This window comes from Lepisosteus oculatus, chromosome 14 (assembly GCF_040954835.1).
Source record: "Lepisosteus oculatus isolate fLepOcu1 chromosome 14, fLepOcu1.hap2, whole genome shotgun sequence".
In the NCBI taxonomy this organism is placed as follows: Eukaryota; Metazoa; Chordata; class Actinopteri; order Semionotiformes; family Lepisosteidae; genus Lepisosteus; species Lepisosteus oculatus.
The window spans coordinates 47169529-47241617 of record NC_090709.1 but is presented as its reverse complement, the minus strand read 5'-3'; the positions used below and the strand labels follow the sequence as shown (position 1 = coordinate 47241617).

General features: G+C 42.2%; 1 protein-coding gene and 6 non-coding genes across 7 annotated transcripts; 4 read left to right on the top strand and 3 right to left on the bottom strand.

The window, feature by feature from the left end:
* Window positions 1–5268: 5268 nt before the first annotated feature.
* Window positions 5269–5379, top strand: trnal-caa (transfer RNA leucine (anticodon CAA)). The gene is made up of 2 exons: window positions 5269–5306; window positions 5334–5379. It is a non-coding gene; the product is annotated as a tRNA-Leu (tRNA).
* Window positions 5380–8946: 3567 nt separating this feature from the next.
* Window positions 8947–9057, top strand: trnal-caa (transfer RNA leucine (anticodon CAA)). Its single transcript has 2 exons — window positions 8947–8984; window positions 9012–9057. It is a non-coding gene; the product is annotated as a tRNA-Leu (tRNA).
* A 6534-nt stretch (window positions 9058–15591) lies between these two features.
* trnak-uuu (transfer RNA lysine (anticodon UUU)) lies at window positions 15592–15664 on the bottom strand. Its single transcript has one exon. It is a non-coding gene; the product is annotated as a tRNA-Lys (tRNA).
* A 1318-nt stretch (window positions 15665–16982) lies between these two features.
* On the bottom strand, window positions 16983–17054 carry trnaa-ugc (transfer RNA alanine (anticodon UGC)). The gene has a single exon. It is a non-coding gene; the product is annotated as a tRNA-Ala (tRNA).
* A 27988-nt stretch (window positions 17055–45042) lies between these two features.
* Window positions 45043–45135, top strand: trnar-ucu (transfer RNA arginine (anticodon UCU)). Its single transcript has 2 exons — window positions 45043–45079; window positions 45100–45135. It is a non-coding gene; the product is annotated as a tRNA-Arg (tRNA).
* Window positions 45136–52015: 6880 nt separating this feature from the next.
* trnan-auu (transfer RNA asparagine (anticodon AUU)) lies at window positions 52016–52090 on the top strand. Its single transcript has one exon. It is a non-coding gene; the product is annotated as a tRNA-Asn (tRNA).
* A 10312-nt stretch (window positions 52091–62402) lies between these two features.
* Window positions 62403–69746, bottom strand: LOC138242989 (zinc finger and SCAN domain-containing protein 2-like). Its single transcript, XM_069198492.1, has 2 exons — window positions 69138–69746; window positions 62403–65676 (listed from the first exon to the last, which is right to left on the bottom strand). Exons 1-2 carry the CDS (start codon window positions 69523–69525, stop codon window positions 63599–63601), a joined length of 2466 nt encoding a protein of 821 aa, XP_069054593.1. The 5' UTR covers window positions 69526–69746; the 3' UTR covers window positions 62403–63598.
* Between the last annotated feature and the right edge of the window lie 2343 nt (window positions 69747–72089).

Sequence of the window (72089 nt, the reverse complement as noted above, 5' to 3'; positions counted from 1 at the left end):
CTGAAATAATATCGTAAACACCTCGTGATCTTAACAATCTGTCGCTGTTAAAAAGTGTTATAATAATAAGCTAAAATTGTACTGCAGCCACAACACTTTGGACTTGCAGCTCCTGTCCTGATCATACAGAAAGATGTCATCACTATAATACCTGTTAACAAACATAGCGCCTGCAGTCTGTGAAAGAGAGCTCTGAGGTGAATATTCCTTGCAGGGAAGTTAACTGTAAACAAGGCAAATACATCACTCAGATGAGGAGTAACGACTGTCGCTAAAGAAAGTGAGCGAGGGTACACCTATAGTAGTTCATCCACAGAAATTCAAACATAAATTTGTGACGCACCAGAGTACCACAAAGCTAGAAGCGTGCCTTCAACTGGAGTATTGTAACACGACTATTTATAAGTAATATTAACTTATTCCAGGCGTTCATCTGGTTTAAGAATACGAATCGATGTCTTCAAATAGACCTTTAACAGTCCTTTGATGTAGAATTAAGAAAATGGGGAATTATCTGATCCCGTTCTCAATCCAGTAGTTTATGGACAGGCGCTCTCAGCGGACTGTGTGCAGGAGTGATGGGTGATGTGGAATTCTATGGGCTCAGTGGGACTCTGGGAGTCAACTCAGGGCTCTGCTGTAGATTCCTGTAGAACCGGTGTGAAATGATAATGTGTCGTTGGCTGGTATTGTTAATGTAAAGTTTACTGGTACGTTTCGGCCAAAACATATTTTCTTTCTTCTTTTTTTCAGCATGGAATAAACCTATTACTTGTTCCTTTGCAGCCTACGCATGCTGACGCAGCTACCCACCTGAATTACAAATTGTATGTTGGCCGTTCCGTTACACTATATTGATGAATCGTACAAGATCATAGGATCTATAAGCCTGAAGACTTGTCTTGTACAGTGCCCTGATAAAAATCAAATTAATTACACTAATTTTTATGGAATCCCATTTCCGGTAGTGAGGCTTCCATAGTACACGGATGGAATAGTGGATGGTGGGCTTTTAAATTCTTTTTTTATTTAAACACCAGAAATACAAAAACGAAGACAGAATATGAAATAAGATACAGAAATAGACACTTCACATCCAGAAGAATTCACAATTATAAAAGCTGAAACTTATACTTTTTAAATATTTCCATTGTATGTCATTTTTTACTTAAAAAAGAAACTCTTCTTTAGCTCAGCTGGCAAGGCCTGGGTTCGAGCCAATGCAGTGAGGCACGAACTAGGGTGGGAGCGGCGAGGGCACAAGCCCTGGAACCCGAATCCGTTACAATAACAAAAGGACAGACAATGAAATATGGGTTATTTCGAAGTCCCAAATGTGAGGTAGTCGTAATTACGAGATATAAAGTCGGAATTCTCAGTTACTAAGTCGGAATTCTGAGATACCATAGCGCGTTTTTATTTTTACTCCCTGGCGGAAACGGGCTTCCATAGAAATGGTCAGATTCAGAGCCATTGCAGTTAATTAGAACAACGCCAGAACTGAACCCTCAGCACCGTACTGACTACTGAGCACAAGATCAGCTGCTCGCCAGCTTTGTTTCGCACAGTTTTGCATTGCTATTGAGCTCAGAGCAGGAGCTGATCTTCAGACAGTCAGATGCGTTATACATTACGTCACTGGCCCTAATCTTACGGTGCTCAACTGCACCATAGTGACCTCAGCGCCACTACTAGTAATGCATCGCCCCCGGCCAAAATTGCTTAGTAAAAAAAAAAATTACTATACTGTCTGTTTAAAAATATTATATCTTTAAAAATGACAAAGGGTTTGTGTGTCGCGCTAAAGTTTCGAATCATTTCAATGCAAAGAAAAAACATTTTCTTCCAAGAAATCATAAATTTGTCTCATCCTTCATACTATAATTCTCTCTTGTAGTAGTAAAGCATTTTGAGTCAAACCGAACAATATATTAAAGGAACAAGTAATAGGTTTATTCCATGCTGAAAAGAGAAGAGAGAAAACACAACGTTTCAGCTGTGAAACCTTCTTCAGGTTTGTTTTCTCTCTTCTCTTTTCAGCATGGAATAAACCTACAATATTACTTGTTCCTTTGCAGATACGCATGCTGACGTAGCTACCCACCTGAATATATTAAATGTTTCATCTATATGATTAACATAATGTTCTCCTGAATAACTACAGTAAATGACAAAGCCTTAGAGCCACAGAGAAAAACAAATTGCATTTAAAGTAATTTTAAAGGCTCGAGATAACATTGCACTATAAACGCAAATGTCTGTCTTCTTTGTGGCGCTTAGTTTTTGTTGCTTTAGCAAATTTCATGCAGTTTATTTCTGACACAAGACATAACAAGCTTGTGTATTTATGACAAAAAAGCAGGGCAACAATTTATATCGGCCTTGAAATTGAAATTGTTAAAAAGTGAGTTAAATGCAGATATAGTAAATATATTTTCTCATATAATGGTGTGTTTTTTTGTCTAAAAATCCTTCATGAATGGTTTAACAGACACTTTGCATAATAAAAAAAAATATATATTTACGAATTTTAACTTTTTATACAGTAAAGTTTTGTTGTGAACATGAGCCCTGTTTATCGATATTACCAACACAGTTCTGGATTTTATTCTGCCTTCCTATGGACATTGGAATTTTCTTTCACACAACAGCTCCCATGTCTGGTAGCTTATTAGCGCCAGGGAGAAAAAGAATATTGTTGGCTTTTAAATGAGAAACCATTTGCGTTTATACAAAATCACAATGCGTTGTCCCAGACATTGGGACATCCTCTGTTTAAACACCTGTCGTTTTCTCTAATATTGGCTCCTGTGCTTCGGTCCATTTGAGAGAGAAGACACTGAAAAAGTCTTGTGAAAGTGGATTTTGCACCTACGCCAGTGCTGTAGTGGTATCATACAGACACCCATACAAATCCATCACACGTTGGAAGCTCTGGAAGGCAACGTAAAATATTGCTCTGTCCGTTGGTGGATTAGGTATGCATGCTACATTTCAACGTAAAATGCAATGTAAAAAGATCAAATTTGTTTCAAAGTCGATTAATGTAAAAACCGATAAAGCTCATGTTTTTTATCTAGTTTTATCTATATCTATATCTATATCTAGTTTTTCAAAGGTCTTAAAAAAATGTTTATCGCAATTGTGAAAGTTAGAGAAGGTGTACCAGCGCGTGCCTTTATATCGCCAGCTTCAGTCTCGCCTGTAGCTGCGAGAAGGTTAAAAGCGTACAAGTGATCTGTCTTTCGTCAAAATAATTGCTGGAGCAGCAGGACGTAGAGTACCATCCAGCAGCTGTAGATGGTGCTCGGGTAAGCGCTAATTCTGTTTTCAGCACAGGGAGCAAGAATGAGCTCAGTCCGGCTCCCAGCAGAATCCATTCTGGTTTGGTTGCTGTCAGACTGTGCATCTGAGGCTTTTTGGATCGCAACGTGAAAAAAAAAGAACAAAAAACAATTGCTCACATCGTGTTACTTCCACCAGAGGAAGGGAAGATATCACTTTAAAAAAATCAGAACTGAATATTTGGATCGGGGGCCTCATACTTATCAAATTATTAAAATAATAATTATTTAACTATCAGATTGTGTTTCTGCAACATTTCATGCACAGTATGCCGTATTCAACAATAAAACAACAGTCACAACGAGGCCTTTACACCCAGTCTGGGGTATTTTCCCCTTTTATATTTTTGCCACTTTATATCGAACCTGTTATACTCCCAGAAGTGCGCAGTAGCTTATACTTAATACAAATATACAATTCAACGCTGGTATAAACAGATGTGTGCCATGTCTGCCTTTGTAAGCATTTGTTTAAAAAATAAGTTCACAATATGTTAAAAACACAAAAAGCACAAACTTAATAATACAACGATACAAAATCAAATCCAAATCATAAAGCCAATTAAGTACCTATCCTTTGAAAACAGAGAACACCTTTATATCTACAATAAAAAAGTGACATTTGTATCTACTTTTGAATTACTGTACAAAGCAGACAGAGTAGTCCCTGAATTCAAAGATCAGATCTTGGCCAAAACAAGACAATCAGACATGAGCTGAATTCGGAACAAGAGCCTCTGCTTCGTCGTTTATTGAGCTTTTGATCAAAGTCTGAGTGAAAAAAGATCAGCTATTTTAACAAAATACGCAAAGGGCACCTTCCTTCAAGCCGGAGTCAAACTGGTGACCTAAGGATTCCCTCTTGTTTCAACTACAGTCCTCCACTCTACCAACTGAGTTATCAACAGATGTCAGGAGCTGCTCTCTGGCACATACTGCCCAATGTAGTGAAATGTTCCGGATGATTTAAATCCCAGATTGACATCGTTTCCAACTCGTTTCCTTAGTCTTGTTTACCTTGAATTTAAGCCACAAACCAGGATTCTACTGTATAAACTTCCGGAGATATTACAAAATGTTTGATGGAGCATCAATCATTCCAGGCGGAAATTGACTCCTTTTTCTTTCTCGAGGGATCATATTAAACATTTAATTTGGATCGAGAAGAGGATCACCATGAGACACAAAACAAACAGTTTCATTCTGTCTTTATTAGAATCTGTATCACAGCTAATGCATGTAAAGCCTTTAGTATGCGAGAGTGAGTGTTCAGTTATGCCAGGGAGTGTGAGAAAAGAGAACTGAAATTTAGTAAATTAATATTTAAATAGAGTGTAAATCTTCAAAGTGTCACTGCAAAATTATTACAGGGGTCTACCAGCTGCCGGACGTACTTGTTTTGGGACTATTTCCAATAAGTACCGCATTAGTAGTTGTGTGTCCTTACTGGTATCTTTTAAACATTCAGTTATATACAAACGGGACAGAGACACAGTAATAATCCGATTTTAACGTGTCCTGCATTTTAACTTACTGAACAGATAAATTGAAATGTTCTGATTCAGAGCCCCTGCAGTTCGTGCTAATTAGAACCACAACAATACTCCTGAGTCCTGACCACCACACTGAGCAAAGGTTCAGCTGAACTCTGACTTTGTTCAGCACAACTTGTTGTTGCAGTTGAGCTCAGAGCTGGAGATGATCTCCATATTCTACCACACTAACTAGTCCTAAACGTAGTACACACTTTTTAAAAACAATTTAAAATATTACACAAAGGCTGTAAAGCACACTCTAAATCGATCCGAATATTTGATTTCCGTGATCCGTTTAGGCAACATTAGGCAACGTGGTGTTTCTCCAGCAAAGCATTTCTCAGTTTTGTGAACTACTGGTGCTTTTAACACCCCAACTTACATACCTCGTCAGGATGGCCGAGTGGTCTAAGGCGCCAGACTCAAGGACTCCTGTCTTTCCATTGCTTGGGTGTTCTGGTCTCTGAATAGAGGCGTGGGTTCAAATCCCACTCCTGACAGCTTTTCCCTCTCTTGCATTTTTCCTGTCTTCTTGTGCTCGCTGACAACGACAGAAAGAAGAAAACGGAGAAACAGGCTTGCGGGCACATGATGGGCAGGGAAATGCTTCGTGAACACTTCAATGTGATTAGCAGAAAGTCAAATAGGCTTCAATTTCTCCCTTAGGAACTGTTTGGGGTGCCTGTAATCGAGTAAAGATTCACGGTCAAGGTATGCATTCAAAGGTGAAAGACCGAAATATAAATCCAGAAGAAGATGTATTAAAACATATTGTTTTCCTTGCGGTTTCCCCTGTATTTCATTAAATGTGGCATTGTGAAATCAGCCTGTAGCCCTACGGAATGCAGCCACTCTCCCGGTGACAGCGGCAGGAGCCGAGAGGATTAAATCAGAGCTCGAACAGAGAGTTAAAAAAATATGGGCAACTAGAACATAGATCATAGAACATTTTTATTAAAGTTTCCTATCTGCTCGGCCTTACTGAAGTATTTTAGCTGCATTTTAGCTTCTATTTATATACTTTACAGTAGATAGTGTTTAGTAAGAGAAGAGAGATACAAGCGCTAAACCCCCACAATAACCAAACCTTAACTAAAGCAGGAAGATCTGTTGCTTTAGCAAATTTCATGCAGTTTATTTCTGACACAAGACATAACAAGCTTGTGTATTTATGACAAAAAAGCAGGGCAGCAATTTATATCGGCCTTGAAATTGATATTGTTAAAAAGTGAGTTAAATGCAGATATAGTAAATATATGTTCTCATATAATGGTGTGTTTTTTTGTCTAAAAATCCTTCATGAATGGTTTAACAGACACCTTGCATAATTAAAAAAAATATATATTTACGAATATTAACCTTTTATACAGTAAAGTTTTGTTGTGAACATGAGCCCTGTTTATCGATGTCACCAACACAGTTCTGGATTTTATTCTGCCTTCCTACGCACATATGAATTTTCTTTCACACAACAGCTCGCATGTATGGTAGCGTATTAGCGCCAGGGATAAAAAGAATGATGTTGGCTTTTAAATGATAAACCATTTGCGTTTATACAAAATCACAATGCGTTGTCGCAGACATTGGGACATACTCTGTTTAAACATCTGTCGTTTTCTCTTATATTGGCTCCTGTGCTTCGGTCCATTTGAGAGAGAAGACACTGAAAAAGTCTTGTGAAAGTGGATTTTGCACCTACGCCAGTGCTGTAGTGGTATCATACAGACACCCATACAAATCCATCAAACGTTGGAAGCTCTGGAAGGCAACGTAAAATATTGCTCTGTCCGTTGGTGGATTAGGTATGCATGCTACATTTCAACGTAAAATGCAATGTAAAAAGATCAAATTTGATTCAAAATCGATTAATGTAAAAACCGATAAAGCTCATGTTTTTTTATCTAGTTTTATCTATATCTATATCTAGTTTTTCAAAGGTCTTAAAAAAATGTTTATCGCGATTGTGAAAGTTCGAGAAGGTGTACCAGCGCGTGCCTTTATATCGCCAGCTTCAGTCTCGCCTGTAGCTGCGAGAAGGTTAAAAGCGCACAAGTGATCTGTCTTTCGTCCAAATAATTGCTGGAGCAGCAGGACGTAGAGCACCATCCAGCAGCTGTAGACGATGTTCGAGGAAGAGCTAATTCTGTTTTCAGCACAGGGAGCAAGAATGAGCTCAGTCCGGCTCCCAGCAGAATCCATTCTGGTTTGGTTGCTGTCAGACTGTGCATCTGAGGCTTTTTGGATCGCAACGTGAAAAAAAAGAACAAAAAACAATTGCTCACATCGTGTTACTTCTACCAGAGGATAGGAAGATATCACTTTAAAAAAATCAGCAATTAATATTTGGATCCGCGGCCTCATACTAATTATTTAACTATCAGATTGTGTTTCTGCAACATTTCGTGCACAGTATGCCGTATTCAACAATAAAACAACAGTCACAACGAGGCCTTTACACCCAGTCTGGGGTATTTTCCCCTTTTATATTTTTGCCACTTTATATCGAACCTGTTATACTCCCAGAAGTGCGCAGTAGCTTCTACTTAATAAAATATACAATTCACCGCTGGTATAAACAGATGTGTGCCATGTCTGCTTTTGTAAGCATTTGTTTCAAAAATAAGTTCACAATATGTTAAAAACACAAAAAGCACAAACTTAATAATACAACGATACAAAATCAAAACCAAATCATAAAGCCAATTAAGTACCTATCCTTTGAAAACAGAGAACACCTTTATATCTACAATAAAAAAGTGACATTTGTATCTACTTTTGAATTACTGTACAAAGCAGACAGAGTATTCCCTGAATTTAAAGATCAGATCTTGGCCAAAACAAGACAATCAGACGTGAGCTGAATTCAGAACAAGAGCCTCTGCTTCGTCGTTTATTGAGCTTGTGATCAAAGTCTGAGTGGAAAAAGATCGGCTATTTTAACTGTTTGAATGAAATACACAAAGGGCACCTTCCTTCGACCCAGTGTCAAACCAGCAACCTAAGGATTCCCTCTTGTTTCCACTACAGTCCTCCGCTCTACCAACTGATGTCAGGAGATGCTCTCTGGCATATACTGTCCGATGTAGTGAAATGTTCCGGATGATTTAAATCCCAGATCGACATCGTTTCCAACTCGTTTCCTTAGTCTTGTTTACCTTGAATTTAAGCCACATACCAGGATTCTACTGTATAAACTTCCGGAGATATTACAAAATGTTTGATGGAGCATCAATCATTCCAGGCGGAAATTGACTCCTTTTCTTTCTCGAGGGATCATATTAAACATTTCATTTGGATCGAGAAGAGGATCACCATGAGACACAAAACAAACAGTTTCATTCTGTCTTTATTAAGAATCTGTATTACAGCTAATGAATGTAAAGCCTTTAGTATGCGAGAGTGAGAGTTCAGTTATGCCAGGGAGTGTGAGAAAAGAGAACTGAAATTTAGTAAATTAATATTTAAATAGAGCGTAAATCTTCAAAGTGTCACTGCAAAATTATTACAGGGGTCTACCAGCTGCCGGACGTACTTGTTTTGGGACTATTTCCAATAAGTACCGCATTAGTAGTTGTGTGTCCTTACTGGTATCTTTTAAACATTCGGTTATATACAAACGGGACAGACACAGTGATAATCTGATTTTAACATGTCCTGCATTTTAACTTACTGAACAGATAAATTGAAATGTTCTGATTCAGAGCCCCTGCAGTTCATGCTAATTAGAACCACAACAATACTCCTGAGTCCTGAGCACCACACTGAGCAAAGGTTCAGCTGAACTCTGACTTTGTTCAGCACGACTTGTTGTTGCAGTTGAGCTCAGAGCTGGAGATGATCTCCATATTCTACCACACTAACTAGTCCTAAACGTAGTACACAGTACACACTTTTTAAAAACAATTAAAAATATTACACAAAGGCTGTAAAGCACACTCTAAATCGATCCGAATATTTGATTTCCGCGATCCGTTTAGGCAACATTAGGCAACGTGGCGCTTCTCCAGCAAAGCATTTCTCAGTTTTGTGAACTACTGGTGCTTTTAACACACCAACTTACGCAACTCGTCAGGATGGCCGAGTGGTCTAAGGCGCCAGACTCAAGGACTCCTGTCTTTCCATTGCTTGGGTGTTCTGGTCTCTGAATAGAGGCGTGGGTTCAAATCCCACTCCTGACAGCTTTTCCCTCTCTTGCATTTTTCCTGTCTTCTTGTGCTCGCTGACAACGACAGAAAGAAGAAAACGGAGAAACAGGCTTGCGGGCACATGATGGGCAGGGAAATGCTTCGTGAACACTTCAATGTGATTAGCAGAAAGTCAAATAGGCTTCGATTTCTCCCTTAAGAACTGTTTGGGGTGCCTGTAATCGAGTAAAGATTTACGGTCAAGGTATGCATTCAAAGGTGAAAGACCGAAATATAAATCCAGAAGAAGATGTATTAAAACATATTGTTTTCCTTGCGGTTTCCCCTGTATTTCATTAAATGTGGCATTGTGAAATCAGCCTGTAGCCCTACGGAATGCAGCCACTCTCCCGGTGACAGCGGCAGGAGCCGAGAGGATTAAATCAGAGCTCGAACCGAGAGTTAAAAAAATATGGGCAACTAGAACATAGATCATAGAACATTTTTATTAAACTTTCCTATCTGCTCGGCCTTACTGAAGTATTTTAGCTGCATTTTAGCTTCTATTTATATACTTTACAGTAGATAGTGTTTAGTAAGAGAAGAGAGATACAAGCGCTAAACCCCCACAATAACCAAACCTTAACTAAAGCAGGAAGATCAGTTTCTGCTCGAGACAGATGTTTTCTGAACTGTAAATCTCTGGCTGGAGACGCTGTGTGTCCGGACTCAGAGGTTGTATAAGAAAAGACTCGGAGAGCTGCAGGCGCCGCTCATTGCTCTGCGCTCCCCGTGCGGAATGCGCGTGTCCTCCATCCTTCATTACCTTCATACACTCCTCTCAAACCATATCAAACTCCTGGAATATTTCGGTGAACAGATACTGGATCTTTCTTTCCGAGATCATGGGCAGAAACAATAAACACGGTGAAAACAGGAAGGTATTCTGATCGTATAGAGAAATGCGCAAAAATACATTTCCTAAAATCCAATAAAATCTAGTTACATTCTGATGCTATTTTGATGTATCTGAATAGTTTTGGCACAGTTGTTACAGCAAAGAGACAAATAAACTTTTTTAAATTTCATTCGAGCTGTAGTTTTGAAAATGTTTTTTCAATTCTCTAAATAATACAAACACAAACACCCGTTGTAAGCGTCTGACCATTGATATTCTTGAATTATAAGACCGTACACACGCTGGCAGGCAGTTCAGCGAATATGATGCCCCTGCAGGGGCCGAATATTAGACAGACGTATACATACAGTCATCGTGTGGAGTTTATTCCTCCTCTACCGCAGTCTTTGCCTCTTGTCACATTTGCGCTTAATTGTCGATTTTTTGTATAGAACACCGAATATCTTGAGGAAGCATGTCAAGCGAAGACTGATGGATTATTGAGGTGCAAACACTGGTTCAAAATCAACACCCTCTGCTATTGCCGTTGTTTCTTTGATAATTTCTTCAAATTCCTCATCTGACCTTCAATATCGAGGGATATTGAGCATAATACCATACAAATTGTAACTTTCTTTTGATTGCCAGTTTTATTAAAATGCCATCCCCTTTTACAGTTATTTTAGATGTTTGGCAAGGCGTTATATCCCCCCTCTCACCCTCAGCTAAAATATTTTAAAAGTACAACAACATTACATTATATTGAACAGCGTTTATGTTAACATTTATATTCAAATTAAGGTAAATATACGAAAATATTAAAATAGAACTCCGGCGATCTGTTGTTTTTGCTTGACAAGTTCTCGAACAGTTTTGCATTGTTTTTTAAATTACTTTAGCTGAAGATGCAACGGGAGCATAAGTGAATTCTCCCTCACTCACTGGAACATATAATTCTATGGGTGAATACTAACTGCTTGCAAGTTGCCAATGTCGGTAATTATTGGAAATTCCCGGTAATGTTGACTCTGGTACTCAATTGTTTGAGTAAATATCAAAATAGTTCAGGTTTTGCGGAACAATTAAATTTTTGCGGTGATGATGTTTACTATAGGAAGAAGTGCGTCCCTGGGTGGGATCAAAAAACCCACCTGGGGATTAATAACCGAAAACGCTAACCGATTGCACCACAGAAATGCTTACACCTTGCTTTTTTTCATTTACATACTTTTGGTGAACACAAAAATTCGCTCGCATTTCATCTTTCGCAAGCTGTATGATTTAAAAAAAAACAAGTTCTTCTGCAAAGGAAATGAATAAACGCATTAAACCAAATCAAGACCTCTTTGAGTGTCCCAAATTACATGTTCTGTAAAACAAGACAGGAAAAAAAAGGTACCGCTGGAATTCGGACCCAGGATTTCCTCTTTATGAAACAGGTCTTTTAACCAGCTTTACCACAGCACTGGCAGAATACTATTCTTATACAGGTGGGTACCCACCCTCAAACCTTTGTTCTCTCGCTATTTTACCTTTGCCTACTGCCCTGTCTCTCTCACACCTGAAGAAGGCTCCACGGGCGAAACGTTGTGTTCTCGTTCTTCTTTTTTTCAGCATGGAATAAACCTATTACCTATTCTTTACAGCCTCTTGGACACACCGCTCTGAGACATCTGAGGTCGATGTGCGCTGAGCCTGGTCGCCGAGCAAAATCATGCCCAAGGGGGGTGGCTCTCGTGACGAGGTGGCCGAGTGGTTAAGGCGATGGACTGCTACTCCATTGTGTTTTGCACGCGTGGGTTCCAATCCCATTCTCGTCGGTTTATGTTTTCGACTTGTGATCCGTTTCTAAGTCGGACTTGCTTTCTTTAGCTACTGTAGTAGAGCAGTAATATTTCTAGCGTTGGCTGAACATGGCTTACAGCAGTAGCTGACAGATATAGTCTCTTAATATTTAGGTTAAATTTATGCTTTGTACTGCTTTCACCTGATATTAATAGTAGTCCTGATGAACGATTTAGGGACATGGCGCATCTTGAAAATGTTCTTGTTAATTTCAGTTTGGAAAAGATGCACTCACCAGAAGCAGAAACTGGTCGTATCTGCAAAATGCGCAATGCAATAGCAATGTCTTGCTATGAGTCCTTACCTGTTACAGGAGGCGTTGTAGGACTTTTTTAGTTCAGAAAAAGCTATCAATTCATCTTACATTTCTACTCCATCAATATTAGCAATGCTATCTTTACTAAGCTCTAAATATAGCTCTAAATAAATGCAAATTTTAAAATACATTTTAAAATAAATGCTATTCCATATGTTGTAACTTTGTGGTATTTAGAAATGTACACTGTGGACTTTATTTCACTTCTTGTTCCTAAGTCAGATTTTTAGTGCTTCCGAACGTTACTTCCAACCTGGACTGACAGCTCACCCGATCTGTTTGTGATCCGACCATGGAGTCGGGGGCTGTACCAAGCGCACGTTCCTTCCCAATGCTGAGGCGATCATTCAGAAGATGGTTGTGAAGAGAGACAAGCTTTGTCGACTAAAAAACAAGGCAGGATATGCAAGAATACTAATCACTGGCGACAGTTATGCTCTCTTACTATTGAGACTCCTACATTGCGAGTTTTTTTGAAGACTTTGAAACTAAAGGAAAGTGGAGACAAATAAAACGGGCACGGGCACGGGTGGGGTGAACCCACGATCTTCGGTTTACAAAACCGACGCCTTACCACTTGGCCACCGCACCTTCGAGGAAATACGGGAATAATGTTGTCCAAATTATTTTTTTCTGAATCTGGTTTACATCGCCTGGAGGCAGCAACAACAATAAAAGGGATACTTAACAAGGAGATACGCTGTAGCAGTGCGACTCCAACAGATTCTCCTGAAGAGGCTGGAGGTTTAAGCCAGCTCCTTAGAGCACTCGGCCACGTTACTCTCAACAGAGTTGTTGTTTGACCTAGTGTTTTTATAACGCGTGGAATTGACCGCAGCTTCGTTTTCTGAGATGCTTTCTCTCACGTGGTGAAATCTCGACCTCTTTGGCATCTCTGGCTATAGTTCTTCTGTAGAGCAGGCTTTCACACCTCTGCTTTTAGTGCCCTTGAAGTCATTTTATTTTTACAGGAAGACGCATTCCCTAACGAACTCTCCTGTTTTAGAAATGCTTCATAAGGTGTGTTTGATTCAACGGACAAACAGTATACTAATTGTACAATGCAGATTTATGCGGCATTCGTACTGGATTTGAGTGGGATTCTGAAATACTTCTTGCAAAGGTATTCAGACTTTCTTGAACCTATAATAAAAAAACAGACCTGAAACTCCCTAACTTCCAATCTCTGATGTTGCTGTCCTTAAACTCGGACGTGAAGTTCTGCAGACGTGTGCATAATGTCCTGTTTTCTTACAGTGTAGACATTTTGCTGTTCACGCTCCGCATTCATCTGCTTTGTGCATTGTTAGTCCGCACCTGTAACATGTAATGTCAGCCGTCCCCTGTTCTTCTATATCTCTAGCATGACTGCGTCCGGCTGCTCGGCTTTTGTTTGTAAAGTTTGAGCGAGCGCCCCGTTCAGTGTCACTTTGTCACTGTGGTCAGAAAGCATTCTTGATTCTGCTTGAGCTGCTTCATGAATTCTAGCGACTGTAAGAGCTCTTTCTAAAGTCAGCCCTTCCTCCTGCAGCAATTTATAGTCTCTTATGTGCACATTTTTCCACAAGTTGATATCTTAACATGTCAGTTTCCAATACTCCAAAGTCACAAGATTTAGCCAGTTCTCTTAGTGCAGTCACAAAAGCAACAACAGATTCGTCCTGAGACTAAGTTCTCTGCCTAAATTTATGCCGTTCCAAAACCACTTTTCTCCGCGGTGTAAAGTAAGCGTCTAAGGCAGCTACAGTCTGTTCATATGTACCTTTTTCTCCAGGGAGGTTGGCGAAAATCCGCTGCATGGGAGCCCCGATACAGTGCAGTAATGTAGCCCGTCTCACGGCATCCTGAGCTTCTGTAGATCCACTGGCTATTTAAAAAAATCTGTACGACTCCATCCATATCTTGTATTCCGTATACAAATACGGAGGTCCGAGGTTCAGTAGAAATGGTGGAAAAAGCTGAGCATAAGCAAAGCTTCTCGGCGCGGCTACCATATCTTCCATGGCGAAAGCTAAACGAAAAGTCCGAAAATTCAGAAGTTCGTTTCTACCAGCAAGAGAACTAAAATCAGCAGTGTTCCGCTCGCTTTGAGTCCGTTAACCACTCATCTCTCGTCGCCATAAATGTTGTGTATCTTAATAAGGAGACGTTTTCATATTATTTTAACTATTTTATTAACTACACAGATCACGCCCTTACACCATACTGTATATTCCCGCCTTCTACTCTCTCGTTCTGTTGTCTCGCGATGTCTACTCACTAAACTACATTTAGCATGACTTCTTGTTGCAGTTGAGCTCAAAGCTAGAGATGATCTCCATATTCTACCGCCGTAACTAATCCGAAACGTAGTACACAGTACACACTTTTTAAGTGAACTCAGGTTGTTAAAAAATTAAACCAGCGCCCTGTCACAGAAACGCACCCCAGTCTCCGGCGCAACAAGCGGAGGTACTCAGCACTATACTAAAGAGGAGCGCTTGTCTGCAGCTGAGCGTCAGCTCTGTTTACTGTCAGCAGTCATTTCCTCATTTCCAAATACTTTTTCACCTGCTTTCAGCTTTTAAACTAAACGCTCAAGAAGTAATTAATGTCAGTTGGAAGTCTGTTTCTGTTGTCTCAGCTCTTGATAAAGAAAAGCCGTGCATGGGAGACTCCCTCTCTGAAGAAGTTTGCAGTCACCCTGCGAGGGAGAAGAGCCATCAATCACCGAGGCAACCACTGAGACAGTTAACATTAAACACGTGAAATGCGAGATGTTGTGATTTTTTTCCCGCTTAAGGCTTCTATCGTTTCTACTCTAACGAGAAAGACCTCTTTATTAGAAGTGAGATTTTAACAAACGTCTCCAGGGTTAACTGCGACCTGAACGTAACGCCTTAGACCACCAGCCATCTGGCCTGTGGCACTTAGAGCAGTGCTCAATAAAAATGATCAAAAACCGAAAGCGCTTCTTATGCGGATCAGTATATTCCGATACCACTGGTTCTGCAGAAGAAATAAGAAAAGCCGAACTCAAAGCAGTGTGTTGCCATTACGGGTACTCTGCAGCTGCTTTAAGATCTACTCACACCGTGTTGCCATTAAGGCTACCTAGTTAAAAAAAAAACTTATCGTCATCTTTTTGAACGTGATTATTAGACACCCGTTAAATCTCCACCGAGGTTTCTTGAGAGATCGTTCAGCGAGCGAGTATTAAAAAACTACGTCGCTTCCAACCTCTGCTCTCACTGTAAACTCGGACGTGATGTTCTGCAGAGTTGCAGTGTGCCTTTCCTCTTGTCGTATTCAAGAGTACTCACTGTGTGAGCTCCTCACTGCGTGTTCTGTACTCTACTGTGATTTAATTTAGATGATTACGTGGAGTAGAGTGACAAGAACTACTTGAACATTTTCGGTTTGTGAAATGAAACACTAAATACACTACTGTAAATACAAGTAATGGACATTAACCACAGTACAGCTAGAAGAGTGAAAGATAAGAGACTATTTAGAATGACATTCACAATAGAATTAAAAACGGCACAGCCGCCCGAACAGGGACTTGAACCCTGGGCCCTCAGATTAAAAGTCTGATGCTCTACCGACTGAGCTATCCGGGCTCTGAAAGAAAGCCGACACTGTCGGGATCCTCGCAAGTCACGTGTCTCTTGTGCCGAAGAGCAGTCATACCTGACCCGTCTGGAATGACCACCGACAGACTTTATCCAGAAGCGACGGCACCACTCCCAGTAGAATGAGTGAGAAATACAGCATGACATGGGTAGTTAAGGGGCTCCCACAATCCATCTTTCCTCACGTTACTGATTTTTTTCAATAGCATTTTGACCTTTTTTCACATTCAGATTTTTTTCTCATTTAATAAAATCTTTTAATCAACAACATTAAAAAGAAAACAAATGGAATGTTTTTTGGAACAATGATTAAAAAAAAATGTTTCAATGCCTTGGTTGTATATGTGTGCACACCCTTTATAAAGGGAGTTGCAACAGTGCTGAAATTTAAAGAGCATTTCTGTAGAGAAAACAGCCTTGATGTTTAGCTTAGGGAGCCTGTCTTTTCGAAATTCTCTTTCTTAACACCTTGCACAGCCTCCCGACAGACTAACAAATATTTTTTGGAGAAATTGGCTCACACACCGGAAGACACTAATGTTTATTTACGTTAGAGTATGTGAATAACACTTTAACCGATAAAGTTTGTAATTGTGATTTTGTTAAAATTCAATAAATCGTCTATCAACAGTTAGAATTTATTAAGAAATTGTTTTATTTAATAAACTATAAGACAATTAAGAGAGTTTATAGGTCATATCCGTCGCTTATGTTCTTTTAACTCTAGAGTTCAGGATCCAAACCCAGCTGCGGACGATTGTGTTTCTTTAATCTCTTGTAATCATCAAAAGTCGATGTGTAGTCCTTCAGTACTTTCTCGAGTTGTGCCATGGATATTTTATACGATTAATACTTGTCATGCTCTTTTGCATTTTCATTAACAAACGGAAAAAGTTTAAAGTGTGTTTATGGCTGTGCTTCACATCTACACGAGAGCAGTACAGGACACGCAGTGAGGAGTTCGTGAAGCTTTCAGTTTAGTGCGGAGTTCAGAAGGAGGATTCGCTCGCTGAATAATCTCTCAGGAAATCCCTGGTGAGATTCAACAGGTGTTTTCTGCAACAGCCACGGCAAGTGTGAAGCAATCTCTGGATTTCCTGAATTTGAACTAAATTATTAGTTCAAATAATTTAGGATTTAAGAGAACTAAATGAGGTACATTTAGAACAGCAGCGCAACCCTGCAGCACGTCGAGTTTAATTGTGTAAACTGCATTTAATTGTGTAAACCTGGCTCTCTCTGAACACGAGCAAAGAGTTCTCACTCAACAGAAGATTGCGATGTGAGTACTGTAACATAAAGCACCTGGAGATGCCAGGGATTGAACCCAGGACCTCATACATGCAAAGCATGCGCTCTACCACTGAGCTACATCCCCGATGTAAAAGGCTATGGAACAGACTTAGAGATGTGCAAATGCTCACTGATCACACCACTCACGAAAAATGCCTGCAGTTTCCCACTTTCGCGTTTCTTCTACTACAGAGTAAATTCATAGGAATGAAGAAATAAGGAAGGAAAAATAATCGCATCGAAGCTTAAAGAGACTGGGCACAAATTAATCTGTTATTTTTGTATCCAGTTACATGGGCGACGGTGGTTGATTCCCAGACGGGGGAGTGCTTTTTTTTTCTACCTCCTTACTCGACTGTCCTTCAATTCTATTTTATTTGAAAGCTTTTTGCATCTTTTAAGTGCTCTTGATTAAACTATGCATAGAAAAACAGCAGTACTGATGATTTAACGTAAAAGGGTGAAACAACGCCCCAACAACAGGAATGGTAACAGGAAGGATCGTGTTCTTATTTAATATGTCCTTTTGAGATGTCTTGTCAATGCACACAGGCGGTAGAGCTGAATAATTTACTTTTAGTACTTTCTATACCAGGAAGAAAGGAGCAGACTTTAACTTTAAGAGGCAAAAATGACACCTTGTCAAAGCTAATATTAATTAAAATGACATCACAACAAAAGAGTGGAGCCTTGAGTGAATAAAGCCTTGAGTGGAGCCTTGAGCTTTCATTGGACGTCTGTGTCTCCATAACTTTGTAGGTGAGAGAGAGGATTGTGATAATTTGCAGGTGCTTCTCGGAAGTGCGTTGGTGGTACAGGCGCCTTCCAAATAATTGAGTCAGTTTTTTTAATCCCAGCCAGTGCAAACCCAAATCTTTTCAAGATAATCTGTGGTCCGCTAACACATCTTTTGAAACACTACAACAGGTAACACCCCGTGTGAAACATCATGAGCATCTATTAAACCTCTCTACCTGCCCGTTCCTCACAGAGACATGACGAGGGTCTAAAGGGACATTTTGAGCCGTAGAAACATTTTAGCATTCCGTACTTTCCTGTGCAGTCAGGCCAGTTCCACTTTAACTGCGCCCGACAACGGAGGTCGTTTTGAAAACTACGAGAGTAAAGGAAGAGTAAAGGATTGGAAGCTAGGGAGTTTCAGGTCTGTGTTTTTATTATAGGTTCTCAAATCTGAATACCTTTTCAAGAAGTATTTCAGAATCCCAGTCAAATCCAGTACGAATGCTGCATAGATCTGCATTGTACAATTAGTATACTGTTTGTCCGTTGAATCAAACACGCCTTATGAAGCATTTCTAAAACAGGAGAGATTGTTAGGGAATGCGTCTTCCTGTAAAAATAAAATGACTTCAAGGGCACTATAAGCAGAGGTGCTCTACAGAAGAACTATAGCCAGAGATGCCAAAGAGGTCGAGATTTCACCACGTGAGAGAAAGCATCTCAGAAAACGAAGTTGCGGTCATTTCCACGCCTCATAAAACCACTAGGTCAAACAACAAGAGCCGAAGAGCCGCTGTTGAGAGTAACACGGCCGAGCGCTCTAAGGAGCTGGCTTAAACCTCCAGCCTCTTCAGGAGCAATCTGTTGGAGTCACACTGCTACAGTGTATCTCCTTGTTAAGTATCCCTTTTATTGTTGTTGCTACCTCCAGGCGATGTAAACCAGATTCAGAAAAAAAATAATTTGAACAACATTATTCCCACTTTTTTTCGAAGGTGCGGTGGCCAAGTGGTAAGGCGTCAGTCTCGTAAATCGACGATCGTTTTATCAAACCCCACCCGTGCCTATTTCGAAGTCTTCAAAAAAACTTGCAATGTAGGATTCTCAATAGTAAGAGAACATTACTATCGCCAGTGATTAGTATCCGTGCATATCCTGCCTTGTTTTTTAGTCGACAAAGCTTGTCTCTCTTCACACCCATCTTCTGAATGATCGCCTCAGCATTGGGAAGGAACGTGCGCTTGTTATAGCCCCTGACTCCATGGTCTGATCACAAACAGATCTGGTGAGCTGTCAGTCCAGGTTGGAAGTAACGTTCGAAAGCACTAAAAATCTGACTTAGGAACGAGAAGACCGTGTTTTTTTAAACGAGTAAACGATAAAATAATATACTGCCTGCAAGACTATGTCAAGTTCAAGTTCAAGTTTATTGTCATTATACTCATACACAGGTATAAGGTATAACGAAATGCTATTTAGCTAGCTCTCGGACATAAGTAGTACAAAGAAAAAAACACAACAACAATACAATTGTATATCACAAGAAAGACAGAGACAACAGCCGATGTGCAAAAAACAACAACAGGCAGTGTGCAAAACAACAAAAAGGTAACAGGTTATGTGCAAAAACACGCATCAAAAGAATGAAATAAAGGGATAGAAATGATGGGGAGTGAGCTTTTGACATGTATGGTAGAGGTCGATTTTCAATGTGTGTTTGGGTTTTTGGTAAGAAAGAAGCAATCAGCACACATTTTTTTTCAGGATAGTCGAGCAGTTTAAAACAGCAAATTCACAGCTTCGTGTCTTTTACGCTTTGTGTTTCACTCTCCAAATAGACGCACGGGTTCAAATCCCACTCCCGACAATCAGGCGTTTTACCCTGTCTTTTTTACTTGCCTTTACACTGTTTCAGTCTTGTTGTGCTCGCTGACAATCACAGTACGAGGAAAACGGAGAAACTGCTTAGCAAAAACATAACGGACAGAAAAAAGCTTCGTAAACACGTGAATGTGAGTAGCAGCAGTAAGGTATGCATTCAAATGTTTAAGGCAGATTTATAAAAGCAGCAGAAGAAAGGTGCAGCCTTTGTGAGAATTCGCGGGTTTTTATGCTGCTTGGACTTCTTACAAGCCTATGAAGTGACCCCCGTTTTATTTTCATTTTCAAACTTCAGAACCGAATAACAAAAATGTTTCATGTGTGACAGCATTCCGTTGCAAATACCGTTTCCACGATGTATTCAGCGACGGGAATGAAATGTTTTAGTGCTGGCTCAAATGCGAGGAATTTCAGAAAAACCTGGAAAAGCAACGCCTGCAGTAAATGACAAATCTAAAGCGTGTAGTCAGCATGAACAGAACAACGCAATGCTCTGTAAAAACGATCTGAAGCCGCAATTACTCTTTTATCTCGGGCAGTTCATTCCGATACGATGTTTCCGCAGAATAAATGAAATGCCGAACTCCAAACATGTTGTTGTCATTATTGTTACTCCTGCTGCTGTAGTTTTAAGCTTTAATCAGTGGGTATGTAATGTTGTAAAGGGGCTGGACTACTGTGTTCAGTCCAAATTCCACTATGTGAATTTATGCTTTTTTAATATAAGCATTAACAATACAATGCGTGCTCAAAAACCGTTACTTATTAGTTTAAGAAGCGGCAGTGTTTTGACAAACTGTGGTATTCGAACAGTAAATGCTGAAGTGTTTAATACTCGCTTGTGAGCAGATCTCCCTCGATTTAGACAAACTCTTGTTCGGCCGATGATTTCAGATCAAAATTTAAATCAAGTGGAAAGAAAGCTGAATTACGCTGGGTACTGGGTATCACTGTTACGCCATCAGGTCATGCTAGGAGGATTGGGGGGATGAAATTGACACAGAGGGACCCAATGTGGGGGCTGAACCCACAGTTCTGAGATTAAGAGATTCTTGCTCTATGGACTGCGCCTATATAACTCTTGTGCTCCAGCAGTAATGTTTCTGGGTGTGGATGAACATGACATAATAGACTGACAGCAGGAACACGTGGCCCACAGGCAGTGACAGTATCGCTATATTTGGTTGCAGTATATTGTGTTGAGAGCAGCAATAACTTTCCTGCAGAGAGTTTGGAGTGCCTTTAATAAAGCTCTTTCAATCAGACAGAATAACAGGAACTGACCTAAAGTTTCGGCTGTGGATCCATCTCCACATGGGGGAAAGAGACAGTAAAATAGCGATGAAGAAACAGAAAGATTTGTGCTCGCTGCAAAGTAGGAAAGAGGTGGTCAGACACATAAAACAGCTTGGTGATAATTTGCAGCGACAGTTTTATGTTATTTAGTACATGGATTTCTCTTCATGTTCCTTAAGATGTGTAATTTGTATGTTGGTTGTATGAGAACAGTTTCTTCTCAAGTCTTGTCAATTGACAGTGGAGAGCTAGCTGGTGCACATCTTCAAGAAGACTCTCTTTAAGGCAATTACAATTTTCTCGAACAAATCTGTGTCATATATTTTTTAAATAGTTTAGCTAATGAGCAATTCATGCAATTCGTGCCATACTTTTTCGAAATGTATTCTGACATGCCAGGATCAGAGGGTCATATTTAAAGAAACTGGTGCATTAAAATTTATTGTACTTCAGGATTTTGATAGTCTGTTACATTGTCTTTCACACGGCGGTGTCAGAACTGTGAGACATTTTCATAATCGGGGGGAAGGCCGTAGCAATAAGCAGAAAGTGCAGTCACCTTTTCCCAGTGTAAGTCCGTGTTGTGGTGAGTTTTTAAAATTGGTTTGCGATTTTCTGAAATATATTCCATACAAAAATATAATTTGGACAGTCGCTATTTGGATATTCCCTTTCAGTGAAGATGTCTACAGTATTCCAGCCGGATTAGTACTGATTGAAGAGAGCCATCTACAGGCGATAGGTGACATAACATCACAGCAGCACCATTTAAGGTGGAACGAAAAACACGCATAAGAAGCTGGTGAATAAGAAGCTACTGTAACTTCAGCCTCGTAGCAGACCCTGGGAGGCACGCTCAAAATAATCATCTTTCCCAGTACTTCAGAGTCATATTTAGATCGCTTTACTGCAATTTTATTTGATTGATGGGAGATGTGAAGCCATCGAGCCTGTACTGCGCTTTCACATTGAAATTGAAGCCATTTCTCCTGCTTTCTCTCAGTGTCCGGGCTGCAATTGCGTGTAAAGGAGGCGACTTGAAAATGAAACGTGTAATCACCTTACAGAGGGTCTTCACGACGGGGTGCGTCAGCTAGTTCTCCATTATTGTCAGTTTACTGGACTTCTGAAGAAACCTATCTACAACGAAGATACAAACTGCACAGTTTAAGGCACATGAAGAGAAATCTGTTTGCTGATTGACTCAAAAAATGTCGATACAAATAATCTGCCAGGCTGATTTACTTGTTCGACCACCTCCCTCAGTTCCCCTTTGCTGTTAGCACAATTCTTTCAGTTTCTTTTCTTGTATTTTCCTTGCTATTTTAGTGTTCCCCATGTATAGATGGATCCAGAACCGAAACCGTTTTCACCCTGTGTTTTTGCAGCGTCAGTCTGTATGAGGAGCACGACTTGCACAGCTTCAGTGGCGCAATCGGTCAGCGCGCGGTACTTATACAGCAGTGCACAGCGGAGTCATGCCGCGGTTGTGAGTTCAAGCCTCACCTAGTGTCTTTAGCTACTGAAAGCAACTGTTAAGTTTAGATACTATCAGGAATCTGATGGAGATAAATTAACATCAAACGAAGAAGTAAAGGTTTACTTCGAGTCACAATCAAAGAAGGCTCCACAGCTGAAACGTTGTGTTTACTTCTATTTTCAGCATGGAATAAACCTATACTTTTCCATTTGCAGCCCACGCATGCTGTGATGCAGCTCCCTACTTAAATTACTATCAGCTGTGTACCTCCAGTTGACCTGTACACAAATATATGAGAGAGGTCTACTGAGACAAGAGGAGCACTTAAGATTTGATAAAGCTCTCGCATTAGATTCTGTGTTTATGTTGTTCCCCAGATTTGTTTTTAATGTTCTTTCTCTTTTGAAGTTGTTGCGTTTGTTTTTTTTTCTGATTGGTAGCTACAACGGGTCAGTTGCAACAAACTGGCTGCTGAAATTTGTCAGCAGCTCTGTAGCAAACCTGTTCTCAATTGCAACAAACCTAAAATAACAGCTGCTCCCCATTAGATGTTACTAAAGTAGGAGACTAAGCAGACGAAGTGGAAGAATAGATTACATTGGAACTGTCCTGAATGTAGTGGAAATAATATCGTCATTAAGTAATGAACAATTGCTTTCCAGACACTACAATTATTCACAAGGAATTTTATCAATACATATTTTATAAATAAAAGTGTAATATCTTAATAATGAAGTTTAATGTTATCTATATCAGTAGCTGTATTACAGGTAATGCATGCACAGACTTTATTATACTATAATGAATTTTCAGGTATCCCGGGGAGAGAACTGAAATGAAGGAAATACATATTTAAAAGGGGTGTAAGTCTTAAATGTGTTCTGTCACATAGGGGTGTTAATTGAATAGATTTGTTGTAATATTATTTGACTCTACACTTGTGTTTCTCAGGAGACAGCATTAATATTGGGGATTTGCGGATACAGATAATAAGTTGTACTATACAGGCAAATGTATGGTTACCTTAATGAAAAAAAACTCTTATCATTACCCTTTTCAACATTATTATTTAAGACAGTCTTTCAGAACAGTATTCTCGTATTAGTGGCTATAGTCTAATGATAATGGTGGTGAAACAGGCGAAATGTGCGGAAAGAATTGGAGATGGAACAGGAGACTCATCCAGTTGATAGAAAGCTTGGGTAGGACTGCACAAACACTGTGCCAGTGCTTAGTAGCATCATTTAAAAATAATACGTGGTTTAACAATATCAACTGCTCTTCTGTGAGCTCAGCTCCACTACTAGTAATACATTGCCCACATTTTCAAATTAGATACATGTGTTTTCTACGTGTATGTAATTGGTACTTTTTTGTTTTAACTGATTTAAAATATAATCTTTATAAAACAGACAAAGGGTTTATGTGTCGGGCTGAAATTCACACACAAGTAAGGAAAGATATCGCGCCCAGGAAGAAATCCAGAGTGGAGACGCCGGCGATTGAAAACAACCACATACAGCTTGTATGTGCTCTACAACTGAACGAAACTTCCGACAACTACTGTATCTTTATCTGCAGCACTTTCTTTTAGGAAGAGTGAGGAGTTTACAAGCCTAGAAAATAAGACAACTAAGTGAACGACAAATTTTCACTTTTTGATTAAAGAACATAAAAAACAGCTTTCTTCCAGCCAAATTCAAACCAGAGAACAAAGAGTTCCCAGCTGTTTCCACTATATTCCTCCGCTCTTATAACTGAGTTATCGAAAACACAGGAAGCCCACCTTTTGTCTTACATAAAGCACAATGTAGTGCAGCGGTCCTATTTATTTAAAACCCAGTTCGAAATCAAATCTCATTCCCATAGTCCTGTTTAGTTTGAATTTAAGCAGTTGTAGCAGCAATGCTTGGTAATAAGACAGAATTAAGCGTTGCTGTGCTTTCCTTAATGAGGCCCCATCTCACTCTCCATCTCTGTGGTGCAGCCACAGAGAAAGTATTCATGCAGGCTGATTTAAGATGTTTTCTTTTGATAAGGGACAGCTCCCAAATGGGGATGCACTTAGATAAGCCTGGCTATCATGATCAATGGTCATCCATTGGCGCCTATCTGTCTAGGGAGTGCCAAATGGACATCTGGACTGCATTCCTAAGTGTCAGGAGTAAGTGACTCGTATCTCACCTTGATCAACCAATCAGAGACTGGCAGGGTGTGGTAACACCATGTGGGTCTCCAATGCCCGCCAAACTCTCAACCAATCAGAACACATCTGTGTCTTGCTCAAAAAGGGAGCGCAAGCTCAGATCAGGGCTCTCCTTGGCCATTTTCGCGCATCCTCAGAGACAATCACGTGACAAAGGCTGTTGTCTGCAAAGGGACTTGGACTTTGTTCTAAGCGCGGGGCCGAGGATCCCGTACGTACTCAGAATTCTACCAATGTGAATGCTCCGCTTGATCAACGGCAACCCACAGTTGGACCCTCGTCGACAACCTGAATAGCTTATTCAGAAGCAGCGCTGGACCGGGAACAAATCAGCTTCTTCCTGGGCAAAAGAGTGACTTGTGAGGACTAGCCGTCACACTGCATAGAGTGCATAGTGCATAGAGACTTTCTACTAGCCAGCCGGACTGCTGGTAGATCCCCTCGGAGCAACGACTGCCCTGCGCGCCGCAGTCAGATTCCTCCGCCCGTCCTACTCCAAGCTGCACCTCGACTGGTTGGCCGGTAGCCAGAGGACGCCGGGACAACGCCCATTGGACAACCGCTGGGACCGAGGCTGCAACAGAGCCTGTCAGCTGGTTTGGTGTTCGTGCCGGGAAATTCCAAATCAATACACAGTGGATAAGTAAACCCCATGTTCTACATTGCGTCTCGAGAATTCAATTGTACCTCAACACAAGTTGTTATCAATTTAATTCATGAGTAATGTATTTACTTCCGAGTTTAGAGTAACAGTGGGTAATAACACTGATTAGCGATTTGGTAACCGAACGATATATATTGACATATATTCTCTGTTGTGTATCTCATTGTGTTGGCATCTCTTCGAGATTATATACTTTGTATATTGATAACCCTCACAGTAAGGTCTGCTGCTCATATCCAGGCAGACTAGTATATGTTTGGTGCACAATTTATATGAATAAATGTATCTCGTGTATTGAACCCGTGTGTGTGCGTTGTTAGTTGTTCTGACGATTGATTTTCTAAAAACCACAACGAACAACCTCGTGATTACTGCTACAATTAATAATTGTCTCAGTAAACCCATCAAACCTCTACACTTGTATAGTATAATTTATTATCTGTACCCGCAAATCCCCAATATTACTGCTGTCTCCTGAGAAACACAAGTGTAGAGTCAAATCATATGAAATAATACAACAAATCTATTCAATTAACACCCAGATGTGACAGAACACTTTTAAGACTTTAAGACCCCTTTAAATAAGTATTTCCTTAATTTCAGTTCTCTTCCCTCCATGGGATACCTGAAAATTCACTATAGCATAATAAAAGCTGTGCATGCATTACCTGTAATACAGCTACTAATAAAGATAACATTAAAGTTGATTATTAAGAAATCACGCTTTTATTAATAAAATATGTTTTGATAAAAGAAGTCTTAATAGAACCTAGGTAAATCCCTGTAGTAGTCTAACACCTACAAAAAAGAAAAAAAAAACAGAACAACTTCAAAACAAAGAGAAAAAGAACATTAAAAACAAATCTGGGTAACAACAAAAACACAGAAAAGTGAGTGCTTTTTCAAGTCTTCGGTACTCCATCGTGCTCCTCTCGTTTCAGTAGACCTCTCTCTTATATTTGTGTATTGGTCAGCTGGAGGTCCATTGCTGATGGTAATTTAAGTAGGGAGCTGTGTCAGCATGTGTGGACTGCATAGGAACAAGTAAAATTTTATTCCATGCTGAAAAGAGAAGCAAACAACGTTTGAGCTTTGGAGCCTTCTTCAGGTCTGACAAGGAACAAACCTTTACTTGTTCCTTTCATGTTAATTTAGACCTGATCTCCAGCAGATACTTAACAGGACCTAAACTGGTCAGTTAGTTTAAATATTTGAAGATATAGGCCACACTGCTCCAGGTGAGGCTTGAACTCAATCTCAGCATGAGTTCGATCGCACCACTGGAGCTGCAGAAGTCTTTTTTTACACAGACTAATGCAATTGCAAGTAGTCACGAAACAAATGAGAACTGTAGCTGTACACTTGAGACAGGATGCTACTGTATTAATTTTGTTTAACACTCCAGTCGAACAAGCCGACATGTCACTATTGCTAAATCGTTACAAAAGACGCCAACTAATGACCAGTTTTATTTTTAACAGAACTTTACTGAAAGTTAAACTTATAAAACTACCTGAGCAAATAAATACAACAATTATTGTTCCTCTGACCTTCTCAGTATTTCTTTTTTTAAATTAATACATTTATTTATCCACAGTGTGCCTTGTGCTTACTTTTCTGAACTCTCTCTCCTGTGTCAGTAGGAGCTTACATTTCAAGTTAAGTTCTTTAATCAGTTCCAATATCTTCCTTTCAAAGTAGGGAAGAGCAAGCTGGCATGTTGTTTTGCCTGTGGTTATTCTTTATGACTATATCTTCTGACACCTGTGCACAATCCTACAACATTACAAGAGAAGCACTATAACAGGAGTCATAAAAAGACAAGAAGCCACTTTGAACAATCTCTCGGAATTGTAAAAAAACTAACGCTTTGCTTGGCTGTCATTTGGTTTGTATACCAGTCCATCAAGAGCCAGCACCATCATCATCAGGTCATGTGCAGTCCTACACAACCTTGCGATTGACTGGGATGAGCTACCTTTTCCATCTCCATGGCATGCAGCACACTCTGGCTGTTTCAACACAGTCATTATTGGACCACAGTGCACTGTCTCTTCTGTCCTGTGGCTATCATAATCACTTTTAAGAAGCCAAGTTTTTTTCTTTAACATGTGCTTGGGTGCCACCCATTTCCTTATTATCCCTGCTTTCCACTGATAACCACAAATACAGAGACCCATCACAATAAAATACTTAGCAAATCTATTCAGTTGACTCCCAAATTTTATAGAACATATTAAAAGCTCCCACTCCATTTATATAACCATTTGCTCTGTTCTGTTCTCTTCACTTCCTAGCATATCTTAAAGCTCACAGCTACTAGTAATGATTGACATTAAACATAAATAGCAAATGACACTTCTGTAAATACACACATTAATAAACTTCATTATTAATAAATATGGTATGAGTGTAAAGCAATTTTAATTAATATTCCAATACATTTCCAAGCAACGGATTATTTCCACTATATTTGTGAGCCTTCTAATGCAATCCTGCATTACACTGAGTACGGTGCTAAGCCATATGAAGACAGTTTAAATTAGTCCGCTACATTAGTTACTCTGGAGTGCTGCAGTTGTTACTTTGTGTTCATTGCAATTGAGAACAGGTTAAGTTCGGCACTGCGGACTAAGCACAGCAGCAAAGTTTGTTGCAATTGGACTTAAGGTGGAGCACAAGTTTAGACGGCATCTGCGTTCTAAGCACGGGTTGAACTCCTGTTAGTATGCTACTTTCAGTTCGATGCAATTGACCCATAGAGTTTGCCCTAATAAGGTCTGAATGAAGCTTAAGCAGAGCCAACCCATTGCCTTTATAACTTCCATTAATCTCCACCCATCTTCCCTCGCTCACTTTTGATCTTTCTAAGACAAGCATTTAACTGGAGTTCAGCCCAATGATACTGCTGAGAACCAGAGAAAAAATATAAATATATATTGTAACGCCCTCGCCTGGTGGTGAGGAGGAAGCGCCCCTAGGCGTGCATAGTACCGCTGGGCATGCTGGGAGTTGTAGCCGGGGAGAGTCTGAGGGTCAGCACGGTGACCAGCGGCTGACCCTACCTGTGTAAATAATGTTCTAGTAGTTCTAGTGCCCTGTGTAGTCTTATAAGTGTATAGCGTGTTGTTAAGTAATTACCACCCTAAAGATGTGTACGTGTTCTGTCAGTCTCCTCATGTGCATGTATATGCTGTGTTTGGTTTTGTGGTTGTTAAAGAATAAAGCTATTGCTTGGTTTGTTAAATGCATCTCCACTGGTCCTTTGTTCTGAGAAAAACCTGTAAATGCTACATTGGTGTCAGAAGCGGGCAGGATGGAAAAATCTTGGCAGACATTAGCCGATTCTGTCAAGTGCTGTCTGACTCTAAAAGAGACAGAACCCATCGGCAGCGCACATACAGTGCCTTGCGAAAGTATTTGGCCCCCTTGAACTTTTCAACCTTTTGCCACATTTCAGGCTTCAAACATAAAGATATAAATTTTTTATTTTATGTGAAGAATCACCAACAAGTGGGCACAATTGTGAAGTGTAACGAAATCTATTGGATTTTTGAAACTTTTTTAACTAATAAAAAAATGAAAAGTGGGGCGTTATTATTATTCGGCCCCTTTACTTTCAGTGCAGCAAACTCACTCCAGAAGTTCAGCGAGGATCTCTGAATGATCCAATGTTGTCCTAAATGACTGATGGTGATAAATAGAATCCACCTGTGTGTAATCAAGTCTCTATATAAATGCACCTGCTCTGTGATAGTCTCAAGGTTCTGTTGAAAGCGCAGAGAGCATCATGAAGACCAAGGAACACACCAGGCAGGTCCGTAATACTGTTGTGAAGAAGTTTAAAGCCGGATTTGGATACAAAAAGATTTCCCAAGCTTCAAACATCCCAAGGAGCACTGTGCAAGCGATCATCTTGAAATGGAAGGAGTATCAGACCACTGCAAATCTACCAAGACCTGGCCGTCCCTCTAAACTTTCAGCTCAGACAAGGAGAAGACTGATCAGAGATGCAGCCAAGAGGCCCATGATCACTCTGGATGAACTGCAGAGAACTACAGCTGAGGTGGGAGAGTCTGTCCATAGGACAACAATCAGTCTTACACTGCACAAATCTGGCCTTTATGGAAGAGTGGCAAGAAGAAAGCCATTTCTCAAAGATATCCATAAAAAGTCTCGTCTAAAGTTTGCCACAAGCCACCTGGGAGACACCCCAAACATGTGGAAGAAGGTGCTCTGGTCAGATGAAACCAAAATCGAACTTTTTGGCCACAATGCAAAACGATATGTTTGGCGTAAAAGCAACACAGCTCATCACCCTCAACACACCATCCCCACTGTCAAACATGGTGGTGGCAGCATCATGGTTTGGGCCTGCTTTTCTTCAGCAGGGACAGGGAAGATGGTTAAAATTGAGGGGAAGATGGATGCAGCCAAATACAGGACCATTCTGGATGAAAACCTGTTGGAGTCTGCAAAAGACCTGAAACTGGGACGGAGATTTATCTTCCAACAAGACAATGATCCCAAACATACAGCAAAATCTACAAAGGAATGGTTCACAAATAAACGTATCCAGGTGTTTGAATGGCCAAGTCAAAGTCCAGACCTGAATCCAATCGAGAATCTGTGGAAAGAGCTGAAAACTGCTGTTCACAAACGCTCTCCATCCAACCTCACTGAGCTCGAGCTGTTTTGCAAGGAAGAATGGGCAAGAATTTCAGTCTCTCGATGTGCAAAACTGATAGAGACATACCCCAAGCGACTTGCAGCTGTAATCGCAGCAAAAGGTGGCTCTACAAAGTATTAACGCAAGGGGGCCAAATAATTTTGCACGCCCCACTTTTCATTTTTTTATTAGTTAAAAAAGTTTCAAAAATCCAATAGATTTTGTTCCACTTCACAATTGTGTCCCACTTGTTGGTGATTCTTCACATAAAATAAAAAATTTATATCTTTATGTTTGAAGCCTGAAATGTGGCAAAAGGTTGAAAAGTTCAAGTGGGGCCAAATAATTTCGCAAGGCACTGTAGGGAGCCTGAGCAACTCCTGGGTGCGACAGGTGGCCACAGCCCTTACCAGGGCTATCCAGTAGTGGTCCTGCCGGTAGAATTGGGGCGACTGCCTGCTACTCCCGCCCAGTGGATGCCCCAAAGAGAAGATACCCTCCCTGCCGGAGCTGACCAGCGATTCCCACACCGACGGAGGAGTCCAGCAAGGGGGAAGAGAAGCCAGCCCGTGCAGCAACCCCCGCGGAACAGCCCCGCACGCTGTTTTGCGACCGCAGCGGGAAGAGGCGACACTGAGCCCGGTTCTGCTGGGCACCCAAACCTCTCACTCCGCGATCAGTGTCGGGAAACGGGAACGGGTCGGCTCAGCGCGGGGACGGCCGCCCTTGAACACCTCAACCCCCTCTCCGGAGAGCGCTGTGAAGACCGGCACCCCTCACACCACTGTGGGGCGAGTCGGCTATAGCCTGTACCTCCAGTGCCGAATCGAATCGAGGAACAACCCTGCCTGGCCCTGCTCGACACGGGTTCATCGGTAACCCTACTCCGGCCGGGCATCCTCCCCGACACCGAGGGCACCAACCCCCCAGGATGAGAGGCCTCCAGCCTGCGGCTAAGGACTGTGATGAGACAGCTCGCCGCAGTGCGGGGGAAACAGGTGCTTGCCTTTCGTCTAGGTGCAGCGATGGTGCGCCACCCCTGCTACCTCGCACCCATCCAGGAAGACTGCATTCTGGGGCTGGACCTACTGCAGCGAGTGGGGGCCAGTTTGGACTTGGGCAGGCAGGAGTTGGTGTGGCAGGGGGAGCAACTTCACCTGGTGGAGGGCAGGCCCGGCGAAGGCTGAGGGACGCGGGCTTGCCGGAGCCGGGGGAAAAAGAGTCAGTGGCGGCGGTGGCAGACCGGGCCTGTGAGCCGGGGAGCGAGCGTGCCGGATCCTGCCCCCGAGTCGGCCGGGGGGCCAGACAAGGCGGCGGCGGTTGCGTGGAAGCGAGGCGCGGCGTTGAGGACCTCTACCAAAACGACATCGAGACTGGTGATTAAGTGATTAAGCCCTCCGCGAGCCCTCGGCGCCAGCTGTACTGGTCCAAAAAAAAGAAGGCTCGTGGAGGTTCTGTGTAAACTACCGCAAGCTGAACGAGGTCACCTGGAAGGATTCCTACCCCCTGACGAGGATAGACGATGCCAAGGACTACATCACCTGGTCGACCTGGTTCAGCTCCCTTGACCTCCGCTGTGGCTACTGGCAGGTACCACTCGCTCGAAGCCTCTGTGGCAGTTTACTGCCTTTGGCCTGTGCAATGCCCCGGCGACTTTCAAGAGGCTGATGGAGAGGGTGCTGGCATCGGTCCCGTGGAACCAGTGTGTGCTGTATCTGGACGATCTGCTGGTTCATGCCCAGGGTTTCGACCAGGCCTTGACGAACCTCCAGGCGGTGCTGGCCTGCATACGCCGTGCTGGCCTGAGGCTCAATCCCCGCGAGTGTGAGCTCCTGAGGCAGGAGGTAACCTTCCTGGGACATGTTGTTGGACTGTGAGGGGTGGCTACAGACCCAGGTAAGGTCGCCTAAATGAGGGGTTGGCCGACCCCCCGCACTGTCGCGGAGCTGCGCAGCTTTCTGGGGTTGGCTTTGTATTACCGGAGGTTTGTCCGGGACTTTGCCAGCATCGCTCCCCCGTTGCACCGCCTCACCGATAAGGGCCGCCGTTTCGACTTGAACTCGGGCTGCGAGATGGCTTTCAGCCGGTTACGTGAAGCTCTGGTGGGGGTCCCCGTGCTGGCCTACCCCGATCCGTGGTTACCGTATATCCTGGATACCGATGCGAGTGTCTCGGAGTTGGACGCGGTGTTGGCGCAGGAGGGGCCAGATGGGGAGCGGGTAGTTGCCTACTACAGTCGGGTTTTGAATAAGGCTGAACGGAACTACTGCGTGACCCGTCGTGAGCTGCTGGCGGTGATGGTGGCGGTCCGCCACTTCAGGCCGTGCCTGTTCAGGACCCGATTCCGGCTGAGGACCAACCATGTGTCCCTCACCTGGCTGCTCCACTTTAAGGAGCCAGAGGGGCAGATGGTGTGATAGATGGAGGTCCTGCACGAGTGGTGCACGGCCAGCCGGGCGTGGGGCATTTCGGCTGTAAAAAAAACTTCTTATTGGGGTCTTTGCCACCGGGACATGGAGCGGTATTGCCGAACGTGTGCGGTGCGCGTGGCCCAGAAGGAGCCCCCCTCTAACAACACCAGGTGGGGATTTCTATGGAGCAGGTGGGGGTTGACGTTTTGGGCCAGTTTCCGCGCACTGAGGCTGGAAACTGCTATGTCCTGGTGGTGGTGGACTATTTTACAAAGTGGTCGGGGGCCTATGCCCTCCCGGACCAGAGTGCCCCCACCGTGGGCGATGCACTACTGGAGGGGATGTTTGCCAGGCTAGGGGTGCCGGAGGAATTACACAGTGACCAGGGGCGTAACTTCGAATCCCAGGTCTTCACCAGAGTGTGCCAGCGCCTGGGGACCTCTAAGACGCGGACCACCCCGCTGGATCCCCAGAACGACAGGTTGGTGGACCGGTTCAATTGGACTTCAATTGGTTTGAAGAGTTCTGCTGTGTTTTTGTGGTTAAGGCGATGGACTTGAAGTCCATTGGGGTCTCCCCGCGCAGGTTCAAGTCCTGCCGACTACGACAATCTCCTTATGTCATCGTGTGCCTGCATAAAAATGGAAATGCACTGCTCTACTTTTAAAGCGCAAAATTGCTTGAAACCGCTGCCTTGGAAACAAATTCTTCAGCGTCCACGAATGACATTTCGCAGCTGAAAGCAGATAAGGATGCTTTTAGTGTTCGTGTGTCTTGTGCCCTACTTCCAGCCCTTGAAAACCTAATTAGTAAAGCTGAAAGAACCGACTCCATGGGTGTTGGTCGTGCACAAGGAGGAGCTGTGACAATAGCAGAGCAGGAGTGAGGATGGCGCAGATGGAAACTCGTTTTCATGCGCTCCTCTGGAAGGAATGAAAATAAAAGTCGAAACCCAAAACAGTAGTAGCCATAAGAGTAAATGCCTCCTAACAGCTAGCAAGCGCTCCTAGTTAGTGTCATGGTGTGTATCCCTGCCTGAAATGCGGGAAACTGGGGTTTGATTACCGACGGGGAGACAGGTAGCTTTTTTACAATCAGATTCCAATCTCTAATGCTGTGTGTGAGAGTTTACGTAACTTTCCTTTTCTCACATTTTCTGATGACTATTCCAAATGGGCGCCATGTCAACTCCTAATACTTTTCAAAAACATGCCTGCATGTTTGATTATTTTAATTTTTAAAAAGTTCAATATTGATCATAACTAAAGAAATTAATGATCACGAACCAAAAAAAGGGCTGAAGATGCGAGTCACTCTTGAATTAGAGCTGGGTGACACGGGGTTCTGTTCTGATATGGTTGTACGAGAAGCAAGAGGAATCTCTTCTCTCCTATGGAGCATGAGCTGAATCAGGAGTGAGACATTTCGCGTGTTCGTGCATATGTCAACGCATGACCTACATCGTAAAACTAAAACTAAATTAAAAACTAACATTAAGTTATCAGAGACATTAAATTATATACAAACAAGAGACAGGCAAAGTAATAATTCTACATTAAGTGTCCTAACTAATTGAAATGACCAAACTAATTGAAATGGTCTGATTCAGAGCCTGTGCAGTTTGTGTAGAACGACACCAGTACTGAACCCTCAGCACCATACTGAGCACAAGTTGAGCTGCTCTCCATCTTTGCTACCCACGGGATTTCATTCCAATGGAGCTCAGAGAAGGAGCTGATCTCCAGACAGTAGTGTTAAGTTGTCTGCAGCCTCATGCGAATTTCGACAATTTACCCAAAGTGTTTTCTATAGCTTTAAGGTGCAGTTAATTTATATAAAGGAAGGTAAATCGTTTTAACGCAACAAAAGCCAGGCAGGAGTCAAACATACAATTTCCTGATCTTAAGTCAGACGCGTTATCCATTATGCCATTGGTCTTACATCGCTCAATTGCACCATAGTGACCTCAGTGCCACTAATAGTAATACATACTGTATTTCTGATTGAGCACTGAGTGCAAAGGTTGAATAAGCTTTGCTCCTGCCATCGATTCGGCGTGAAAAAACACAGCATTAAAGTTTCACAGACAAATGCAGCATGCCGACAAAACCAATTTTAAAAACAACTACGGCACACTACGATTCGCACTGACTCTGAAAGTGATCACGGCAGATGTTGTTCCCTGCATAACGCTGAAGGGACCAAAGAGCATTGCTGTTGGGAAGACAAAATGAGGCTTTTTTTTGCCTTGATGTTAAGCTAACAAAGACTATCTTGAAACACCTAATTCAGTCTCTCAACAGACTGTCAAGCAAAGTTTTTACCCATTGAACTCGCAATAGAAGGATGGTCTTAACCCACAAACACTTAGCAGCAGCGAAATTCAAACCTACCCCTGCGAAGAAATTGGAGCACAAACCCAGCACCTTAGACCACCCAGCCACACTCCCAACACCTTACTTTTTTCAGAGGACGCCGGGTTCAGCTCTTGGTGTCCGACGCTTGAAAACGACAGCACCTTCGTTTTCCGAGATGTTTCCTATCACTTCTTTGTCAGCTCTGAATATAGTTCTTCTTTGGAGCAGGCTTCAGACCTTTTATTTAATGTATAAAGGAGGGCGCATTCCTAAACGTGTAATTCCTGTTTTAGAAATGTTTTGGGCGGTGTGTTTTATATAGTATTCTGATTGTATTCAAAATAACAGTATTCTGATTGTATTCTGTAGACCTGTGTAGCAATCGTACTGGATGTGACATGGATTCTGAAATGTTTCTTGAAAAGGTATTTAGGGTTGCTTGAATCTATAACAAAAAAAGTGACCCGAAACTTCCTACAGATGCAGCCATTCAAAATGGGTGGGGTATTTCGCGTTATAAATTTTGAGCTTTTAAATTTAAACTGTGTATTACAGCATGTTAATCATCAGTCATTAAAAATTTGGTATATTTTATGAAAGCAAGATTGCTCAGTTGGACAAAAGTACACAACCTACCTTTATCAGAAATATTTATGCATCAAAGCCTTTACCGAAGATATTACTAATAGTATTAATAATGAATGACTTTGGACAAGCTGTAAACTCAAAGTATAATTTCTTTAGCACATTTGTACAAGCACTTGGAATCTGTCCAAGCCCTACTTTGTCAGGCATTCTCTTTTACTGCAACGGACATAAAAACTCCCTTGCTTTTTAACAGGGCGTTTCATAATTTCTAACTACGAAAATTATTTAAACTGCGACACTTATCATTCAACCAGAGCTCAAAATATCACAAGTATCCTCAAGAGCACAGCAAAGACTGTATTAAAAGATACTTGTATCAGATACATGATAATCCAGGCTTTTTTATCAACGCTTTCTTTTCCGTATACCAGATATTATGGAACCACTTCAGAAGGATGTCAGCCAGCCAGATTCCAGGAATCGGTACTTTAAAGAAAAAATACTCCATAATATTCCATTTCTCCCTTAACATTTTAAGCATCGAAGTCTTTAGCTAACATGTGAAATAGCATGTTAAAAAGTGGTAGTTTTAAAGCTTTTCTGCTAATATAATATGGAATCGCGTATCTAAAGAAATTAATAACGATATGATTATATTCGTGTACTGCGACATTTCTTTGAAAAAATAGAATAGCAATATTATGGACAATTAATTGACTTTTATATTTCTAAATATCACAACATGATCGAATTTAAGTCATTTTAATAACAATGAACAGTCACCTATGCGTTACAATATAAACATTTATATTGATTTAAATCGCGTTTTGATTTAAACCGCAAACGCGTGTCTAAATATATGTGTTTTTTGATTCACAATCAGACAAATGCAACATAAATTGATATATTTATCTTCTAAGTATCTTAATAAACTTTCAGCATAGCTTTCTCCCCGTTTAGATTTATTTTTCTTGGGATCTTGGGATCAAACGTGGAAAGATTAGATTGTAATCGTTTTAATTTTTTAAATACATTTTAGAAAAGTGTAATCTATACTAAAAAGCTGTACACCACCTGCTATAAAGATACATATTGTAATACTTTCGGGCTCAGATAGGACGGACACAAGAACTCAGACTTGCGGAGTTAAATCTCAACAAAACCACAACAAATCTCAATATCTAGTATGAATTATTTGTAATACAAACCAAATATAGCCCGCAAACTCACTCAAATTCCTCCAATTATCATAATCTCGCTCCTTATGCAAAACCAAACCCTCCTCCCATCCCAGTTTATCCTCTTTATCATAAACTAAATCCAGCTCAATTTTCAACATAAAGCATTACACAAAATCAATACGTCAACACTCTATACTCAACAACGATAATTCACAAACAACCAAAACATGTAACTCCACATTCCCAAATAGACCTAATTTCCATAGCCCCATCCCCTAATGCAAAACCAACATCCCTCCCCTGTTCTCTCTCTCCGCTGGCGTTTGTAATCGTTTTTATTTTTAAATAAATTTTAGCAAAGTCATGTATTTTTAAAATCTTAAGATTTCTATATTTATGTCTTTATTTAGTGGTTTCATTAGTGACAAAGGCTAAACTTTCTTGGAAAAATGTATTTTATGTAAACCATGTTTGCTATTAATTCATTTAGGGCTAGAATATGTTCATTGTCTTCCAATGAAAGAAGGGTTCCTTTTGCCGTAGTCGGGTTGACATTAGAAGCTTGCCACGCCCGGACTGTTACACCAACGCATTAGCATGTTAAAGCGATCTCATTGAGGAGCCTAGCTTTCTTAACTAGTAAGTAATGTACTTTTGGAGGGGGGAGGTGTCTTTCGCTGGAAATCTTGCCCCCTTCTACTTTGAAAATACCTGTGAAACCGGTTTAATTCGTCACAGTCAGCACTCCCGCAGAAAGGGGGGTTGTACTTGTTAATGTCTTAGCCGGAACACATCATTATATCTCATTTTGTATTTCTATAAAAAAATCGTTTGCCCAGCCTAACACTATTGTTGTTATTGTTTTTATCCTGTAAAGCGCTTTGAGCAGCACAGCTTTCTCACCAGTTAGATTACTTTTTGATACCATCCTTAATTAAACAAAGCAGAAACTTCTTATATTTTCTGATGACATACAAGTGGAAAGATTACAGATTTTAATCGTCTTTTTTCTGAACCAGGGAAAATCTGATCCTGTTTCTCTATAACAATAATAAAAAACTTAATTTTACATATCACCTTTAAAAGTGGCATCTCAAAGCAATACAGTAGATGTAAACCACAGATTACAAAGTAAATACCCAGACAAGTTTTTAATAAAATGCTTTTATTCATTCAGCAGAGAGAGCGTAAAACCTGGGCATAACAGCTGTTCCTTTTTCTGATCACCCGCTCTCTGGATACACGTCTCACCTGTCCTGTTCTTTGTTTTCCTAATTTGCTGATTATGCTTTCTGCGATCCACTCCTGCCCTCACACCTAAAGAAGACTATTTTAAATTTATTTGCGCGGTCCATTGTGCAATTAACACTTGTATGTGCTGTCCTTAAGGTGATATCACATAAAGGTGATATGTAAAATAATGTTTTTTTTATTGTTATAGAGAAACATGATCAGATTTCCACGTATCAGAAAAAAAGATCTAAAGTATACTAGTTTGTCACTAGTATACTTTTAATACAGTCTTTGCTGTTGTAGCGGTGAGGCTTATTAATAAGGCAGAATTAAGTGTTTCTGAGCTTTCCCAAATTAGGCCTAATTTCTCTGTTCATCTCTGTGGTGCAGCCACAGAGAAAGAATTCATGCAAGCTGATTTAAGATGTTTTCTTGTGATAAGAAACCAGCTCCCAAAGGGGGATGCACTTAGCTAAGCCTGGCTATCATGATCAATGGTCATCCATTGGCGCCTATCTGTCTAGGGAGTGCGAGTTGGACATCTGGATTGCATTCCTAAGTGTCAGGAGTAAGTGACTCATATCTCACCTTGATCAACCAATCAGGGACTGGTAGGGCCGAGTAACCCACGTGGGACTCTGATGCCCATGGAACTTTCAGCCAATCAATGAGCTGAAGTTCCTCCAGGTAAAAACAGGCAACACAGAGATTCAACAAGATTCAGAAGGGATTCTGGAGAGGATTCTGTGGACTGTTCTAAAGGGAATTCAAAGGAGAATTCCAGGGCAGGACGGCCCAGGAGCAGAAGGCTCCCAAGGGCAGGACATCCTCGCAGCGCGCCTCCTGACCATCCTGAGACTCAGCCCGGACAACCACGGAACGGCCAGTGTGTCCGAGTGCCAGAACTTTCCTTTGTTCTAAGAGTCTAGAGTGGAGGTTGCCAGAGAGTATCCAGCAGCAGGCCTCGTGAACAGGTCGGAACTGTGGACAGCTGAATCACTATTCAGAACTAGCTCTTCATCAGGAACGAACCGGTCCTCTTCCTGACTTGCTGGGACCCACAGTCATCTTTTCTCCTGTGCACAAACTGTGCTAGTTAAACAACACCAACTAGCCGGTCAGTGAGCATCAGCAGCGCACCGTCGCAAGCCGCACAGCACAGCCTGGCACGGAGCCAGAGAGCGTGGATTGGACAGCAACAGCCTGCAACTGTTTATTTGTGCCCGCAGGAGATCTGAATCCCCAGAGATTGGATGAGTATTCAACTTCAATGCATTACAGCTCGAGAATTCAATTGTTATCCAAACCAGTTGATATCAATTTAATTCCTAAGAGTTATGTACTTGTTTGAGTATCTAATGTAGAAGTTGTAACCAAGTTCACTTTACGAAACGGTCTTAATGAATGATATACTGAACGTATGTCCTCTTGATATGTGTAACTCTTTGTAACTGACCGAATATATCTTTTGTATTCTGATAACCCTCTCGATAAGATCTGTTAGGTTTATATGCATATTCTATGTATTAATAATTGTATCCTCGTGTATTAGTACCTGTGTGTGCGCGTTGTTTGAGTTATGTCGCATGGTTGGATTCTAAAGCCATCAAAAGAATCAACTTTGTGATTTACTGTTACAATTAATAATTGTCTCAGTAAATGCCCAAACCCTACAAAACTGGTGCCTTCAGAGAGCCACTAACATTACATATTTGGCGTCCCTGAAACGGCTATGAATCACTACACTGTGCTCTTGAGGATCCTTGTGATATTTCGAGCTCTGGTTGAATGATAAGTGTAGCAGTTTAAATAATTTTCTTAGTTAGAAATTATGAAACGCTCTGTTAAAAGCAAGGGAGTTTTTATGTCCGTTACAGTAAAAGAAAATGCCTTACAAAGCAGGGCTTGGACAGATTCCAAGTGCATTTTTGCAATTTACGTTGCATTGTGCTGCTGTAATACAGTTTAAAATAATTAAAAGTCTAAACAGTATCAGCTTTATTTATGGGTTGCAATTAAAAAAAAGTCAAAAACCGCACTCAAAATGCAATTTAGAGCTTTCTGGCAAGAGGAGACACCCAAATTAATAATGTAACATGCCACTGCATGAACAAGGTTATACTGCTATTTCCTTAGATACGCGATTAAAAACATATTTTTTATTAAATTTTTAATAAAATGCTTTTGTTCACTCATAATCTGACAATTTCAGGAAGACTAAGGAAGGACTAAGGGAATTGTCATCTGTTGTGAAAGCTCTGTGAGCTCTGTCACTTTGAGACCACTTGTTATCCCAGGTTGTTTGAATTGCCACAATTCAAAGAGAGAAAAAAGAGCTGACTGACAAGATTTAAGATGTGGCTGTCAATGTTGGATTTAAAAAAACACATTGCCCAAAGTTAGTTGCATTGCTTGAAAAATAATTTTATTTCGAGAGACTGGATAAGTAATTCAAGTGTTTTTTTTAACTTCCTGAAAAACAAATAATAATTTAACTATATGTGCAAATGTTTTATGATATGTCGCTGTTGTGAATGTCTGTGGAGTGTATCTTATTTGCCTGTCTGTCCTGACTGTGCTCTCTCGCTTGCTCGCCCTCCTCTTCTCTCTTTCTCTCAATTCAATTCAAGGTGCTTTATTAGCATGACAGATCGGTACAATCGGTGTTGGGTATTTACTTTGCTTTGAGATGCCACTTTTAAAGGTGATATATAAAATCAAGGCTTTAACTTGCTTTAACTCCGCAAGTCTGAGTTCTTGTGTCTGTCCTATCCGAACCCGAAAGTATTACAATATGTATCTTTATAGCAGGTGGTGTACAACTTTTTAGTATAGATTACACTTTTCTAAAATGTATTTAAAAAATAAAATCGATTACAATCTAATCTTTCCACGTTTGATCCCAGGATCCCAAGAAAAATAAATCTATACGGGGAGAATGCTATGCTGAAAGTCTATTAAGATACTTAGAAGACAAAGATATCAATTTATGTTGCATTTGTCTGATTGTGAATCAAAAAACACATATATTTAAACCTGCGTTTGTGATTTAAATCAAAACGCGATTTAAATCAATATAAATGTTTATATTGTAACACATAGGTGACTATTCATTGTTATTAAAATGACTTAAATTCGATCATGTTGTGATATTTAGAAATATAAATTTGTTTGGTGCGAGTGAGGTTTTATTTAATCTCTGACCCAGGGAAATGTTTTATTTTTTCAAAGAAATGTTTGTTGAAAAAAAAGTCATGACTCCAGCAGGATTCAAACACACAGCATGTGAGGTAGGAGTCAGGAGCCTAACCCACAGTGCCACCGGCAAGGTCACATGCAGAGTGCTGAAAAAGCACTACAGAAACATTATCAATAGACAATGTACAGCGTGTACTATTCTTGTGTTGCGGTACATGAATATAATTATATCGTTATTAATTTCTTTAGATACGCGATTCCATATTATATTCCCTTTTAATCAAATTCTAAAAGTATGCTTGTTGACTCCAGTATCACATTAGTTAAAGACTTCGAAGCTTAAAATGTTTAGGGAGAAATGGAATACTGGTGTGTATTTTTTATTTAAAGTACAGAGACCAGCCATATACTGTATGTTTATGTTCCAAAATTAATATCGTTTATGGCCTTCACACGCTTTACAGTATGCTCCTATTCTTTTTATGCTCAGGTACTAAGATTTCCCTTCAGTGGTAAAATTCCATATGAATATTCAATGCTAAAATGGGCACAGTAAAGACATTTACTGTAAATCTTTCTACGACCGACCAACGGACTACGAGTGCCCCTGTCGGTCAACCAATCACGTACCGCGGTATTTTGCGTCATCGCACGTCACAATGCGCGACGCCGTATCCAATTACCTCCGGTATGTGTCTGTACTGCGCACTTTGAATGACTGCATCTGTACCTTCTAATCACTGATGTCGCTCTCCCTAAACCTTAACGTGATGTTTTGCAGATGTGCAGTGTGCCTTTACTCCTGTATTAAAAACGACCTCTGTTGTCGGGCGGAGTTGAAGAAGAACTAACTGCACAGAAAAAGTATGTAACGATAAAATGTTTCTACACTTCAGTCCCTTTAAATCCCTGCTCACACACGTCGGTGTGGGGAGCGGGCAGGTAGAGAGCTTTTCCAGAAACTCATGATGTTTCTCATGGGGTGTTACCTGCAGTAGTATCTCTCTCCACACCTTTGGAAAGAAAAGAGTGGCTCCAGTGCAGGGTAAGGTCAGAACAGCTGGTCTGATTGTCTTAGAAAACAAGAAATTAAAATCAACAGGGAAATTGAACGATACAGAAATCAGCTCAGTATACAATAGGAAGCAAACAAACAAAATGCTCAGCAAAAATCGTAGTTGAGTAAATTGGTTTAAAAAAAAATAGTTGTAAGCAAAGGAGAGCCCGTGCTGCGTGTGAAACACATCAATAGTTCAGCATTTCTGAAACATTTAATTGAATTGACAAAGAAATCCTCTCCTTAAACTTCAAAAAAGGATTATCTGTGGGGCCAGCAGGCGTAACACTGCAGTTGCCCGTTTCTCACAGGTGTTTGAAGTTGTGGATAACATTTAGTTAAACCTAATAACTGGTTGGGCCACCCTTAGAAGCAAAAACTGCAATCAAGCGTTTGCGATAACTGGCAATGAGTCTTTTACAATGCTGTGGAGGAATTTTGGCCCACTCATCTTTGCAGAATTGTTGTAAATCAGCAACATTGGAGGGTTTTCGAGCCTTAACCGCTTTTTTAAGGTCATGCCACAACATCTCAATCGGATTCAGGTCAGGACTTTGACTAGGCCACTCCAAAGTCTTCATTTTGTTTTTCTTAAGCCATTCAGAGGTGGACTTGCTGGTGTGTTTTGAACTTAAACTTGAACTTTATTGCCATATGTAACCGGTACTGGTACAATGGAATTCTTACTTACAGAAAGTCTCTTGATTGTAAAACAAGTGTAAAAAACAAGACAAAGTGCAAACAGTGCATCAAGGCAATGTACAAACAAACAATAGACAATGTGCAAGTAAACATGTAGATAGTTTGAATGTAAACAATACAGACGTGTAAACAATGACTGGAGATGTGCAATAGATAAGAAATCATAAAGAGGTAGATGGTGATGGTGTAGGTGTGGTCCGAGGGGGATGGCTAAATGTGTTCGCCAGTCTCACTGCTTGTGGATAGAAGGTATTGAAGAATCTAGTGGTAAGTGTCCGTATGCTCTTATATCTCTTGCCTGAGGGCAGTGGGGTGAAGAGCTCATGCCCGGGGTGGTGACTGTCCTCTGTGATGGCCAGAATTCTACCATGGCAGCGGTCCTCATAGAGCTGTTTAATCTCGGTGAGACCGCAGCCGATGATCTTCTGGGCCATATTGACCATTCTCTGTAGTGCCTTTCTTTCTCGCGAAGAGGTGTTACCATACCACACAGTGATCCCGTTGGTGAGGACGCTCTCGATGGTGCAGCGGTAGAAGTTCACGAAATAAAGGTGCTGCTGAGCCTTCTTCATGATAGAGTCAGTGTTCACAGTCCAGGTTAGATCTTTAATATGAATTCCCAAACACCTAAAGCTGGTGACTGTTTCCACTTCCGTTCCATCAATACTGAGTGGGCTGTGAGTGTATGGCCTGTGTCTCCGAAAATCCACTATTAGCTCTTTCATTTTCTTTATGTTCAAGTCCAGGTTATTGCTATGACACCACCTAAGCAGCTGTACAACTTCATCCCTGTAAGTAGACTTGTCATCATCACTGATCAGTCCTATTATAGTGGTGTCATCGGCAAACTTAATGATGCGGTTGTTGCTGTGTCCTGCTGTGCAGTCGTGAGTAAATAGGGAGTACAACCTTGGACTCAGACAGCAGCCTTTTGGGGTTCCAGTGCTCAGGGTGAGTGGTGTTGATGTTTTATTGCCTATCCGCACCACCTGTGGTCTCTCGATAACAAAGTCCAGCAGCCAGTTGCAGACAGAGTTGCACAGACCTAATCCCCTGAGCTTTGTCACCAGTTGACTGGGTATGATGGAACTGAATGCTAAACTGTAGTCCACAAACAGCATTCTCAAATACGAGTTCTTAGTGTCCAGTTGTTCCAAGGTTGTATGCAGAGCCAGGGAAACAGCATCATCCACTGATCTGTTGTTCTGGTAGGCGAACTGCAAGGGGTCCAGGGACTCTGTGATGGAGGAGTTGATGTGTGACAACACCAGCTTCTCCAGGCATTTCATCACCACAGATGTTAATGCTACTGGGCAGTAATCATTCAGGCATGTCACTTTTGTCTTTTTGGGGGTTGGAACAATAGTGTTTTTTTTAAAGCAGATGGGGACCATGGACTGTGACAGGGAGGAGTTAAAGATGTCCGTAAACACTGTGGTCAGCTGGGCTGCACATGTCCTCAGGACGTGAGGTGGTATCCCATCAGGCCCTGCAGCCTTACGGATTTTCACCCTGCTCAGAGTCTTCTGCACGTCCTGCTCTGAGAGTTTCAGAACAAACTCGCCCTGCACACTTGCTGTCTTCTCAGCATTGCCCGTGTTCAGAGCATCAAAGCGGGCATAGAATTTGCCCACTTTGGATCATTGTCTTGCTGCAGAACCCAAGTGCACTTCAGCTTGAGGTCACGAACAGATGGCCGGACATTCTCCTTCAGGATTTTTTGGTAGACAGCAGAATTCATGGTTCCATTTACCACAGCAAGTCTTCCAGGTCCTGAAGCAGCAAAACAGCCCCAGACCATCACACTACCACCACCATATTTTACTGTTGGTATGATGTTCCTTTTCTGAAATGCTGTGTTACTTTTACGCCAGATGTAATGGGACACACCTTCCAAAAAGTTCAACTTTTGTCTCGTCAGTCCACAGAGTATTTTCCCAAAAGTCTTGGGGGTCATCAAGATGTTTTCTGGCTCATCAGTGGTTTTCGTCTTGGAATTCTGCCATGCAGGCCATTTTTGCCCAGTCTCTTTCTTATAGTGGAGTCATGAACACTGATCTTAACTGAGGCAAGTGAAGCCTGCAGTTCTTTGGATGTTGTTGTGGGGTTTTTTGTGACCTCTTGGCTGAGTCGTCGCTGTGCTCTTGGGGTAATTTTGGTCTTTAGAAATGGCTTTATAAACTTTTCCAGACTGATAAATCTCAATCACTTTTTCACACAGGGCCATGTAGGTTTGGATTTTTTTTTCCCCTTAATAATAAAAACCTTCATTTAAAAACTGCATTTTGTGTTTACTTGTGTTATCTTTGTCTAATATTTCAATTTGTTTGATGATCTGAAACTTTCAGTGTGACAAACATGCAAAAAAATAAGAAATCAGGAAGGGGGCAAACACTTTTTCACACAGCTGGCTCTGTGGCGCAATGGAGAGCGCGTTGGACTTCTAGGCCTTGATAGAATGAAGTCATTCAAAGGTTGTGGGTTCGAGTCCCACCAGAGTCATGTGTCATTTTTATTGAACCTTTCGAAATCCTCTAGGGATTGGTGTTGATCAAGTCAAATACAGGACTTCTTAAGAGTCCACAGTTGAAAATGAACCAGCAGCCACAAGAAAGAAATTAGCACTGGACTGTGATCACATCACTCCTGTCCTGGAGTCCTTGCACTGGCTTCCTGTCAACTTCAAAATCCTCAAGCTCACCTATAAGGCTCTCCATGGCTTAGCACCTCAGTACCTGTCTGGGTTATCGCCCTACTCCCCACCTCACAACCTCCGCTCTTCTAATTGTGTTTTCCTATCTGTCCCCCAGTCCATCTACATTCTATGGGTGACAGGGCCTTCTCGTGTTTTGCCCCAAAGCTCTGGATCTTTATCCCCAAGGATATCAGAGAGTCACCTTCTCTAAACTCCTTCAAATCCAGACTCAAAACCCTCTTCTTTAGAAGAGCCTTTAATGAACTATTCTTTACCTCTCTGTTCCTACTGTATTTAATACCACCATCTATTGTCTCCTCTAACTGTGTATTCTCATCCTGCTTATCTTGTGTATTTTTTTAACTTTATTGTTGTCATTCTGTAAAGTGCTTTGAAAAGCCACCTTTAAAGGCGCTATATAATGTAAAGATTATTATTATTATTATTAATAATGAACAGTGCATTTAACACTGAGCACATGCGGTCCTTCTTTGCAAAGGATTGCAAAGGTTGGGAATTAGCTTTTCACTCGTGTTGTTGAAGACCGTATCCTGGCTGTGTTGCAGGAAATGTCTGGATGCCATTACCGGATCAAGGAGAGGATCAGGGTTTTGGGAAGTCTTTTTGATGCCTGACACTGTGTGTTTCCTGGTTGTAACGGGTGTCATTCTGGACCTAAACAACAGAGAACACCATTGAAATCGCTGAACTGCCTAGCGGACACTTTGTTGCCTTCTTCTGACCTGTAATTCATGCGATTCTCTGAAAACATGGCACGTTGTATCTGTGCTACCTTTATGGAGGGTGACCACACTCATAAGGATCATAGATTCGATCACAAGCATCTAAAAACGAGAATGAGAAAATGACATCACGCTATAAGGCTGAATGGCATGAATTCTCCTGTTCCTTCTGCAGCAAATGTGAGTTTTTTTGCTTCTTAACACTGAGATAGTTGGAGATATTTGGCAGCTGTGGGATTCCAACTCAACCCTCAAAGAGACTGGAGCTTTAATCCAGCTCTAAACTAAAAACTGGGTGACTTGTAAGGGCTGGTAGGAGAGGAAAAGAATAACTGCTTCTTTTTTGGTCTTTAGCTACTAAAAGAAAGGAAAAAAATATTTGATTATTATTTTTTCACCAGTTGTTTTGATCAAATCATTGTAACGCAGTGCCATATTAAGGTATAATATGTACATGAACGTCATGTCTGAGTCGAAGATGGCAGCTGAGTATCGCTGGAGGACAGTTCATCATGAGTGGGTAAGCCTGCATAATGAGGGAGAAGAGATCAGCCTCTCTGACGCAGTGTCCAGTGACACTAACCTTCTGTCCTACTGTTCTCTGCTAATGTAGGGGGTGAATGTTTATTTAGGTGAATGTAAGGTTTCATTCTTGTAAAATATTTCCGAGCACTTTTTTTGTTGCTGAAAATTAATCTTGTGCATTTGAATGAATTCAGATATTGTCACCTAATTCTATACATTGTTTCATCAGACTAGAACATTTAGAGGAGCTCAATTGCATTTATGAATTGCATAGTGATAGTATTTCTTTCCGTTTAAATACTTCAGTCAAAAATGTAGAGAAGGTGCTCCTGTTTTCACCATTATAAGAACTGTGATGCACCAGTAATATTTACTCTCACAAAAGTATTGTAATTGTATTGTTCTGTTCTGTAACAATCTTGAGTGACACAAACCTTCTGTTTTACTGCACTACACTTCTCCAGAGGCCAGTTCAGCACACAAGGATCCTCAGTCAAACAAACACTGCAATCGCTTGATAAAAGCCATTCCTCATCCTTTCTCTTAGTATTGGTGCAACTTTTGTATGCAAAGAAGGCGATTTGACAATGAAAGGTGCAATCATCTTAAAGAGAGTCTTCATGAAGGCATGCACAGCTTAAGGCACATGAAGCTGAATCCGTGAGCTGATTGACACAAAACAATGTCGCTTCGCATTATCTGCAAAGCTGTTTTGCTTGTCTGACCACCTCTTCGTACTTTACAGTGAGCGCATATATTTCAGTTTCTTCTTTTGTATTTTCCTTTCTATTTTACTGTCCCTTTCCCCCATGTGGAGATGTATCCACTGCCAAAACTGCTGTCTGATTATTTAAATTATCTGTAAAACTGTTACATGACTTCATCTAATTGTAAATTTATAAGACAGTCTGTGAGACATTTGTGAGAGTAGCTGAATCCCAGGGCTGGTGTGGAATCACACACAGACAGGTCTTCTGTCAGAGCTGTGTAGCTCTGTCCCACTGCTCAGGGCTACAGACTGGTCAAATGGTCACTATTGTAGACACGACCATCGGACCATCGGCTACAAATAATCAATATACTGATCATAGTGTCACTACTGGTGTTTATTACATAAATACTATATATAAATAATAAGATAATTCCACACAAATGTGTGTTATAAAACATTTATAAATTTTGGGAGGCTGACATACAGTAAAGAAAGTAATACTGAAGGGCTGGAAGTCCTGGAAAGGGTTAATAGAAACTTCTTGCTTCTGACCTGGAACAGAGCCCACAACTGCCAGATCAGTGACCCCTGAGCCCAGTTCACAGAGAGGAGAACCAGGAGCTCTTCTCTGTCTCTAAGAGGCTGTGAGGAAGGAGAAAAGGGGGAGATGTGACTTGAGTCTAGGCTGTTCTGATATAATTCATGAAGCAGCACTGATTGTCTGAATATTTTCTGGTCCTGGATTGTGAAGATAGCGAGCAGTATGGAGTTGAGCTTCAGTCTGAGTGTTAGTCTACACTGTGAATCTGAATGAGAAGAGAATATTGATTTTTTATTTTGCCTAAGAGAATTTTTCTTCTTTGCCAGGTGGTGTTACATCCCCTTTAGATACTCTACACAGACTGCCAGAGAGAAGAGGAGAGAGAGAGAGATGGACAGATAAGAGCACACGCAGTGAGAGAGACATACGTCTTGATTTACTTTGAAGCAAATGTTCATTTCCTTTCTGGAACAAGTTGTTTCTGAACTTCAAGACATTCATACAACTTCTGAAAGATAAAATACAAATCTTGCTTATCAGGACAGAAGAAATACTGCAAAAAAATGTCAGTGATTTTTTCTCATTTTAACGAAATGTGCAGAAAAACAACAGCAGTGCATCTCCATCGTCTTGATTTAGCTTAATACAAGTATTCACTCCCTTTAATGAAAATAAAAACCTGTGAAAGATGAAATAAAGTTCTTGATTATTCTTCGTCAGTGCAGAAGAAGTACTGCCAGCTGGCAGGAAAATGCCAGTATTTTATTTTCTTAAACTGCAAACGTATGAATGGTGAAAATGTGTCTCTGTGCAGCTATTAAACAAAGAGCTGGTGGTTCAAGCACACTCAGGGACATGCTTCAGATTGTTATGATGTAACATAACCTTCGCTAAAAATTGATGGGCTTTCTTCCCAAACCCTCTTGAACTTCGCAGGAAATGTGCGTTTTACTTGTGTGGAACTACAAGTAAAGAATTAAGTACCTAAGTCAATGTCCAAGAAAACCATCTTCACATGGGGAATTTTTCTTCAACTGGCTGTTGGGAGAATTCATTTATACACCCGTTGTATCCTTAGCAAAAATATTTTAAAATTAGAACACAGATTTGTTGGAGAACTTGACAGTCCTTGACAATTATTATTAAATAAGTTTTATACAAATGTGCGTTGCTATTTTAAATATGTACCTTAATTGTAATATATATAAACATAATTGCTTTGATATGGATGTTCATTTGAAGAATTTGAGGAAACTATCAAGGATCGCAGAACAACCAAAGATACATTTGGGCATCTGCTATTGGTAAAGATTAAAGAGTACCATAAGTGTGAAGCTTGCATACACACGAGAGAAAAAAATAGTTTAATGCACTTCATTAAACGGATGGTGTGCTTATCAATCGTGCATAAAATGTACATAGCAGAGGATGGTTTCGATCCATCGACCTCTGGGTTATGGGCCCAGCACACTTCCACTGCACCACTCTGCTGACAGTTATCTTAGTGTGATGCAACACAACTTTTCTATCTTTGCTTTCGAAAAGTGCGCCCAAGATGAAAAGTCTAAACGGTTAACGCAGACGTCACTTTGAGCACTTGGTCTTTTATAGTACGAATCATCACAAGCTGCTCTACATTGGCGTGTCTTCAAGATCGTTGTGAACCAAAGCTTCTACTTTCCTAGGCAACTGATTCTTTCGTCATTAATTCCCAAATCTTCACTGAGAATCAGTGAAACGAAAACCAAACACACTCACTTCCTAGCGCGAAAGAAAAATGAGTGAAGCATTTGAGAAATAGCAAGAGTAGTCTGAACAGCTCCAGCCTATCAACTGCTCTACAAAGAGATCGCTCCCTCTATACCCATTTTATAACACTGAAAATGATTCAGGAAGCACAGCAAAGTTCTAAAAGCAGAGGTTGAAAAGCATCTGAAAAAAAATAAAATAAAAAAGAAATAAATAAAAATAATAATAAAAAAAGCGTCTGGATACGTAAAATGTCAATTTATCTAAGTAACATCTTCAGCTTTGAAAGATTGTAATCCATATATTTTTGTTTCACTCTTTTTTACATAACAGGCTTTCAATAAATAAACTGTATTGTAATGAAGGCTGCATTAGAAAATGTATATCTACTGTAGCATTGTTAAATAAAATCGGGACATGTGCCAGTCTCGAATTAATCACTCTTTGCAGGCACACTACGGAAACCTGCAGATGTTCGTTGGGAGAAGTGACTCCTGCAAAGAGTGTTAATCGTCGAGAAAAGCACTCCTCTCGGGAATATATTTCCAATTTCTGAAGAGCCGATTTTCACGATTTTTTCCCCGATATTTATTTTCCGGTGCGGTTATTGATCGCGTTCGAAAGATGATTTTCATAATGGACGTGTTACCTGCAAAGTCACAGTTAAACTGTTAATGGCGAAAAGATTCAGAATATTTTTTTTTAGAATACCCATTTAATTTTTTATCATTCTTACAAGCAAATTGTTTATGGAAACGCTAGTGTAAATTACAGTGTAAATAGACAGGAGCTATTACTATTTTAAACACTAGTTGTGATAGCTGTAGCTCTTATCTGCATCTGAGTTCCCGGTATGAATACTATAGGTTATAATTTATCTGCTCGGGCTAGGATACGTTCCTGTTTCTCAGTTTGATCAAATATGTATATTGTTAAACCCTGCGAATTGAAAAAAACGGTGTCGGTGGCTCTGCACTTTAATCATTTAGCGCTATCTATACAGCTTGCGAAAGATGAAACACAAATCTTGCTTATCAGTGAAGAAGAGTTACTCCCAGCAGGCCAGCTAATACAGCAAAGTTTTTTTTCACCCTGACCCAGAGAATGGAGAAAAGAGAGGCGCCTGTGGCTCTGCAGTTTAATCAATTTGTGAGTTCGGCGGTTAACTGAAAGAATGGTAAACGGAGCTCGCCCCAGCCAATCCTTATTCTTTTAAAGAGGAGAAAAATTAACTTTGCCGGCATTTTTACAAGCTATAAAAGATAGCACAGAAAAAAAACACTCTACAGATTATTTTTTGGAGCCGAAGCAGCGATGTCCTTTCCGATTCAATTGATAAAGCTCACCCAGTGAATACTGTTAACAGAATGTGAAAGCATGGTCAACTTTGTAACTGCAACCACAGGAAAAACAGCAAGAAGCAGACTCCATTCTCCATTTAAATCTGTCGTGAGAGGTATGTTTTTTGAATGCATGAAGTCAATCCCACGATCGCTTTTGAACTTGGACAAAGTACTTCCAAAGGAGCGCTGTATGCAAAGATTTAACAAGCTCAACCCCCGCCAATGATTCGGTGTGAAGAAGCAGAACATTCAAGTTTCACAGACAGAAGCAGCACGCCACCATAACCAACATTAAAACGAAGGGCACACTACGATTTGCATTGACACAAAAGTGATCTCGGCTGATGTCGTTCCCTGCATAACGCAAAAAGTGGCAAAGCGCATTTGGGTTGAGAGGACGCAAGTAGGTTTTTGTTTTCTGCCTTGATGTCAAGCTGACAAAGTATCTTTAAACACTTTGCTTAGTTTCTCGAGAGACTGCTGAACAGCGTAGGATCTACACACACATGAGGAGACTGATGGAACACGTACACATCTTTAGGGTGGTAATTACTTAACAACAGGCTATACACTTATAAGGCTACACAGGACACTAAAACTACTACGACACTATTTATATATGGAGGGTCAGCTGCTGGTCATCGAGCTGACCCTCAGACTCTCCCCAGCTACAACTCCCAGCCTGCTCTGTGGTGCTATGAGTGCCTAGGTGCTCTTCCTCCTCACCACCGGGCGAGGGCGTTACAATACTTACGAGGAAGACATCGCTCTCTCCAAACCCCAACATCGTGTCCCGACCCACCGTGCTGGAAGCCGACGCGTGCTGTTATTCCTTTACAGAGCAGAAATGACAACCTAGGAGCCGAGAGATCATTTCAGCATTTGGCAGCAATACAGCATTTCCAAAACACAAACAACCAACTCGGAATGACTTGCTTTTGACGCTTTTCAAAGCGTTCTTTGTGCACGACGACTGTGCCGCCTAGCAGATACAAATGGGTTGTGGCTTGAAAACACAAGCGATGTTTATTTTTTGACCGGAAAGGTGCAAATGGAGAACAGCTTTTCTCATCACTCTCTGTGGCGCAATCGGTGAGCGTGTTCTGCTATTAACTGAAAGGTTGGTGGTTCAAGTCCACCCAGGGATGACCTTCTTAGTATTGTCAATGTAAACACTGTCTCCACTAAAGCCAAAACCGTAACCCTCTTTATATTTGCAGAAAATGCAAGCCTTTTGCTTGTGTCTAACAACAACACTAGAGACCGGGGAAGTCCAATAGTGATCAACACCGCAACTCCCCAGAAAACCATTTTCACCCATGGAAAAGTATATTTGAATGGCTGGCGGGAGATATCAGTTATACTCCTGTTGCGTCCTCTGCTAAAATCGTTTAGAAATACAACGAGGAATTGTTTGAGAACTTGACAAGCATTGTTACGTTAGCACTGTGAAGGTGGATGTTGATATTTTAATATATTTACCTTAATTTTAACATAAATATAAAGATAAATGCTGGACAATCTATGCTGTACAATCAAACACAGTTATATTTTGAGTCTCATGCTGATCGTTGTATGGATCCAAAAGAAAATTTTAAAGCTGATACATTTTCGATTGGAATTTGCTTCTAGCTGCATTCGGTATCTTTTACTTTATGTATGGTAGTGGAAATATATTTTTTAAATGTTTTCTAAAAAAGATCTCATGAAGTATTGCCAGGACCTGCCTTTAGCACTCAGTAGTGATAACACTGTTGATATAGACAGAGAAGAACTGATGATCTAAGCTAAAATAGCTCTAACACCCCTCCTGTAACAGTGTTCGTATTCATAGCAAGTAATATTCTTTTTCAACCCCGAACGTAGCTTTTGCATTAAGTGTTATGTAACCATTAGCGATTTTGGTAGCTTCTGGAGAGCGCACTTTTTCAAACTGAAGCTTATAAGAACATTATTCAAGACTCACCATGGCCCAGAGTCGTTCATCGGGACAAGGATTAACATCAATTGAAAGTACTCCTAAATAAAAGATTTGACCGAAAAATTACAAGAATAGGCAAGTATTAAAACAGCACCATAACTTCTTGAGTTCCAATCTCTTTCCTGGTTCAGGCCATGTAAAATGACATAATCAGTGGTGTCATGCCGAGGTTGTGAGTTTAAGCCTCACCTGGAGCAGCCAGGTTTTCTGTCTTGACAGGTAAACAGTGTTTTGTGTTATTTGCTAAATGGAGAGAGGATTCTGTGTTAATTGGCTCCTCCTGGGAGAGGTCAAAATGAGAAGTTCACGAGGCTGGTGGTAAATATCCTGTTCAGGAATATCGTGGCTGTAGGGGGTCAGATCTATAAATATAGTAAACACATTAGTGGAGATGGTGTGCCTGCTCTCTGTGTGAGAGCCAGGCAGGAAGAAGAATCTGTGGTCTGGGAAGAAAAGACCCTCTTCAGAAGAGCGGCGCTTCTCACAGGAGAGAATGAAAACAAAATCTTTTTCAGGGACGCTGATTTTTCTCTTTGGGGGAATTAAAAGCTCTTGTAGCAAGTGACCTTGTGGAGCAACGGTAGCACGTCTGACTCCAGCTCAGAAGATTGTGTGTTCAAATCATGTCGAGGTCAGCTGATGTGTCTGCAGGTTCTGCTGGTGCTGAACCTTGTGATCACACTACATAGGTCATCTGAATGAAATAACAGAGGAATATAGAACATGCAGTCAGGAGCTTATGCAACGAATCACTTTGAACACGACAAGAGAAAAGGCACACTGCACATCCGCAGAACATGACGTCCGACTTTAGAGACAGTAACATCAGAGATTGGAAGTTCTTGGTCCAGGTTGGAGGGTTGCACCCATTCTGAGTCTTGTTAGCTGGAATGGATGGGTTTGGGGGTGTTGATACCAGAGCGGTCCAGGAGGGGGGTGCAGGTGTCTCAGGGGCATTCTTGTTTTTCTATGAGTTCAGGTTGATTCTGTTGGTTCTGTCACGAATCTCCCTCATGCAAGCAAGCGCTCCCGCATTCCCTCGAGCTCTCCCCGCACCAAACGTGCAAATCAGTCCTCTACTTAAACCCTCATCTGTCCCCCGGTCATTGCTCACGATTGAGATTCTCTCCCGGAGCTTACCTACTAACTACGCCTTTGCCTTACTACGACTTCTCCCCTGGACCTCGACCCCGCTTTTCTGACTACCGCTTTAGCCACTCGATTTTGTACCTTCGCCTATTTTACGGTTTCTCGGATCCTGACCCCAGACTGTCTCTTCGTTTACGCCTCTGCCTTCTGAATCCACACCGACGCAACTTCTACGCCTTCCCAGACTCTGACCCCTGCCAGTCCCTCGACTACGCCTTCGCCTGTCGATTCTGTGCCTACACCTGTACTACGCCTTCCCGGACTCGGACCCCTGCTTGTTTACTCTGACTACGCCTGCGTCTCGCGCCAAACCCTGCCAAGGGCACCACATTGGATCCCTATCCTCAGCATTCAGCCCCTGCGTGACAGGTTCTGAGTGTCTTGGTTACATCTGTTTGTGTGTATAGATGAAAAAGCTATTGAAGAGCACCCCCACACCCCCTACACATCTCGGTGGAAGTTGCCATGTTCAAAAAATCCTAAAAAGAGAATTAAAGTTTCACACAACAAAGCATGACTGTGAAAGGTCAGGTGACCTGCCTAGTGAGCACAACACTTGATCACAGTAAAAAAATAATTAAAAAATAAAGAAATGGTCCACAACTCAAAGCAAGGTTGTATAAGTTTAGGGAAGCTGTCTGGTGTGTAAAACACCTGGTTGCAGCACTGTGGCTGTTGTGCTTGAAGAGCTATTGACTCATGAATAGCACCCGCCCATCCCCATGTACCGGCTGTCTAATGGTGCCATATTGAAAAAATCATAAAAAATAAAGAAAGGGGCCACAGCCACATTAAGGTTGTATAAGGTTAGGGGAGCTGTCTGGTGTGTAAAACACCTGGTTGCAGCACTGTGGCTGTTGTGCTTGAAGAGCTATTGACTCGTGAATAGCAGCCCCCTATCCCCATGTACCGGCTGTCTAATGGTGCCATATTGAAAAAATCATAAAAAATAAAGAAAGGTGCCACAGCCACAGCAAGGTTGTACAAGGTTAGGGGGGCTATCTGGTGTGTAAAACACTTGGTTTCAACAGTGTGGCTGTTGTACTTGAAATGCTATTGAGCCACGAAGAAGACCCATCTATCCCAGTGTATCACCTGTTGTGTTATCTTCAAAAAATCATAAAAAAATAAAGAAAGTGGCACAGCCACAGCAAGGTTGTATAAGGTTAGGGGGCCTGTTTGGTGTGTAAAACACTTGGTTTCAGCAGTGTGGCTGTTGTATTTGAAATGCTATTGAGCCATGAAGACGACCTGTCCCAGTGTATTACCTGTAGTGTTTTCAAAAAAGCATAAAAAATAAAGGTTCCACAACCCAAAACAAAGCTGGGAAAAGTCAGAGGACCTGCTTAGTGTGCAAAACACTTACTTGCAGCATTGTGGGTGCTGTGGTTTAAATCCTATTGGTTTGTGAACAGAATGGCCCTATCCCAGTGCATTGTGCCACATTAAATAAAAGCCAGAGAAAAAGAGATTCAGAACACAAAAGCTCTGTCAGTGTTCTGTGTATAAAGTCGGTTTGAACATCATGGGAGCTGTTTTTAATACGCTGCTGAGTAAAGAATATTTTAATCTTCCTGCTGTCAGTAGTATTGTCAATATAGTTGACCCTTACCTGAATGAAAACAGGACGTAAAGGAAGGGTTTCAGAAATCAAACAAAGCTTTATTCCTGTGCTTACAGTCTGGGTAATTGGAGACTGCGCTGTTCTGCTTCCTATGGTCATATATGGGTTTTTCGCACGAAGCCATATTGAACAGTATTTCTCACGTTGTGAACGTGCACACAGCGGTCCCCCGGGTTCCAGTTAGTATGTAATTATGTAGAGGCTGTGGAAATTTCCACAAGTCTTGGTCTTTAAAATGCATTTGGTTTGACGTCGTTCTGTGCTTCCATTGCGAAGATATGGACAAAAGAATATTCGTGCTTGGTCAAAAAAATGTCATAAAACTTATAAGTAAAGGCTGAGAAAGCATTCACAATGTATTTTATATACAAAGCAAGTATTCTCGCAACTCTAAGAGGTTTCGTGTATACGGTACAGGCGTGCCAAAATCGTTTTCAAACTTCAAGCTAACTTTACCCTCGGAGACGAGGAAGACTGGGGTGGGTGGGTGGAAATGTGAGGTCACGCAGGGGCGCGGGGCTGCGTGTTGTAACACACGGTAAGAGCAGTAAGGGAGCGGATCAGGAGGGGGGTGGGCGCGTCATTTCCAAGACGCAAATCGGCTTTTCCGTCGCCGCTGCCAGAGCCCCTGGCCGCCGAGCGTGCCGAGCGCCGGTTGTCGATAGATCACCGCAGGGACTTTTCGTGTTTGAACGTCGGGCTTCAAGTGTCGACACTTTTCAGAAGAGATTTTCCGCAGTGGTCAGCTCACACCGGTGCGGGAAGATAATGCGCTAACGCATCGACACGCTTTCATTGGCGCCCCGCCTGGGAGAGCGGGGTCGAGTCGCAGACGGAGACGGTGTGGCGTGTCACCAGGGGGTGTTACGGCTGCCATCCGGAGGCCCCGTTTTCACTTCCCCGAGTGGTCGAGTACTAGGCGGCGATCCTTCTGTGTGGAGTCTGTAGTCGAGTCGAACCTGAAGTAGGCTCCATGGTCGAAACGTTGTGTTTTCTTTCTTCTCTTTTCAGCAGGGAATTTAAACCTGTTACGTGTTAACTGATAGATACTTTATTGATCACGTGAGGGGAAATTGCACTGCGACAGCAGCACTGTCAACGCAGCGACAGTGTAACAAAATGATACAATAATACAACAATCCAATCCAATCAGTCTAGTCAGTGAGAAGTGCACAAAGAAGAGTCGCTCACAGTCCAGAATATACAAAGAACAAACCAGAACAGTACACAAAAAGTTGTGTTGCACATTATAAATATATTGCACAAGTCCCTGGCATCTATTGCACAAAAAAAAACAGTTGTAAACAGGGAAAAAACAGATGTAAGCAGAGAGTTTACTGTTTAGTGCAAAAACTGTATCCCCTCAAAACCGGGCAGCTTTCTGGGTGCAGACGTGAGCAAGGTGACGTCTGTGCGCTCTGTTCGGCTGGACAAGAGCACCTGCGCTGTGTGTGTATATAAACATACAAAGTTCAAGGAGGGAGCTGCGTCCGAGGAAGAAGTAGAGGTTGATTCCTGTGCTGAAAAGAGAAGAGAGACATAGCTTTTCGGCCGTGGAGCCAAAAACAGAAACATTTACAACGCTGTTTTGCAAACCTTTACCTTCAAGCAGGTAAATGTGTTCGATATAAGGAGCTTGATATCACATTATAACTCGCAAGCTAATGTGGGAAAGAAATAGGATTTGTTTATATAGTTTATATTTATATGTTATATTTGTTTCCCCCGTGTGGATACATGTCGCGTTCACACAACGAAATAGTGCGCCGCTACTTCGTCCTTTCATGTGTATGAGGTGGAAATGCAATATTATTTCAACCCCATTAAAAAATAACATTAAGCAAGCGAAAAACAACATTGTCCTGATTTGTAATAATAATAATGTATTGTGTTGTGTGTTATTGTTGTTTTTTTTGTGTGTGCGTTTATACTTTTTGACATACTTTTTCTGTTTTGTTTTGTATTGAAATAACAACAAGAATAGTCAATCATCCTTACACGTCTGTAGCGCTTTTCTGGACTCTCCACTCAGAGCTCTTTACAGGTCCTGGGGATCCCACTATTACCACAAGTGTGCAGCCCCACCTGGATGATGCTGCAGTCCTCTCCCCACAAACCAGCTCTCAGTGGGGAGGAGAGCAGAGGGATGAAGCCAGTTCAGAGAGGGGGGTTATTAGGAGGCCATGATGGGTAAAGACCAGGAGGGATTTGGCCAGGACACCGGTGTTAACACTGGATTTAGTCGAATGCTTCATTATGTTCATATTAGGTGATATCCTGTAAAAGTTTTAAAAAGTTTTTTTTTAAAACCTCCTTTTGCGGCTCTTTTTTAATTTTTTTTTTAATTTAAACACCAGAAATACAAAAAAAGGAGACAGAAGATTAAAACCGATCCAGAAATAGACAGACTTCACAGCCAGAGGACTTCCCCATTATAAAAGCTGAAAATGAGGCTTACATCATAGGCCCTGCCTTTTGATCCTTTACATTTCTAACAGGATCAATTTAAAAAAAAAAAGGAATCCTACCTAAAAAGCATGAATAGAGAGAGCAGTGCTGGGACCCTTGACTCTTGTGGAGGAAGTTATTTCGCCAAAATCGTGACCTCAGCTCTTCCTCCCATCTCCTGGTTCTAGGTGATGGGAGGCCCGTGGCGCCCACACGGGTCCCCTGCTTGGGCGGGGCCGCCGCCGCCGCCCTGCCCTGCGACCTGGAGCCACGCTACGAGACGCTGTGGTTTGTCCAGCAGCACGACGCGCTGGCCCTGGTTGTGTCAGCCAGCAGAAAGCCCGGCCGCCAGGGCTTCCACTACGTCGAGAGGCGGGACCCGTACTACACTACGCGCTGGCGTGCCGCCCCGCCACCCCGCTTCGCCCGGGTCTGCAGTTCCTTGCCTGCTGATCCTCCTGACGGCTCCTCCTCTGTCCACCCTCCTCTCCTCGGTCTGCGTCTTCTGCGTCTTCCTCAGAGGGGTGGGCAACGTTTTTTTCATTTTGTGTCCTCCCCGTTAAGGTGACGCCCTGCGGATTATCAGCCAATGGGGGGCTTCAGTAGGCCAGGATCTTGCCCAGCTGTGCCCTGAAAGAAGCCAGGGTATCGACTTTAACAACATGGGTGGGCGGCTTGTTCCCCACCCCCGCCCCCCTCTGTGTACAGTAGAGCCTCCTGTCCTGACTGGAGGAGCTCACCCAGCTGTGTCTGGAGAGAAGCCAGGGTATCAGCTTCAAACACATGGCTGGGCAGCTTGTTCCCCACCCCCACCACTCTTTGTGTACAGAAGTGCCACCTGTCCTGAATGGAGGAGCTCATCCAGCTGTGCCTGGAGAGTAGCCAGGGTATCAGCTTTAACCACATGGCTGGACAGCTTGTTCCCCACCCCCACCAACCTTTGTGTAAAGACGTGCTGAATGGCACACTGCTTGTGGTTTGGCTTGGTCCCACTTCTGTGTATAGACTTAAAGAGACGTAAACCCGAAGTGAAAGGGAAGTCATTTTATTTCTGTTTGTGTGTTTTCAGCAAAATGCGGATGACAGACCTAAAAGGCATGAGGGAGAATCCCAGCTTCGGCAGTCGATATTTTTTTTTTCCTGAGACGACCCGAACTACCCCCCAACGCCCCCGAACACCAGACAGAACTCGGTAGACCGGACCCTCTACGATATAATCTGCCCTTGCACAAACCCGCAGAGCTGCGGGTCAGCATGATATCCCCCCATGCCTGCTGGCTGACTGACACACACACACACACACACACACAGGAAATGCCTCTTCTTTACCAGCAAGCTGACTGGAAGTCGAGAGCATGTCAGAGTGAGGGCTGGCGGCGAACCTGCTTGCTTTCTTTTTTAATGCAAAACCAAAAAGAAGGATCTGAACACGAGCCGTTTAATGCGCTGGGCTCTGGGGCTGGGTGAAAAAGGGGGGGGATTATTTTTAACACAATAACGTGCTACTACTATGATTCCTGCATTTTCTATAGATTCTACGCGCTCCTTCCGTGTGAAATGAAACACCCAATGTCGCGACAGGCTCGGCTGCAGGAGAGACGGGCTTCAGTTCTGTTTAAAACAAAAAAATACCTGCCTGTAGGAGACTTTGCTCTGCAGAAGAGCTTTGTCGTGGTCTAAGCAGTCAGGATGTTACTCTGTGGTTTTTAAGGCGCTGTTCCCGGGGGTCTGCAGTAATTGTTCTCGCTTATTGTGGGCTCCTTCCTGTTCCTTACTTTTTGACGTTGGGAAAAAAAATTAAATTCCCCCCAGAGAATCTTTACTTCTTGTTACTTTTGAGCCGCTGGCAAGATGTCATATGAAAAAAAGGAGCACGTGTTTATCTGTGTTCATCTGTGGCTGAAAACGGGTAGTTTGGACGTGTACCAAAACAAAACCACCAATGCTTTAACGCTTCTCACACGGAAATGCAAAAGGACTGAACCTCCAATTAAAACGTGAAAAATAAACATGACCGATGTATGTAAACAAAATGGGCTTTCTTGTGCGCAGAAAACAAACAACAAATCACTCCTGTCTGTCTTGTGGGGTTGTGAGTGGTTAATTGGTTCCAGGGGCTCACCCAGCTGTGTCTGGAGAGAAGCCTGGGTATGGGCTTCAACCACAGGGCTGGGCAGCTTGTTCCCCACCCCCACCCCTCTCTGTGTACGGAAGCGCCTCCTGTCCTGACTAGAGGAGCTCATCTCAACCCAGGGTTTGGGCTTCAAACAAAGGTCTGGGCAGCTTGTTCCCCACTGTGTAAAGATGTGCCTCCTGTCCTGACTGGAAGGTCCCATCCATCTGTGTCTGGAGAGAAGCCAGGGTATCTGCTTCAACCACAGGGCTGGGCAGCTTGTTCCCCACCTCCACCCCCCTTTTTGCAAAGTAGCACCGCCTGCTCTCTGTCTGAAATGCCCTTCCTCTGTGCCCTCTGGTCCACGATTCAGTATTCACTCTGAAGAAGCCAGCTGGACTGACTTGGCCAGTGACCTTTAAGGATTTGGAAAATTTGTATCACATTCCCCCCATTCTCCTCTGTTTGAGAATAAAGAGATCTAGTGACTTATCCCTTCTTTTCAGCACAGAAATGTATCCAATGTGATCCCAGAGCAGCGATGTCTTTTCGAGTAAAATCGCATGCAGCATTCTCACCAAGGTGTGAACTATGGCGGCGTGCGGGTGGAACATTGCGTGGTTTTGTGTTTTGCAGCAGGTACCCTTGTGTACGAACGCGCCTTTCTGCACTGTACTGGGGCATCTGTGAACAGGATGTTGCCGTCATAGAAAGACCGAGGTTGCTGCAGTCTTCGCCACCTGCCGTAGAGAAATACGTGGAGGGGGGGGGATAAGACGAATATTAAGATCTGGTCATGTACATGAAACGGGTTTGTGCGTGTGCGTGTGTGTAGGTACACTCTCCCCTGGTGGAGATTCGCTAGTCGTATTCCAGAAACAGCAGTGAAATGGGAATCAGGGGGCAGGAGTGGACACACAGATGGTGTGCGTTTTGGAAAGGAGAACGATTGGCGCTACTTTACACAAAGGGTGGCAGGGGTTGGGAACAAGCTGCCCAGCTTGGGTGTTGAAGAGGATCGCCTGGCGCCTCGCAAGACACAGCTGGATGAGATCCTCCAGTCGGGACGGGACTGGGAAGGCGCTTCACAAAGGGTGGCTGGGGTGGGGAAAGGGCAACTTAAACATCCTGTGTTGTCCAGCCCCACCTGTGTGTGTGTGTGTGTGTGTGTGTGTGTGTGTGTGTGTGTGTGTGTGTGTGTGTGTGTGTCTCCCTGACTGTGACAGAAGCTTCGTAGGGCACCGATGTCCTCTGCTGTCCCCCTGGACTACTGAGGGGCTAAGTTTGTGTGAGGCTACATGGGTCAGTTTAATCACCTCTCTCCTCCATTTCTCCTGCCTGATCTCTCTCTCTCTCTTTCTCTCTCTACCTTAGATTCATCAGCCGGAGGTGTTATATATATAGCGCTTTTCTGGACACTCCACTCAAAGTGCTTTACAGGTCATGGGGATCCCACTACCGCCACCAGTGTGCAGGTCTTTACAGGTCATGGGGATCCCACTACCCCCACCAGTGTGCAGCTCTTTACAGTTCATGGGGATCCCACTACTGCCACCAGTGTGCAGCCCCACCTGGATGATGATGCTCCAGTCCACTCCCCACACACCAGCTCTCAGTGGGGAGGAGAGTAGAGTGATGAAGCCAGTTCAGAGATGGGGGTTATTAGGAGGCCATGATGGGTAAGGCAGCAGCCATATCACCCTGCAACTCACAACTGGCAACCCACTGAAGCTAAGAAGGTGTGAGCCTGGTCAGTACCTAGATGGGAGACCTCCTGGGAAAAACTAAGGTTGCTGTTGGAAGAGGTGTTAGTGGGGCCAGCAGGGGGTACTCACCCTGTGGTCCATGTGGGTCCTAATGCCCCAGTATAGTGACGGGGACACTATACTGTAAACAGGCGCCGTCCTTCGGATGAGACGTAAAACCGAGGTCCTGACTCTCTGTGGTCATTAAAAATCCCAGGGCGCTTCTCGAAAAGAGTAGGGGTGTAACCCCGGTGTCCTGGCCAAAATTTCCAATTGGCCCTTACTAATCATGGCCTCCTACTAAAACCCCTCTATGAATTGGCTACATTAATCTGTAATCTGATGGTATTAGAATCCAGCCTTGCGGGATAACTCGAACAACGCACACACACGGGTACTAATACACGAGGATACATTTATTAATACATAAAATGTGCATATAAACATAACAGATCTTATCGTGAGGATTAGCAGAATACAAAAGGTATATATTTAATCATGAAGAGTTACAGATACCAAGAGGACATACATTCAGTATATCATTCATTTAGACCGTTTCGTAAATGAACTTGGATAACAACTTCTACACTAGATACTCAAAACAAGTACATCACTCATAGGAATTAAATTGATATCAACTGGTTGGGATAACAATTGAATTGTTGAATACTCATCCAATCTGTGGGAATTCAGATCTCCCGTGGACACAAAGAAGCAGTGGCAGGCTGTTCCTGTGTCCAATCGGCACTCTCTGGCTCTGAGAGATTCCTGCAATGCTCTAGCAGTGGGCTCTCTGAAGACCAGCTAGTTAGTGTTGGCTGAAACTAGCAAAGTTTGTGCACAGGAGGAAAAGTGACTGCGGGTCCCAGCAGGTCAGGATGAAGACCGGTTTGTTCCTGATGAAGCGCTAGTCCTGAATTCTTATTCAGCTGTCCACAGTTCCGACCTGTTCATGAGGCTTGCTGCTGATGCTAACTTCGGGTGGATCCTTTGGTTACGTACTGGCAACTTTCGCCCTCGACTCTTAGAACAAAGGAAAGTCCTGCCACTCGGACACAGTGGCCGTTACGTGGAGGTCCGGACCAAGTCGGAGGATGTTCAGGAGGTGCTCCAAGGCTGAAAGTCCAGCAGGCGCGCTGTGAGAATGTCCTGCTCTTGGGAACTGTGCTCGAGAGGTGTCCAGCCGGCCCAGGGGCTCTTTGTTGCCTGTTTAGACCTGGAGGAACTGCAGGTCGCTCATTGGTTGAAAGTTTTATGGGGATCAGAGACCCACGTGGGGTTAACCTGCCCTACCAGTTCCTGATTGGCTGATGATGAGTAATAATGCACTCTGACCTTAGGGTCATAAACCAACTTTGAATGACATTTTCCCTTGGAATCTCAGACTTTTAGTCACTAGAAATGACATTTGTTAAGGTGGTTGATGTGTACCAGCTTTTGGGAGCTGTTCCTTAGCAGGACACTCTATCGGCTAGAAAAACACCTTAATTGTGAACCAAATTGAATGGACTCTGTATCAAGCACCACTGAGGTGAAAGAGAGAGGGACTGGCAAGGGAGCAGCAAACTTAATTCTTGTATTTTAATAAACCTTGTTGCTACAACGGTCTCTCTCCTGCGTGAGTGCGCTGGTGGGTTTTTAAGTCACTTGACTGACTAAAACTCTTCTCACACTGACTGCAGCTGAATGGTCTCTCTCCTGTGTGAATGTGCTGATGTCGTTTTAAGAGGTGCGAGTGACTAAAACTCTTTCCACACTGACTACAGCTGAAAAGTCTCTCTCCTGTGTGAATGCGCTGGTGTGAATATAAGTGGTTTTTCTGACTAAAACTCTTCCCACACTGACTGCAGCTGAACGGTCTCTCTCCTGTGTGAATGCGCTGGTGGACTATTAAACTACTTGACTGACTATAACTCTTCCCACATTGACTGCAGCTGAATGGTCTCTTTCCTGTGTGAATGTGCTGATGTCGTTTTAAAAGTTGTAAATGACTAAAACTCTTCCCACACTGACTGCAGCTGAATGGTCTCTCCCCTGTGTGAATGCGCTGGTGTGATTGTAAGTGGCTTATTTGACTAAAACTCTTCCCACACTGACTGCAGCTGAATGGTTTCTCTCCTGTGTGAATGCGCTGGTGGGCTATTAAGCCTCTTGACCAACTAAAACTCTTCCCACACTGACTGCAGCTGAATGGTCTCTCTCCTGTGTGAATGCGCTGGTGGGTTTTTAAGTTACTTGACCGACTAAAACTCTTCCCACACTGACTGCAGCTGAATGGTCTCTCTCCTGTGTGAATGTGCTGGTGCCTTTTTAAGTCATATGACTGACTAAAACTCTTCCCACACTGACTGCAGCTGAAAGGTCTCTCTCCTGTGTCAATGCACTGGTGTGACTGTAAGTGTCTTTTCCAACTAAAACTCTTCCCACACTGACTGCAGCTGAATGGTCTCTCTCCTGTGTGACTGCGCTGGTGGATAATTAAGCTACTTGACTGACTAAAACTCTTCCCACACTGACTGCAGCTGAACGGTCTCTCTCCTGTGTGAATGCGCTGGTGGGTTTTTAAGTTACTTGACCGACTAAAACTCTTCCCACACTGACTGCAGCTGAATGGTCTCTCTCCTGTGTGAATGCGCTGATGCCTTTTTAAGTCATGTGACTGACTAAAACTCCTCCCACACTGACTACAGCTGAAAGGTTTCTCTCCTGTGTGAAGGTGCTGATAGGGTTTTGAAATGCTAGACTGACAGAAACACTGCTCCTCCATGTGCCATAATGGCAGTTTGTCCACTCCATCTGAGCAAGGCCTTGAGTGATTCTTCCTCATCCCCTGATCGTCCTGTGGTCTCTTATTCTGCAAATGCTCCATGGAATGGTCTTGCTCTGTGTGATGAAAGTGAGATTTGTTTTCTTCATTATGTCCCTCACTTTTCTGCTCAGCAGTGTGAATCATCTGGGGCTCCTTCTCCAGCTCTCTGAGACTAAAACCGCCCAGTTCATTCAGTTGTTCCTCTCTTTGCCCAAGAACAAACACACTCTCCAGTTCATTAAAACTTTCAACAATTTTCTCAGTAACCAGATTATTAAACCTGTGTGTAAAGTCATCAGATGCTAAGGGATTACATGATTGTTTGAGACTGTGCAATGACAGTCTCTCCACTTGAACAGAACAAGGCCTAATTATCAAGCCCTGTAGGAGCTGCTGTTGCTCCTCCCTGTACTGACTCTCCTCTCGGTGCTGTATCTCAACAATGTTCTCTTCACCAGGTACATCAGTCTGCTGCTCTGTACAGTCAATCAACTGGGGCTCCATGTCCTGCTCTGTAAGATTAGAGACATCCAGTTCTTCACTGTGCTCTTGTACAGAGACACAGCCCAGTTCATTACAACCTTGTGTAATATTGTTCGAGTCCAGATTATTCATCTTCTTTGTAAAATCATCACATACTAAGAGCCCAGGTGTCTCACTCTCAGACTCCATTTTCATCATGGGCACAGAGTCCAGAACCTCAACAATCTGTCTGCTCTCTGTGTGCTGCTCACTGAGAGTCTTTTTCCCTTCTGGAGCAGTGAGCTCTGTCTCCTGCATCAGACTGGAGCCCCACTCCTCCTCACTGTGCTTCTGTTCAAGAGGAGCCCTTTCCCAAGCCTCAGAGAGAGCACTGGCCTCTGAACCTGTAAACAGAACAAGACAAAATCTTTATAATAATAATAAAAAACTATTTTATATAGCACTTTTAAAGGTGGCTTCTCAAAGCATTTTACAGAATGCCAAAAACAAAAAATACACAAAATAAGCATGATGAGAACACACAGTTAGAGGAGACAGTAGATGGTGGTACTAAATACAGTAGGAGCAGAGGGGTAAAGAATAGTTCAATGAAGGGTCTTCTAAAGAAGAAGGTTTTGAGTCTGGATTTGAAGGAGTTTAGAGAAGGTGACTCTCTGATATCCTTAGGGAGAGAGTTCCAGAGCTTGGGGGCATAACAGGAGAAGGCCATGTCACCCATTGATTGTAGTCGGACTTGGGGACAGATAGGAGAACACAATTAGAAGAGCGAAGGTTGTGAGGTGGGGAATAGGGTGATAACCCAGACAGGTACTGAGGTGCCAAGCCATGGAGAGCCTTATAGGTGAGCAGGAGGATTGTTAAGTCGACATGCAACTTGACAGGAAGCCAGTGCAAGGACTCCAGGATAGGAGTAATGTGAACACTTGCACTAGACCTTGTCAGGATTCTGGCTGCCGAATTTTGGACATACTGAAGTTTGTTCAATGTGGATTTAGAGTCCCCAGAGAGTAGAGCGTTACAGTAGTCGATTCAAGATTAGACAACTCTTTTCAGCCACAGTTTGTGATAACATAGGGCGTAGTGGAGCAATATTTTTGAAGTGAATGAAAGATGTTTTGACAACATGCTGCACATATGGGTCAAACGTCAAATATCATCCCCAAGTTTTTCAATATAGACTGAAGCTCAAGTATAAGAAAATCTACAGATAGAGTTACAGCATTGGTTTTACAAAGTTGATGGGTGGTGCCAATAAGCATGACTTCAGTCTTGTCACAGTTAACATGAAGGACATATTGAGTCATCCAAGATTTTATATGGGAGATGCAACTAAATATAATAGAGACAGACACATCAGCGTCAGGTTTGGTATGGATGTATATTTGAGTATCATCAGCATAGTAGTGATAGCTGAGGCCATGTGATCTAAAAAGCTTTAAACTACACAAACGCGTACTAGTACACTGACGATCAATTTGGGTTGTTTAAACAGCGGAATAAGTGGGTATAAGGGGGTGTTCTGATTTAGCTTTGTCAGAAACCTAACTACCATGTAAAAAGTAAGTCTACTGTAATAATATCACAATCACATTACATTTACATTAACAGTGCACTGAGAGAGAGAGGGGGGTTAATACAGACACATTGACTGGACACTACAGTACATTAACACTGCACTGAGAGAGAGGGATGAATACAGACTGACTGGACACCACAGAACATTAACACTGCAATCAGAGAAAGGGGTTAATACAGACACACTGACTAACTGGACACTACAGAGCATTAACACTATACTGAGAGAGAGGGGTTAATACAGACACTGACTGGACACTACAGCACACTAACAATGCACTGAGAGAGAGAGGTGGGTTAACAGACAAATTGACTGCACACTACAGTACATTAACACTACACTGAGACAGAGGGGTAAATACAGACACTGATTGGACATAACAGTAAATTAACACTGCACTGAGAGATAAGTGTTAATAGATAAATACTGACTGGACACTGCAGGATATTAGCACTGCACTGAAAGGGGTTAATACAGACATGCTGACTGGACACTACAGTACATTAACACTACACTGAGATAGAGGCATTTATACAGACCATACACTAACAGTTCTCCGGGGGGTGGGGGGCTGGGGCAGACTGACTGGACACTACAGTACATTAACATTGTACTGAGAGAGAGGTTAATACAGACACTTTCTGGACACTACAATGCATTAACACTGCACTGAGAGAGACAGGTGTTAATACAGACACACTGACTGGACACTCCAGTATATTAACAATGCACTGAGAGAGAGAGGGGTTAATACAGACACATTGACTGGACACTCCAGTATATTAATACTGCACTGAGAGAGACAGGGGTTAATACAGACACACTGACTGGACACTCCAGCATATTAACACTGCACTGAGAGAGACAGGGGTTAATACAGACACACTGACTGGACACTCCAGTATATTAACACTGCACTGAGAGAGACAGGGATTAATACATACACACTGACTGAACACTACAGTACATTAACACTGCACTGAGAGGGGTTAACACAGACACACTGATTGGACACTACAGCACATTAACACTGCACTGAGAGAGAGGGGTGAATACAGACAGACTGACTGGACACTACAGTCTATTAACACTACACTGAGTGAGACGTTAATACAGACTCTTTCTGGACACTATAGTACATTAACACGGTATTGAGAAAGAGAGGGATTAATACATACACTGACTGAACACTACAGTACATTAACACTGCTGAGAGAGGGGTTCATACAGACACTGACTGGACACTACAGGACATAAAAACTGCACTGAGAGAGAGGGGTGAATACAGAAACATTGACTGGACACTACAGCACATCAACACTGCACTAAGAGAGAGGGGTGAACACAGACAGACTGACTGGACACTACCGTGCATTAACACTATACTGAAAGAGAGGGGTTAATACAGACACTGACTGTACACTACAGCACATAAACAATGCATTGAGAGAGAGAGGTGGGTTAACAAACAAACTGCTTGCACATTACAGTACATTAACACTACACTAAGACAGAGGGGTAAATACAGACAGTGATTGGGCATAACAGTACATTAAAACTGCACTGAGAGAGAGGTGTTAATAGAGACATGCTGACTGAACACTACAGTACATTAACACTGTACTGAGAGAGGGGTTAATACAGACACACTGACTGGACACTCCGGTATATTAACACTGCACTGAGAGAGAGAGGGGTTGATTCACACACACTTACTGCACAGTACAGTACATAAACAATGCACTTAGAGAGAGAGGTTAATACAGACACACTGGATTAATATTCCAGACGAGTTAATACAGACACAGACCGTGGAGGACGGTAATACAATTGAAATAATTTTTATATACACAATCATTAGTATACATATAAAATCTAGACCAATACAACGTTTACAATACAATATTTATAAATGTTGTTTCATAATGATGTTGGATTACAAATTGATTCAGTGGAACAATTGTTAAATGTGAACGAGGTGTTTTCAGCACCGTAACCGGACAAAACAGTTCAGTTTCCAGTAAAGTATCCCGTTGCTACATCACACAAGTCTTTCCCACTTCACTCTGCATCTCTCCACTATATTCTCACCAGTGAGGAAAGCTTTTTGATGACAGTTTGATAGTTTGTTAGATAACGACAATGTTTACTCTTGCGAGATGTTTTCTTTAAAATAAAGTTTGTTATTTAAAAAATCTCACCAGTGAGGAAGTTATAGACACTGGTTTTAAACACACATACTGACTTCATACAAGTCACCACACTGACCTGAGAGCTGCAGTTCTGTGTCCATTTCTTCTTTTATTTCTGCAGAGACTTCACAGGGAAGCGTGTGTCCAACACTGTCTGTCCGTTCCTGATCTCCTCCTGCTCCCGACTCCTTCTCCCTCAGCTGCAATCTCCACTTCAGGCTCTCGTTTTCCTTCTTCAGTTGCGCCATTTCACTCCCGACACTGTCCTCCACACACTGTGTGATTTTAAACACGGCCCGTCTCACCAGGATCTGGGAGACGCTGCGGAGTTTGTCTTGAAACTCGTCCTCCGAATCACACATCCTGTTTCCAAAAACTTCTGACACTTCATACACGATCGATTTGAGCAAAACGTGCATGAAAGAGTCAAGCTGGGTTTGCAGATTTAACAAGCACTCCGCCATCCTTCTTCAGAGTCGGTCAGAAACAAAGGCTGACTTCCGGAGTTTAAACAGAACAACTTATTTTTTATTCTTCACAGATCCTGTTGTCAGGGCTGTGCTCTGTTCAAGCATAAACACAGTCGACAAGACGTTACGTATTCAGAACCTGAAGTTATTTTAAAGAAAAACAACAACTTTCTTTAAAGAAAATTATTCAGTCATCCACACGTGGGTGAAATACATGCAGAGTCGCGCAGTATAATGACGTCATTCGTTAGCGCGGCCACAGCTTCAAAACAATAGAGAAGCGGAGCTGAGAAAGAGGAGTTTCTTCAGCCGGATATAAACTTCTCTGCACCTCCTAGCGCGACCTAGTCAAGAGGAGTGAATCACCTGCGACCTTAGCCGTTTTTTCAAGTGGATTTTGATCTCCCTATGCAGGTTTTTGGTTAGAGAAAAACAATGCTGTCGTTTCTTGCCAACTGGCAGTATTTCTTCTGCACTGATAAGCAAGATTTCTATTTCATATTTCATAAATTGTTTGAATTTGTCCATATTCCATAATTGTTTTTTATGTTTGATTATCAGACAAAATATGACAACCCCTCTATTGAGCATATACTTTATTTTCCTGATGTACTGTAGCAGCCCCGACACTGAGAAACGAAGAGAAAATGACTTTTATCTAGCATTTTTCATGTTCAATGCGTTTGACATATCCCAACAGCGACAGAGTTCTTTTGCGACACTGTTTCTACTTCTATCTTCTTTCTGTACGCTTTGATAAAAAAACGAGAAATCGTGCAAGGGGAAAAATGTCTTTTTTCATAGAGAAAACGTGCACCAGGAACTGTGGTGTTGAGAAGAAATGATTTAACACGATACGTGACGTTATTTAACGGAGCAAATGCTCACCCAGCAAGGTCTGGAGAACTTGGAGAGTCTGGTGGATGTGATAATTTCACGGTATTGTGGAAGAAAACAGTCTTTCTTTGAATTCTCAATCAATCGGAATTTCAGTGCGAAATATAAACCCTTTGTCTGATTTAAATATATATTATATTATAAAACTCATAATAAATCAGAAAACACATGTTTCTCACTTTGAAATCGGGGCGGTGTATTACTAGTAGCGGCGCTGAGCACACTATGGGGGAATTCAGGTTATGTGATATACTAGAGTTTTAATAAATAACGCATCTGATTTCGGATCTTAAGATTGTAGGTTCGACTTCTAGCTGGTTCGTGTAAATTTTAATCAGGCTCTTCAGTAATAGATTATGTAATGAACCGCACCTGAAAGCGAACGTTGGGTCTGTTTCCTTTGTTTTCCAGCATGAAATAACAAATCGTTACAAAAGGCACCAGCTAATGTCTAATAGCGGTTTTTTTTTCAAATTACATTTTCAGGTTTAAGACACTGTTCAATAAAACACAAGTGTCCTTAAAATCTTCAACTTTCAGGTTTGTTTTACTCTGTAATAAAGGAGATCTGAAACTGAGATCTGATGTAGCTGTCTCTAAAGACGGAGGTGATGATTCGCAGATGTGAACCGTGCCTTTTCTCCTGTATTCAAGGGTATTCGCTGCGTGAGCTACTAAATGCGTGATCTGTATTACCCTATTTTGTTCAGATAATCTATGTGGTGTACAGATAGAACTCAACTGCATGGTGTGAATTCCGTGTTAAGCATAAGCAGAACCTGAAAAACCTCGACGTAGCCTTTTGATGTGAAGTCAGACGCGCTTCCGTTGAGCCACGAGGTCACGCCAAAGAGTTACTTTTAAGCCTCCATCAGCGTCGCGATTTTTTTTTCCTCCTGTGAGGAGCGCCGCTCTTCCAAACAGAGTCTCTTCTTCCCAGACCACATTTTATTCTTGCTGCGCAGCTCTTGAGCAGGTGTTGTTCTCGACAACAGATCCAGGAACACTGATTGTTTTTTTTTCATTAAGGACCCCATGGTGCAACGGTAGCACGTCTGACTCTAAATCCGGAAATTGAGTGTTTTAAGTACATGGGAGTCAACTGATACTGAACAGGTTCTGCTGCTGAACCTGCAGCCTTCGCCATAAGGTCCAGTTCCCCAGCCTTCTGACCTTATATGTCCATCCCTTCTTGTCAAAACTCGTATTTTCACAGGGTACCCTTCAGAAATCGCAGTATAGAATAAAAAAACTCCAATAAATCTCGGCCGCTGTTGGTGATTTTCCTTTAAAAACAAATGAATCTCCGAAACGTTTATGGAGTGTATCACTTGCACTAAGACCGAGACGTGTTAAGCTGTACATGAGTCTTTGTGGCTCGGGTGTTAACCAAAAGGGTGGTGTTTTGAGCCCTCCCAGGGACGCTGAGCCTTTTAATGAACACACCCTCCTCACTTCATTTCTCCACGGGCGGTCTTGTACCACAATCAAATACAGAGCCTGTACGGGGCAGTAAGCTTGCAAATATAGCTCGCTGTGTATATAATGAAGAAGCAGAGGTTAGTTTCTCATGTGCATGTTGCAGAGCCTTACGAAACTCGTACCAACAGCTGGGGTTTGATCCCTGCACGGGCTATTAGTTAAAAGGCCATTGTAAATGA

Bases quoted from the DNA above. Each gene is read 5' to 3' on its own strand.
- LOC138242989 (XM_069198492.1), bottom strand. From the start codon at position 69,525: ATGGCGGAGTGCTTGTTAAATCTGCAAACCCAGCTTGACTCTTTCATG. The intron at 65,677-69,137 runs GTCAGTGTGGTG...TTCTGTTTACAG, and splicing joins CACAGAACTGCAGCTCTCAG to GTTCAGAGGCCAGTGCTCTC.